Source organism: Musca autumnalis, unplaced genomic scaffold (genome assembly GCF_047663935.1).
Source record: "Musca autumnalis isolate F117 unplaced genomic scaffold, ASM4766393v1 scaffold_1, whole genome shotgun sequence".
NCBI classification, from domain to species: Eukaryota; Metazoa; Arthropoda; class Insecta; order Diptera; family Muscidae; genus Musca; species Musca autumnalis.
In genome coordinates, this window is record NW_027411644.1 from 254,020,474 (window position 1) to 254,085,169 (window position 64,696).

Consider the following 64,696-nt stretch of genomic DNA (forward strand, 5'->3'; position numbering starts at 1 on the left):
GTGTGCCGTGGAAGCAAAATGGAGTGCATCCTAGCTGCGCGCTCTCTTGTAAAATTCATAGGTGAATTCATAGGAAAAGATGTACTCCAGCGGCAATTGTTCTAGTGATTTAATTGCATCCGCGGATGCAAACTTTTTGCTGGGAAATTCATACTTATGGGTACGGAAAGTGCAAAATGATACTAAATTTAGTACAATTTGGATTTGGGTGAACGGATAAAGCTGGAAACTTGAATTTTGGAATTAAGACACTGTTGAAGAGTAGGATTGAGGAAGTTTTGGAATTTCGTACTTATGCAGAGTACGTAAAAATACTTTAAATAAAATTTCCAATCGTTTCGTTTCGTATTTTCCATAGGAACAATACAAAACGAAACATAACTCTCGTTGGCCGAGCTCGCTGTTTAGTTTCGTTTTGTTTACATTCGTGAGTACGAACAAAACGAAAAGCGAAAAGTACTCAACTCCACAACAACAGATAGAAAACTAAATAGTACTTAACACATGTGAATAAATCGAAAACGTTTGGTGGTGGATAAAATTCACTGTGGTATGCTGATGCTAACTTATAGGGTTGTTAAGCAATCACATGTGTGTGTGTGTCTGAGTGTGTCATTGACCATAACGCACGGCAAACGTTTCCCAAAAATACTTGTCGTTTCGGTGGTGAATGAAACAACTTGGCAAAGCATAGCCGAAGTTACATTTCACCAATCGTACGGTTTCCATCTTTTTACGTTGAAAAGTTTGTGTTTTTGTTTTGGTTGTGAGAATGAAACGATTCAGAGAAGCTGAAAAGTTTGTGGCTTTGTGTGATTGGTACGGGAATCGTTTTGTTTCTTTCCGTTCATTGCGGTACGAAAAGTGCTAAATGATACTAAATTTAGTACAATTTGGATTTGGGTGAACGGATAAAGCTGGAAACTTGAATTTGGGAATTAATATGCTGTTTATATTAGAGCTTTTTGCAGGGTTAACCTTCCTTGAGAGGATTTGTTTGAAATATAAGCAATGGAATTGACATTTAAAACCCAGTCGGTTTGTTAAATCCGGTTATATATAAACGGGGTATAAGACTACTGTTGAAGAGTAGGATTGAGATATGTGGGTTATTTTTGGAAATTCGTACTTATGTGTACGAAAAGTACTAAATTTGGTACAATTTGGATTTGGGTGAATGGATAAAGGTGGAATCCTGAATTTTTGAATTATTATTACTGTTAGAGTATAGGATTTAAGTAGTATTGGAAATTTGTATTTATTCGTACGAAAAGTACTAAACGGTCGTGAATTTGGTACAATTTAGATTTGGGTGAATGAGTATAGGTGGAATCCTGAAATTTGGAATTAAGATTACTACCGGAGTATAGGATTGAGATATGGGGGTAATTTTGGGAATTCGTACTTATGTGTACGAAAAGTACTAAATTTGGATTTGGGTGAACGGATAAAGTTCGACACCTGAAATTTGGAAATAAGTCCCAATTTACATTGGGCGAGTTTACTTGCGGCAATTGTCATTTTGTAGGAGAGAGAGGTGAGGCATATGGTAACCCTTTGCCTCTCAGCAACCTCTCTCACCTACAAACTGACAATTGCCGCAAGTAAACTCGCCTAATGTAAATTGGGACTAAGATTACTGTTGGAGTGTAGAATTGAGATAGGTTTGGAAATTCGTAAATTATGTGAACGAAAAGTACTAAATGGTACCATATTTAGTACAACTTGGATTTGGGTTAACGGAAATAGCTGGAAACCTGAAATTTGGAATTAAGATTAAAGACGGAGTATAGGATTGAGATATGGGGGTAGTTTTGGAAATTCGTACTTATGTGTACGAAAAGTACTAAATGGCACTAAATTTAGTACGGTTTGGATTTGGGTGAATGGAAAGAGTAAGAGAGATGTACTAAAGCGTTTTTGGAAACTATGAGTGTACGAAAAGTACTAATGGTACTCAATTTGGTACAATGGGGATTTTGGTGAACGGATAAAGCTGGAATCCTGAAATGTGGAATTGAAATTTCTGTTGGAGTGTAGGATTGAAGTAGTTTTGGAAAATCGTACATATGGGAAGGAAAAGTTTTGAATGGTACTAAATTTGATACAATGGGGATTTGGTGAACGGATAGAGCTGGAATCCCGAAATTTGAAATTGAGATTGCTGTGGGAGTGTAGGATTAAGGTAGTTTTGGAAATTCGGACTTATGTATATGAAAAGTAATAATGGTACTAAATTTGGTACAACTTGAATTTGGGTGAATTAATTGAGCTGGAATCCTAAAATTTTGAATTTCGATTACAGTCGAAGAGTAGGATTCGGGTAGTTTAGAAAAATCGTACATATGGGTACAAAAAGTACTAAATTTGGTACAATTTGGATTTAGGTGAAGGGATAGCGGTGCAATCCTGCAATTTGAAATTATAATTATTGCATCCCTGTTGCATGGAGGAAGTTTTTAAAATTCATGCTTATGGGTACGAAAGTTCTAAATTGTTCTAAATTTGGATTTGGTTTAACGGATAGAGCTGGAATCCTGAAATTTGGAATTAAGATTACTGTTAAAGTGAAGGACTGAGGTAGTTTTGGAAAATCTTACTTGTGGATACGAAGAGTGAGAAATAATATGTTTGTTATATTTAGAATTTCGACTACTTTAATTATTTTGTATTAATGTCGTCGAAATACGTACCATAACTATACGAAAAGTACTTAATGGTACTCAGTTTGTTTTTGGGTGAAGGAACAGTGCTGGAATCTGTATTTTTTGGAGTTAAGGTGAATATTGGTGTGCAACGTTGAGCTTGCTGTTAATGTGTAAAGGCCTGCGTACATAAGCTGCCTTGCCTGATTGCCTTGCTTTCCTGTTTCATTTCTGACATAATAACAATAAAAGAATAAAGAGGGCCGAGCAAATTTCGAACTGGGTTGCCCTTTTCTTTTTTATTCTTTTATCAGAAGCAAGCAAGGTAAGCAGGCAAGGCAGCTTATGTACGCAGGCCTTAAGGGTGAGATACGGTTGATCTTTTTGAGAATCGAACTAAAGGGGTACGTACAGTACTAAAATAAAAATAAATATTGATTAAAATTGGTATTAGTGCAACAACATTTTCAGTGTTTGCAATTTCCATATTATATATTTTTTATATCCTTTCCGCATACGATGTTGCGGGCACTTTGCTAGTTAAACATAAAACAAATTTCCATGTTTTAGGAGCAATTCTGGTTGTTTTATGATTATATTTTTATTTTAGTTTAAAGAAATATTCCTTGATATCTTTTGATACTGATGACCATTATGTCCTAAGTTCCAAAGGCATACAAAAGCGGGATGGAATGAAATGTGTCATCAAATATAACGGCGGATCATATAAGGCAGTAATTGTTTAATCTAGTCGTAAGTAAATTTATCAAACACTTCAAAACTAATCATGAAATGCAGATATTCTCAAATTAGTCCAATTGTAATGAGAACTCTGCATTTTTTAGATGAAAGGGAAGAACTCCTCGAAACTAAAAGCAGAATAGAAAGTCAGCAAATTCATCTACACAATTCTGATAAACAATTATATGTAAAAACAAAATCGGGCCCACAAAACCAACTTATTTTAAGTGTTTCTGAAGATTGTGCCATGCGCACACGTAAATGCAAAATTGTTTCTGATTCTGCAGCTGATCCATCTGGTCCCGTCGCTCGTACATCAAAACTATCCCCAAGAAAAATTTTAGATACAACATATGTCACAACAACGACAGCCAATAAAAAGCAACATGCTTCAGATTGTGCTACAAGTTCCCGAAATTTGTCCACACATTACGTACATAATTTAGAAACAGCATCCCCAGAGCTACACGAGATAGACGCTCCTTCTGATGATCCAATGAATTGTCATCAAAACATAAAACCACATTCAAGCACTTATTTAGCTGCTTATTATCGAAGACATAAATAAATATGTCTTTGTTATTATCAAGAAAGCACAACAAAAAAATCGACCAGAAAATACGTCAAAAATCCAGAAGAAAATACGTCAAATTGTCCTAGCAGCCCTTATGCAAATTTCTTAGATTCATCGTGGGAGAAATCATCTGAATCATCAGATTATTCCAGCGATGAATTTGAGTGTATTAAAACTTCAGACAGACTGAACACATTTAAGAATTCAACAGCAATAGATTCTCTCAACAAAGACAAATCATCTTTTCTAACCAAGACTTTTATAAATTCTACTGCAACAGAATCCGCTAGCGAAAACCGTTCACAACCAATAATGGATGAAAGCTCGATAAAATACTATACTCTTCTTAACACGACTGCTACTAAAGAAGAAACCACTGTTTCAGAATATATACCCGATTCAACAATAAATAATAGTAGCAAAAATGTGAGTTCTTCCTTCACAGAAATAGTACCTGTTGCGATAAGAATTGACAAAGTAATAGTTCCGCTGTCAAAGGAAAAATCTAAAAAAAAAATTTTGTACGTATTGTAAAAACCTGCAGTGTGCAATTTCTAGACATATTTTTGCAAAACATAAATCGGAAAAACTTGTTAAACAGGCAATGGCAATTCCTAAGAGAAGCAAAGAACGTCTAAACATAATTGGAGAAATCAGAAAGCAGGGTGATTTCATTCATAACACTTGTCAGGACCAGAATCCGGGAACGATAATTGTACCAAGACGACAACGGCAATGCGGAAAACACAAACCAGGCAATTATGTGTGTTGTCATTCTTGTAAGGGATTCTATACCAAATATGCAGCACGATCGCGTTTCCGCAAATGCTTAAAAACTAAAAATAGTAGAAAAAACTTAATTGATGGACGAAAATGTACACAGTTTGTACATCCCGTGGCAAGTTCGCAACTAAATACAACTATTCTTTCAGAACTAAGAAACGACAGTATTACACAGGCAATACGGTATGATGAATTAATTAGCCATCAGATTTGCCAATAGACTGTCTGAAAAACTTCCACATCCTCATCACCACGATCAAATCAGGGCCAGTTTAAGACTTTTGGGTCGTTTTAAAATACAACTAATGAAATTGGCTCCGGAAGTAGTTGAGTTAAAAGATATTTTTAAGCCTTTTTTGTTTGACAATTGTATAGATGCAACGCTTGCGACATGAAAAAACTGTGTGATGATTTTCTTTCCCTGTGGGTCGAAGAAACACCAACCCTAATTCACAAAAAGGCTGTTGAAGATCGTGTCAATAAACAACGAACAAAAAAACGGTGCTACCGAGTAAAGAAGACATTAAACGAACGAACGGAACGGAACGGAACGAATAACTGATACAATAGAAGATGGTCATTATGAAACATTGTCCAAAGATGCTATTGAAGTTTCCAAGCAGTACCAACGTGTTACTCTTAGAGGTAAACTAGGAAGAACCGTCAGTATTCTTCTTGATCCATTGTCTATCGAAGCTGTCAATATTATTTTGGAAAACAGAAAAAATGCTGGTGTAAAAAACGGTAAACCATACATATTCAGTGCCGTTGGCAGACAAAACCATTTTATCGGGCCTGTCCACTTTTGAGAAAATTTGCCATAGAATGTAAAGCAAAGCTTCCACACTCTTTAAGGGGGACAAACTTGCTTAAGCACATTGCGACCCATGCATCTTTGCTTAACGTAGAGGAAGCCACCGTTGATCGACTGGCAAATTTTATGGGACACCACAAAGACATACATAAGTCAATATATAGAATACCTGTGCAGGTTGCTGAAATAGCAAGCATTTCAAAATTTTTTTTGTCCGCTACTGGTTGTCCCCAAGATGACAACCTTGAGTTTAGCACAGATGAGGATGTTTTACTGCAAAATGACTCAGGTGGTGAAAATCGGAATAAGGTTCTTGATGACTTATCCGACAATTCATCGTCCACACAAGATTCGATGTTGGTAAAGGAACAAACAAAAGGCGTAAGTGCAAAAATAACTTATAGATGCACATATAACACTATGCGACACTAAAAATGCAAACAACATCTAACAATAATTTGTTGTTTTGTCTAAACCTTGTTAAATTTAGCTTTTATACTGAACTAAATAGGAGCATATCTCAGAAACCAACAGGAATATTGTCTATGGTGTAGAACTAAGCACATGTGTATTCAGCTGATATGTATGTGTATATCAAAAATTAATAAGTGTATATCACTATTTCTATTAATTAAAACTTTCATAAATAATGACTTCATCCTAATGGGACAACAATAAATAAAAATCCTAATTGGTTTCCGAGATACAGCCCCGTTTTTTTAAAAAAATTAATTTAAACCCAATCTAACAATGAAAAGAACAAGGGGTTAGTCGTGAGGTGTATTTTAAAAAAAGGTACAATAGAATTTGTTTGCACTCAAAATATTTAAAAATTTTGCACAATGTAATTCAGTCTGTATGGCTGACTTCCCAAACGTCAGTTGCCTTGCAAATGTCTTAATATTGTAATTCATAACGTAATACTTAACGAATGCGAAGCTATGTTCTTCATTACGTCACAGTTGTGAACGCATCATTTTTATTTCTGACGCATTTGCAGTTTGCAATGTAGGTACAAAGCATTAGTGTTCAACTCGAAAAAATCTAAAAATTGCAATGTGTTGGCATACCTTTCGGTAGTCTGCCTACGTCCTACGACTTTTGTCCCGAGAAATTTGTGTGTCTAAACACAGACTATAATCATGGTAGTCCAAACCAGGTAAAGTAAGTACTACTACAAATACAACTCAACAACAACCACATAGGAATTTGTTTTTGTTTGGAACGTTAGTGTCAAATATAAATGTAAACAAAATAAGGAAATGTCTATAAATTATTGGAATTTAAAAAACTAATATTTTTTCACATTTGATTGAATATTTTCGAAAACATGAATGAAAACTCGTTAGATTTTCAATTTGAATGTTTCCATATCATTATACTAAATGCATTATTTCTCGCAGTAAGTATAATTCTTGCAAATATGTTTGAGGTCGCTGGAAATTCATTGAAAAAGGAAAAGCTGCTTCTATGTCTTGTTTTTGTAATCAAAAAACACATGTTTATTAGGGCTTTATTTTTTCAAACTTATCAAAATACAACATCATATTAACAAATGTTGTACCGCCTCTATAAGCGGTGTTTTAGTGTGCGGCACGTCGTTCGGACTTGGAGGAGGTTAATTTAAAAAATTAAAAATGTCATTGTTTTTATAGTACTTTTTCAGTCAACTCATCGACAAATACTGAGTGATAAACGTTGAACGTCCTCATCAGCAACAGTACTTTTTCTGTCAATACATCATCAAATGCAGATCAATTTTGTTTTGTTGCATAAATTCGCTGTTTGTTTTTTTGCATAAATCAATAAGAGGGTCCGCTAGTATTATATATATATTAGTAAATTCATTTAAATAACTCCATCTGTTGAATCATATGATCTCTTACAAACACCAAAGCCATAAAATGCAGACAATTTGTCTTGAAATACAACTCTGATTTACTAACACATACATACATTTGTCAGCTGTCTCCCAGCTCTCCATCATTTTTTCACAGACAGTCGGGTTAACAAATTTTTGACATTTTTGTAAAAATAAGTGACATAATATTTGAAATGTGTTGAAAACAAAAGAAAATGAAGAAGAACAAAATATGTGAACGGAAAACAAAATGAAATTCACGATTTTCATTCATAATTTTACTTCCCACAGGCAAGTATTATGCTTGGTTTACATTTACGAAATCCACTCCATTTCAACTGTCAAATCCATAGATTAAACGTCAAATGAAATCCAGATGAGATTTCATTTGATGTTTGAGCTATGGAATTGACAGTTGAAATCGAGTGGATTTCGTAAATGTAAACTTAGCATTACGTGTACTCAACAGTGCAGTCATGTGTAAACGCAGGGTAATATAACAAGATGGGACTAGAGTCGTGCAAATAGAACTATATTGAACTACCTAGTTCACTATCTAGTTCTATGGACACCTGTCGTTTCTTTGAACAAAATGCGTATACTTATTATCTCACGTTAGTTTGGATTATGTTACTCATACGTTTTTGAATTACGAGAGTGAACTAGGTCGTTCAATTGACCAACTCTAGATGGGGCATTTCCATTGCCACTATACATCGGCAGATGGCTCAGGTGGTCTAACATAAGCTTCGTTCCCGTACTTTTTAATAGTAAAACTCGTAAAAGAGAGAACTGTAAAAAATGTTTTCTCACACAAACGTTTTTTTAAATAGTTCGGGAACGGAAAAATGGAAAATGTCGAAGTCGGCGTCTCAGCCAATCAGACGCCGGCAACCATGTTACTATTTTTTACACGCTCAAATTTGTCGAGTAAAAAGTTTTTAAAGAGAGCGCCATTCAGCGCCATTTTTGTTTACAATTTTGTGGACGGGAACGGGTTTTCGAGTAAAATGTGTAAAAGTCGTAAAAGTTGTAAAAACTTTTTAGTTCTGGAACAAAGCTTTATATGTAATATTGAAAATAGTAAAAAAGGCAAAAGTAGTAAAATTTGTAAATTTTTCATCAAAAGTCGAAAATGACAAAATGAACTGAAAAAATATTTGTCCGTCTTTCAGATATCTATTTAATTTAAATTATATTAGGTCTGTGCGATAACTCAAAAGTTTGTACAAACTTTTACAAAATGTTGTTCGATAACAAACTTGTTCAGTAAAAGAGTAATGAGAAGTAGTTGCAAGTACTTGCAAATACTTTTTACTTGCGAAGTTTTCAGTCATTTTTTTTTTAATTTTTCTATTTTCAAAATTAACGAGAGGGACCTGTCAAAATAATTTGTTGGTATACAGAATTTCTGGCAGGCATTTTGATTTTTGTTTCTAAATTTGTACGCGAATTTGAAACGATGGACAAGATATGCAACTGCAATTAAAGAGGAGACAAAATTTGCTATGTTTTGAATGTATACTAGTCGTTAAACCTTTTACTTTTCATTCATGTTTTGCAGTTTTTCTAAAAATGTTTGGGTTTTTCATATATTTTTAAATTTTGTATTTTGTCTGTCAAAATTAATTTATTTCGATAAATTTTCTCATTTGTTAGAGATGGGACATTTTTTATCGTCCTTTGGAGAGTAATTTAAATTGAACAATGTACAAAAATCGATGTTCGTTCTCAAATATTTTGTATGCGAAATGAAGTAATTATATCGTATGGCCTGTTCCCGTACTTTATAAAGTGGTAAAAGTCGTAAAAGTTGTAAAAGTCGTAAACGATTTTCATATAAATTCTGTGTACGGGAACGCAAAATGTGTAAAAGTGGTAAAAATTGTAAAAACTTTTTAGTTCTGGAACAGAGTTGTAATTTGGGTTCGAACAACGAATAGATATCGAATTAGCCTTATGCTTGGTTTACATTCGGCATCGTTTCGTGATTTCGCCCGAAATCAAGCTTAATTTACCATGATTTTGCATACAAAAAAGAAATCATCTCATTTCGTGATTTCAGCGAAATCAACATCGAAATCACAGTACTCATGATATACAACCCTGTTTTTGCCTAAAAAAAGTACCAAAAGTTGCAACACTTTTCACGTAGCACAATAAACAAGGTGGATGGCGAATTGCTGCAACCAAAAAATGTAATATCAAAATTTGTAAACAAAGTAAAAAAATTAAATTACTTTGTTACAATGTTAAATTTTCATTGCGTTCCCTACTTTTTTCATCGTAAAATTAGCAAATGAGCGAAATGTGAAAAAAGAATGTCCTAGACAAACTCGTTCAAACAGTGCGGGAACGAAAAAATGTCAGAAATCCCAAAAACTCTAGCAGAAATGTCAAAATCAACGTATCAGGCAATCAGATGACTGCAAACAAGCTGCTAGTTTCTACTAAGCCGAATTTGTATAGCAGAAATGTTTATTCTGCTCCATGGTTTAATAAGAAAGGTTAGCCAAAGCTTTTTGTCAATTTAAATTTTTTCATTCGAGTATGCCTAAAACTTCAAAACAATATATCCAAACTGTGTATGTGTGTGTGGTGTTTGAATAATATGCCAAACAATTTTAAAAACAATCGAATTCAATGATTTTTAAAATTGTTTTTAGACCATTTGTATAGAAGAAATTGGTGAGATTTGCATTGAAACAATCAGTTTATCATATTCACAACTCGATTATGTGGAGAAAACTTAACTATTCATTCATTTTTCGCGATTTTTATAAAATGCTCAAAAAATGGATTGTAAACAAACCCACTTGTTGCTTTTATTTTGAAGTTTTAGGAATTCAAGAAAAACAAGGGTTCTATAGATTTTTTTCATTTAAATCTACCTCTTTACTTATACCATGTTCTGCTCCATATTTGTTTAAAGAAAAGTGCGAGTTTAGTACGGGAACGCGTTTCTGGCTCAAAACGTGACAAAAATAATGCATGTAGTACCAGTTTGCAGATTCTGGAACACAACCTTATGCCTGTTCCAGAACCTGCAAGAATCTACAAAATTTGACTACGATAAAAATTTTTCCTCTATGTTATCAAAAGAAAAAAAATATAGTAAAAATTTGTAGATTCTTGCATTTCTGGAACAGACAATTTATCAATCAAAATTGTTGTACATTTGTTAGTATTATACACAGGAATTATGACATATGATGCCTGTTCCAGAACCTAAAAGAATCTACAATTTTTATTAAGATATCAATTTTTCTTTATCCAAAAAATAGTAAAATTTTGTAGATTCTTGCAGTTCTACGCGAAATAAAGCAGTAAATTTCTATACGACAAAATAAAATTGCAAAAACATGTTTTGAAAAATCATGTTCGATCAGCTGCACATATGCATCTACCTTGATTATTGTGATATGTTTGAAATCAACAAAAAATTAGTGTAAACAACGGGATGCATTTCAGGATTTCGTGAAATCAAGTTGATTTCGGAGCATAAGTATAAACCAGCTATTACTAGGCGTTTACACCAGACAATTTGTCTTCAAATACAACTCTGATTAACTAACACATACATACATTTGTCGGCTGTCTTCCAGCTGTCCATCATATTTTCAGAGACAGTAAGGTTAACAAATTTTTGACATTTTTTGTAAAAATATGTGAGATGATAATTGAAATGTGTTGAAAACAAAATAACATGAACAGAAACAAAATATGTGAACGGAAAACAAAAAGAAATCGATGATTTTCATTCATAATTTTACAACTGTTTTTGCAGTTGTCTGGACGCCTACGTCACACAGGCAAGTTTTGGATTTTTGACAATCAATACATGAACTCTACTGTCCTGTCATGTATAAACGTAGGGTTAGTATGAACAAGGCATAAGTTCGACAATAATTGCTCTGCTCCAGAACCTGCAAGAAGCTACTATTTTTTACTACGACAACATTTTTTCTTTTATGTTATCGAAAAAATAGTGAAAATTAGTAGATTCTTGCAGTACTGGAACAGACCAAATAATTTACTATTTTTTTCGATAACATAAAGGAAAAATGTTATCGTAGTAAAAAATAGTAGCTTCTTGCAGGTCATGGTACAATAAAGTAGAGGTAGGCCAGGTATGAAAATCACTGAGAAATGCTACCCTGCAGCCATGGCTTAAAACGTCAAATGGCATGGTACAATAATAATGGTATATGTACCTGCATAGCTATCCCGTATTACAAAAACATATGGAACTTAGAGCTTCACTTTTTATATGTTAAAAGTGCCATATAGTGTAAAAACATTTCTTTAGCTAGGCTCCAGAATATTCTTGTAGAAAAGGTGTTCCAAAAATATCAAAAGTTCTTCCCAAACTTATGACAATGAAAAAATGTCATTCACTTATTTTCTACTTGACAAGTTTGGCTAATCTGACATCGTGATTGCTGGCATCCGATTTGCAGATAAATGTCAGCAGAATTTTTACAAAAATTGTAATTTTTACATTCCCGTACTTATGGAACAAATTTAAATTAATATCAATATTTGATAAACTGTTCATTCGTAAGTTTTGCTAAAAAATCAACAATTTTATTGTGCCACGCGAATACACATTATTTGTCCTTGTTTTCAATTTTAAGATATAGTGTTACAGCACATGGTAGAACAAATACAAGGTAAAGTTAATACTACAACAAATACAACTCGAACAACAACCACAAAGGAATTTGTTTTTGTTTGTAAAGTTACTGCCAGTTGTATTTGTAAACAAAGCAAGGAAATGTCTATAAATTATTGGAATTTAAAAAACTAATAATTTTTCACATTTGGTTGAATATTTTGGAAAACATGAATGAAAATTCGTTACATTTTCAATTTTTATGTTTCCACATCATTCCACTAAATGCATAAATTCTCGCAGAAAGTAGAATTCTTGCAGAAAAGTTTGGGGTCGCTGGAAATTCATAGAAAAAGGAGAAGCTGTTTCAATGTTTTGTTTTAGAAATCAAAGAAGCACATGTTTATTAGGGCTTTATTTTTTTAAATTTTAACAAAATACCTCACATATTAACAAACGTTGTATCGCCTCTACAAGCGGTGATTTACTGCGCGGCTTATCGTTCGAACTTGGAGGAGGTTACATATCATTGAAGAAGTCTTTCTGGGAAATGGTTTTTTCCGAATGATATATTTTTTTCTCAAAAAATATATGTCCCTAATGTACATCGAAATAGAAATAAATGTATAAAATGTCATATGAAATTTGACACTAACGTTACAACCCAGTTCAGTCAGCTGTGTATTGCTGCTACCTTTTCTTATTCTACCATGGTTACAGCAGAAGTTTTTTGTTGGAACAATTCAGCGATACATCTACCTTTATGATTGCATAATGTCAAAAACAGCACAAAATGTCAACCCTGCTTTTGACAGATTAGGCCATAAAAAGAAAAAAAATTGTAATCAGCTGTTAGCTGTGGCCTACCTATACTTTATTCTACCATGTTGCAGGTTCTGGAACAGAGCAAATGTTATTTTAAAATATTTGGTCTGTTCCTTTAGTTTTGAAAATGGTTAAACCGGCAAAAGTAGTAAAAGTTGTAAATTTTTCATCAATAGTCGAAAATGGCAAAAAAACTCTTATGTTACACGCTAAAACTTTCATACGAAACTTTCCCATTATTTTGGCGTTCATAGATCGAGTTACATACAAAAGTAATTTTATGAAATTACTGTAATGGTGAACTCGACCTAAGAACGCCAAAATAATGGGAAAGTTTCCTATGAAAGTTTTAGCGTGTAACATAAGAGTAAGAGATAGTAGATTAAAATCATGAAATTGCTGTAGTGGGGAATTCAACCTAAGAACACCCAATTTCATGAAATTTGTTAATGAAATTGACTCTAGTGTGGACCGGGACTTTATAAGCCTGGAATGACAGATAGCAGACAATACTATAACAAAATGCAAAAAACCACAAAAATATCCGATTTTAACGTCAATTTTTGCAACCATTTTTTGTGGCGTTTAAACGACCAATTTTGTGGTGTAACCATGGTTTAATAAGAAAGGTTAGCTAAAGGTAAGGTCACATTAGGCAAATATTTGCTCCAGCGACGGGCATTGTGCGCTTACTGAGATCAAGTGAGTGTTAATAATACATTGAATTTATGCTCCCATGCTCTCAGTAAGCGCACAATACCGGTCGCTGGAGCAAATATTTGCCTAATGTAACTCTACCTTAAAGCTTTCTGTCAATTTAATTTTTTTCTTTCGACTGTTCCTAAAAAGTCAAAAAAAAAAATACAGAATTTCTGTATGTGTGTGTGCTGTTTGAATAATATGCCAAACAATTTTAAAAAGAATCGAATTCAATGATTTTTAAAATGGTTTTTAGGACATTTGTATTGAAGAAATTCGTCAGCTTTGCATTGAAACACACATTTTATCATATCCACAACTCGATTATGTGGAGAAACCTTGACAATTCATTCATTTTTCGCGTTTTTTATAAAATGCTCAAAAATAGTATTGTAAACAAACCAAATTGTAGCTTTTAGCTCTGTTCCTTTACGTGCTAGAATCTTCAAGTTTTACAACTTTTTACTCGAAAAGCGTTCCTTTACTTCAGACACCATACAATTCATATGAAAGTAGATTACAACTTTTGCTACTTTTGCCAGTTTTACCATTTTCAAAAGTAAAGGAACAGAACATTTGTGTTTACTAATTTTGATGTTTTAGGCATCCAGGAAAAACAAGGGTTCTATAGATTGTTTTCATTTAAATCTACCTCTTTACTCATACCATGGGTGTGACAATTAGCAATATGGGTGCCGGCTTCTGATTGCCAAATTTGATATTTGTTCCAGTTTTTTTTTCTTCTACACACATTTTCCACAGTTCGCTCTTTGACTACTTTTACAATTAAAAAAGCACGGGAACACACAAAAAATAATTGCAATTATCGATTATATGCTATTATTTTGCGCGTTCCTTTGTGAAAGTAGTTCTTTTGAACTAGTTCGTTCCGGATCTATACAACTCTATAAGATTTTTAGATCCCTACCCAAATTAGATTTGTCAATAAAAGATCAACCTACATCAATCTACTTCAAATTGACAGGCCGCTGAAAGATAAAGACCGACCGACAAAAATAATTCGGTGAAAATTAAAACTATTTTGGTCTATATATTTCAAGGACGTAGTTGTACATAGAGAACACACATACGTTCCTTACAAATATTTACAAATGGTAATAAAAACAAGCGTGGTAAACAACAAATAATTTACAACTTTAAAATCGGTTCAAAAGTCACACTGTATTGACTGGTGGTCGCAGACTTGTGGAAACAACTGGAAATTATTATAAACATGATCTGTTATTATTCCGTACTTTCTCTAATTAGATTATTTTCCTTCTCGAATTTCTCTCCTAGGTCAAGCTAAAGCAAAGTATTGGATTTATTTCCTTTTTGTAAGAAGAATTTCACCTGAAACTACATTTACCCTTGATTCCGCAAACGAAACAACGATTACCCAATCATGTTGCCCGTTACAGTTTTCCGCCAAGTAGCCCGTCGAGGCTGTGGGTTTAAAAATCTTACCGAACTAGCTTCACCTGGCAGCAATTCCCATATGCCCAATGCAATTATGAACTGTTTAAATCGTTATGCAGCAGCTACTGGATTTATACGCATTTCATTTTTGGATGTTAATCAATATCGCAATTGGGATGTGGCCACATTGCGTATGTACGCCGATCGTAAAAAACAGTTACTGCACATGAAGACTCTCAAGGGTCGTGATATGTTGCAGGATGTTTTGGATAAGCAACGGGCGGAATTTATTGAGCGCAAAAATGTTATTGCCGACGATATTCGCGATGCCATTGACAAGAAACGGGAATCATTTATTGAGCGTAAAAATGTCATTGCCGAAGATATTCGAGAGGCTAGGCATAAGGTCCAGCAAAGGGTACGTGAAAAAATGGAAGAGGTCGAGCGAGAGAACATCATGACCATTCCAAATATGTTGACAATGGGACGTATGTTTCTGTCGCCCTACATTGGTTATGTGGTAGTGGATGGTAATTATGAATTGGCCATTAGTTTATTGGTTGTGGCTGGTATTTCAGATTTGGTAGGTTTGTTAACAATTGAAATGCTATGTTTTGGTGTTAATGTTTTTTTTTATTATAGCTTGATGGGCAAATAGCCCGCAGATGGCCAAGCCAGGCAAGTAAGGCTGGGTCTTTTCTAGACCCTGCCGCGGATAAAGTTCTTATGGGCTCATTGGTTATTTCAATGGGCTATTGTGATTTACTGCCTCTATGGTTGGCCGGTACAATTCTGTTTCGTGATGTATTTCTGATTGCTGCCGGATTTGTTATACGTTATATTAGTTTGCCACCCCCAGTAAGTTGTTTATAAAAATATTTTCACCGTGGATATATAATGGTTAACATTTATTTTTATAGCGCACCTTCTCCCGTTATTTTGATGCCACCCATGTTACAGCTCAACTGGAACCGACCCTTATTAGTAAAATTAATACTGGTGTGCAATTATCAGCCGTAGGCATTAGTTTAGGAGCACCAATGTGGGGATATTTAGGTAAGTTCTTTTCGGCCATTTTGCTGTCTTAATTACGATATATTTAGAAAATTCCATAGGGAAGTCTGTAGGCTTAATCGAGTGTTACATCTGACTAAAGGTTGAAGTGTTAAATCGCAGTCTATCGACAAAATATCAAGTTCGATACAATTTGAGAACTTACAGGGGGAGTGACCTAACAAATTCTTGGATCTGTGTATCAATTTCTCAGTTGGTGTAGACATTTGAAGGGGTCTCGTGTAATTCTTAAACTGAAACTAGACAAATCGTACATTCTTTTTCCAGTAACAATGATTTTATAATTCCTATTAGTTCCATCCCTTAGACAATAGTGACCTATTTTTTTTTTTTTTTTTTTTTGCTAAAGAACTATTTCTACAGCAAATTTCGAAAAACGCTTCGTATTTTGATATAGCTCCAATATGTATATTTGGTCGCTTTTGGGTATTTTGGCCACTATATAGATATATCAAAATCCGATCCGGTTTTCAAATTTATTGTAGAAATCGTTTTTAGTCACATTAATGAACTGGGGCCTAATTACGACAATCGATTCGATCGAGTATTTGCTCGTGAATGAAAAAATCGATCTATGAAAACCTATGTGTTCTTCAAAGAACTTTAAGAAGGTAGATGGTAAAAATCTGTTTAATTCAAAGCAAAAACTAAAAAAAAATATTAATAAAATGTAAATATTTCCTGAATTCGTTGAACAATACTATGGTTAACAATCGGACCATAATTATTGTAACATTTAGAGAATTTTTCTGAAAATACACCTTTGGCCCATACAAATTACTATGGAAACAAATATCGCTATATTAGCAAGGGAAAAATTTGATGGGGGAGTTCTAAAAAAAAGGATTTTTTGGTAACTCTATTAGACAACTTTCCACTTTGCTCGATATAAAAAGGGTTTGAGGGAAGTTCAGTGCCACTACATCCCTGTTTTATTGTTTATTTTTATATATTGACAACCCGACGATTAGTCCTCCGTTCCCGAACTGTTGTGGCTAACCATTTTCCAGGTGATAGGCTGATCGTTTTGAATTTTGCCTACTGGATATTGGCTGCAAATGATCTTTTAACAGTAGGTTACTCCGTTCCCAAGCCAGCCAATTAAAATAAAATAATAAAAATATCTTGACAATCCGGGTGGTGCTCCTCTAAATTTATGTTTTTCCTATAAACTTCTCTTTTTTCTCTTTTTTTCTAGATCACACTGCCTTACATGGTCTGTGGTACCTGACTGGTGCCACTACGGTAGCTGCCGCCTTAAGTTATATCTTAGATAAGAATACATTTAAAATTTTAAGCAAACATGTTCCAAAGAAATAGAAGTTGATGCTGAAAGTGAGACAATTTGTGATGGGGATGGGAAGAAGGAAGAATCGTCATAAATAGTTGAACATATCGAATGCTTCCTTTTGCAATATAGACGCCTTGTTGAAAAGAAATAGCAACCATAATAATGAAAATAATAAACTCGACTATAATATTAGCAGCTGTTGAATATAATGTGCTCTATTTTAATATATATTTTTTCCATTTTGTGAAAAGTTATTTTTGTATTGATTTTAGTTTTTTTTTTCATAGATTAACAAATTTCTTCTCAAAAGAACTGATTACATTGTTTTTGTTATTTAAAAAGAAACAACACCAAACTATTTAATAAAGTTTCAAAATTTGTGAAATTACGTTTAGTACAATATAAATATTTGTGTATTGTGTTAATGTGTAATGGACTATATATTTGTATATAGATTTTTATTCCTCTTTAGCTGTTGACAAGGCTCGTTTCTCCATAATCCAAAAGTATAAAGGTGGACAAACAAAACGTAACCAAAAGCCTACTTTGGCCTGAAGATCGGAAATAATAACGTCTTTTTCGTTGGCCAGCAATGATTTTAAAATATTAGTGGCACATTCTTCAGCAGACATGCCCTTTGAAGTGGCTTTGTCCATTTCTGTAATGGTATATAAATTAGATTAAATATTTAAAAATGCAGACTCTCTTCATTACATAATCGGGTATGTTCTGAGACGCACTTCACCTCTCACTTCACGCCTCAATCATTTTATTCACCCATTTATGCTTGTTTTTCGAACAAAATGCTTGAGGCGTGAAGGGTGTCTCAGAACATACCCGAATACTTACTTCCGTGCTTCTCTCCAGATGCTGTCAAAGCATTCATGGACAACTGTGTTTTAATATAGCCAGGACTAAAGCATGTTACCTTTAATCCCTTTGATGCCACCTCTGCTCGCAGAGAATCAGAAAATGCTTGTAAAGCATGTTTAGATGCGGAATACGCAGATCTATAAGGCAATGCAATTTTTCCTTGTACCGAACTTATAAAACAAATATGACCAGTTTGTCTTTTAACCATTGAGGGCAATATAGCCTTGGTTAATGCAACGGTTCCAAAATAATTGACTGTCATTACTTTTAAATCAACATCCAATGCGGTTGTAATAGCCTCAGCTCTTACACTAATCCCTCCATTGTTAATCAAAATATCTATACCATTATGTATAGCAATGGCATCATTTGCAAATTTCGGGATTGCATTTAATTCAGCCAAATCTAAAGGCAAGACTGTGGGTGGATGAGCGGTGCCTACCTATAATAGAAAACATCACATAAATAGTTTTATCTTCTTATTTCAATTTACTCTTACCACTTCCAAGGCCAATAAATCCTTCTTAACCCTTTCCAATTCATCTGTTCTGCGAGCAGCCAATATCACCTTACAACCAGCTTTATAGAAAACGTGAGCCAATGCTTCTCCCAAACCTGAAGAAGCTCCTGTTATGAGTACTACCTTACCAGGTAAACATTTTCTTTGTTTAGCCACCAAAGAACGTCTCCATAAATTAAGCAAAACTAATGGTAATGCAACCGGCATACATATCGTTCCCAATATCCAATATAAAATATTCCAATCACCGTTTCCTGAGGGTGCTGTACATTTTCCCACTGTGTCATAGGCCATTTTATCTTTAGAATGTTTATATTACTAATTACTGATCTTTGAACCTTTTCGTAACAATACCACAAAGAGACAATCTCGAAATATAATCAATAAACTCGATTTGTTTACATTAAAAACGTCGTTGTTTTGACATATTTGGAGGGATTAAAAAGTATGTACACCAAAGAGCCGTGTTTACACAGCCGTGTCTGTCAAGTGCATATTAGGTATGTTCCACAGCCCAATAATTTCGATGTAAATGTTTGTTCAGTCAGTAATTTTACAAATTGAAAAACTGACAAGACCAACTCATTTCTGTCATCTCAAACAACACATATAAACGCTAACCAAATTTACTGAGTATTTCGACGATGAAAAACTTTCATTTATCATCTTATGTGACGAGGCCTTAAGAGTATCATACGAATATTACAATAAAGCAAAATTAACAATCATATAAAACCGTATACACTAGTTTCTTGAACTCCTATGTTTTCCCAAAAAACCCAAAAATTCATGTCAAAATTTCAGTTTCGGTCCACACCAGAGTAATAGTTTGGATCGGGACTAATTTCAAATATACTATGAATTTTCCTCATCTCGATCTAACTTTTTATTTATATCATGGAACATAACATTTATTTTAAAGTTGTGTTTACACTATAAATGTCAATTCCATAGCGTATACGTCAAATAAATCATGGAATTCCCATTAAATGCATCAACGCACAACAGTGTAACCACGACACAACGTCTTAATAAATTGTGTAGTATAAATCACCTTCAGGTCGTTTTTACATATTGTATTGCAAAAATAAAACAGCTGTTCGTAGAAACTGCCGGTGACGAATAACAATTGAAAGGTAGCTCACTTAAGTCGAAAAATTTTGTTTTAATTAATTATTACTTATTTATTATAAATTATGTATTAATTTACGATTAAAATAATCATAGTATCATAGATAAAACCTTCATTGATACATTTACTTAATGTTTTTGTCCCAACAGAAGTCTTCCTGTGTCCGGAGACCACTTTCATTTGCAAGTCTTCGTTACCTGTGTGGTTACGTTATTGTGTTGTTTGTAAATAAAAGCGTGATGTTGGAAATTTAATATTTTGCTGCTGGAATTTCACGGAAAATTCAAATAAAATGTTTTGTTTAAAACGTGTCAGTATTCCCCTACGATTACTGCCCAATTGCATTGGCGAAAAAGCTGCCTTTCTACATACGACACAAGTATGTCAGACGTTTTGGGAACGTGAGAAAAAATCTGGATATAAAACAGCCTTGCCGGAACCATCAAAAAAGCAAATGATAATGGAGGGACTTAAAGAACTTAAAAGTGAAATTAGTATGTGGAAAGAAGAAATGAAAGAAAAATTTGAATCAGATCCACTGTTGGTTTTTCGTCCCGGAGAAACTGATATTGTTTTTAATTTCAAAGATAAATCTTCGCTAGACAAATGGGTTGTAACCACAGATATGGATCATAATGAGGGTAAAAGTACAGCCAAGTTAGAATTAAGTAATTCAGGAGCTGGACTCTTTCATGGTGTAGTAAATTCCGAACACATTAAGGATGGTGTTATAAAAAGGACTGGTTATGCCAATATAAGAACAAAAAGAGTTAGGGTAAGTTAAAAAGAAACAAAATTTATTTTTCTAGGGAATAATTTTATATTTTTATTTCCACAGAAATCTTTTAAGCGTGAAGCAACCTACGATTGGAGTCAGTATAATATGCTGGTCTTAAAAGTACGTGGTGATGGCCGCAGCTATTTAATTAATCTTCATTGTGAAGGTTATTTCGATTTGATGTGGAATGATGTTTACCACTATGCTTTATACACCCGTGGAGGACCTCATTGGCAAATTGCAAAGGTAAGACACTCAATATTTATAAACGCAAATAGAGTAAAATAAAATGTATATTTATTTCAGATACCTTTTTCGAAATTCTTCTACTCATCTAAGGGTCGTGTACAAGATCGTCAACAGGCCATACAATTAAATCGCATAACCCACTTTGGTTTTTCTGTTGCAGCTAAAAATGGCATGGATGGTCCATTTAATTTAGAAATTGATTATGTTGGTCTAGAATTTGATCCTAGCCACCATGAAGAATTTGCCTATGAAATGTATACAACTCCAAAGTATATTGTTGGTACATAGTTTGTGAAACAATACCGACATTATTTTGGTAAAAATAGTTTATTGTTTGTAAAGAAATGTTAAAAACAAATTTAAAAAAATGGGTTTATTTGTATATAACAGTGATTTATTTTTAATTCTTTATGAGTAATAACAAGGGGTAGAATTTTTAAGCTAATAACAGTAACTGTATTGGCAAAATATTAATATGTACTTACTGTGATGAACAGAGCATTTGTTCGGTAGCGGACCTAGCCACACATTTAACTTCGTAGATTTTTAATTTGTACGGTCATTATTCAGACAAATAAGTGCAACATTGTTGTCTTTTTTCTGAGGAAAGGCCTTGCTTCTGTGTATTTTCTGGTACCTCTCACCCGAACAATGCGCTTTTACAGTTTGCTGGCCATACCATGGGTTGTTTGTGAAAGTTTTAAGGTGGTCCTATATTGAACGTTTGTTGCATGTAGGGATTTACAGGGTGTTTTTGTAAAAATGCTTGCCTGTCACACGAACCGTTCGTACTAAAACGTATACGTTCAAAATTTGGTTCTTGTAAAATTTTACGAACCATTCGTTTTTATCTGAAAGCTTTCGTCTATTTCATAAAAGCTTTTATATTTCAGGGTTTCCATGATACTTATTTTGTGATTTTTGCATAGGCATCTGCACGTAAAATGTGTTACTTGATGGCAACTCCGATAAACAGATGAAAAACAAAAAAAAAAAAAATAAGAAAAACATAGCTCTGTTCCAGAACTAAAAAGTTTTTACAATTTTTACCACTTTTACACATTTTGCGTTCCCGTACACAAAATTTATATGAAAATCGTTTACGACCTTTACAACTTTTACGACTTTTACCACTTTATAAAGTACGGGAACAGGCCACATGTAATCAAATTTGTCAAAAATAATTGTGATAATATGAAGAAACGGATGTACATATACGCGTGTGCTTCTATGGAAATAAATAAAATTGCATTCCCTTCCAGTTTTCGTGTGTTTTGTGCCATTTATTACTCATAAATCTATATAATATGATTTAAATCAATTTTTTGGCCAGATGGCTTTGAATTAATGTAAAGTTGTTTCTAAAATAAAATAAATAAATAAATTATTTAATTTTCATTCAAAACGATGGGCCTTTTCCATTCGTTTATTTTAAACGTATTCGTTCTAGAGTTGTTAAAATCTAGTTCGTTTGAACGACCTAGTTCAAAATATAGTTCAGTGGACACCGGTTGTTTCCATGAACGAACTGCGAATGAGGTATATTATCTCTTTGTTTTAATAAAATAAATCATACGCAAACGAACTATGGTACTGAACTAGTTCACTAGATTTAACAACTCTAACAACTCTTTCGTTCGTCTGATTTTGTTACGAAAACCAAAAAAATTACGAAAATAAGAAGCTTTCATTTGTTTGCCACACGAATAAAAACGTCAACCGCTATGAAAACCAAATTGTGTCTTCGTTCATGAAATCGACGAACGAATGGGCAAAAACTTTTTACAAGAACACGCTGTTATTTCCAATTGCTCTGATTTTATCTCCAAATTTCAATAGTATATTTTCCACAGATGTCTTGACCATCTCCCACAGTATATAAAGCCAGGAGTATCGCGGTTCATGCGAAAAGTTATATTATCAAACATATCAAAATTTTCACATATAGATTAGGGTGGTTTTAAAAAATCGATGTCGGATTTAGATTTTAAGATTGCCAAAGTTTGAGTACAATCGCAATATGTTAACACGTCCCACTGGGGCCTCAACGTTCTTTAAGGGGCCTATATATAGATAATATTAAAATCTGACCCGATTCTAATTTTGTTTGTAAGATTACTTTTTTAGCACAGAAATGAAGTGGTAAAATTGTTTCATCGATTGGACAATAAATGTGGTCTGTAGAACGATTTCGTGAAAATTCGCCTTTGGCTTCATACAAATTACTATGGAAAATTTGAGGCCCCAATAGCACGTATTAACATATTCCGATTGTACTCAAACTTTGCCAATCTTAAAACCGAACAAAACTAAACACTTTTGAGGGGTGCCGCATAAAAAATCCGACATCGATTTTTTCCCTTTGAGTTAAAAAAAATTCTAATGTACATGACAGTGATTTTTATACCCTACACCACACTGTGGTAAGGGGTATTATGTCTTTGTGCATTTGTATGTAACATACAAAAGGAAACGAAATAGACCCATAGTTCCTTTCGGGGATATACATATAATACATTCTGAGTCGATTTATGCATGTCTGTCCGTCTGTCCATGTATATTTGTTCGCAACGTACAGGGGCCTAATTACGACATTCCATGGTATAAGTAAAGAGGTAGATTTAAATGAAAACATTCTATAGAACCCTTGTTTTTCCTGAATTCCTAAAACGTCAAAATTAGTAAACACAAAAGCAACAAGTGTTCTAAAATCAATTTTAAAAATCATTGAATTCAATTGTTTTTAAAATTGTTTGGCAGATTATTCAAACAGCACACACACACAGATTGTGTATATTGTTTTGACGTTTTAGGAACAGTTGAAAGAAAAAAATTGAATTGACAGAAAGCTTTAGCTAACCTTTCTTATTAAACCGATTCGATCGAGAATTTGCTCGTGAATGAAAAAATCGAGCTATGAACACCTTTGTGCTCTCCAAAGAACACTAAAGCTCTGTTCCTTTACGTGCAAGAATCTTCAAGTTTTACAACTTTTTACTCGAAAAGCGTTCCTTTACTTCAGACACCATACAATTCATATGGAAGCAGATTACAACTTTTGCTACTTTTGCCGGTTTTACCACTTTCAAAAGTAAAGGAACAGACCATAAGAAGGTAGATGGTAAACAATTTGTTTATTTTAAAGCAAAAACTAAAAAACTAAATTATTAACGAAAAATTTACAGGGTGTTTTTGTAAAAATGCTTGCCTGTCACACGAACCGTTCGTACTAAAACGTATACGTTCAAAATTTGGTTCTTGTAAAATTTTACGAACCATTCGTTTTTATCTGAAAGCTTTCGTCTATTTCATAAAAGCTTTTATATTTCAGAGTTGCCATGATACTTATTTTGTGAATTTTGCATAGGCATCTGCACGTAAAATGTGTTACTTGATGGCAACCCCGATAAACAGATGAAAAACAAAAAATAAGAAAAAAATGTAATCAAATTTGTCCAAAAATAATTGTGATAATATGAATAAACGGATCTACATACACGCTTGTGCTTCTATGGAAATAAATAAAATTGCATTCCTTTCCCGTTTTCGTGTGTTTTGTGCTATTTATTACTCAAATTATTTAATTTTCATCCAAAACGATGGGTCTTTTCCATTCGTTTATTTTTGACATATTCGTTCGTCTAATTTTGTTACGAAAACCAAAAAAATTACGAAAATAAAAAGCTTTCATTTGTTTGTCACACGAATACAAACGTCAACCGCTATGAAAACCAAATTGTGTCTTCGTTCATGAAATCGACGAACGAATGGGCAAAAACTTTTTACAAAAACACGCTGTTAAATATTTGTTGAAATCGTTGAAAAATACTTTCGGAATGAAGATGTGCTAGAAAACTGTAGGAAATTATTTATTTTTGTAAAACTTTTTGACTTTGTTATAACAAATTTCTAATGCATATACCTTAGTAAATGTACGGTTGGTGGTGCGAATAGGTTTTGTTTGGTTGATTTTTTCATTCTCGAGAAAATACTCGATCGAATCGAATGTCGTAATTTTTTGTCCGATTCAGCTGAAAATTTGGTAATATAATTTTTTTAGTCATAGGAAGAACGTTATTGCTTTTGGTGAAAATCGGTTCAGATTTGGATATAGCTCCCATATATATTTTCGGCCGATTTGACATATTTGCTGCACCAAACACGCTATATACGCCCGATATTGATGAAATTTGGAATGTGTGACTGAACTCGAAATTATATCGAAATCGGTTCAGATTTGGATATAGCCTCCTTATATATTTTCGACCGATTTTGCTGCACCAAACACCCTATATATGTTTGATTTCGATGAAATATGAAAATTGTGAATGAGTGCAGTCTAAAAATAAATGTGCCAAATTACATCGAAATCGGTTCAGATTTGGATATAGTTCCCATATTTATTTTCGCCCGATTTCACGTATTTGCTGCACCAATTTTGATGAAATTTAGAATGTGTGAGGGAATTTTGTCTAGTAATAATTTTACCATATTATATAGAAATCAGTTTAAATTGATATATATCTCCTATATTGTACATATTCACAGTAGTGTAGGGTATCATATAGTCGGCCCCGCCCGAATTTGATCCTTTCCTTACTGGTTTTTTGTTGTGTTGATATTGCTCCTCAGCAAAATATTACAGTATATAAATAGGACTTAAATTTCAAGAAAATCGAAAAGTGCAATCACTGATAAAAAATCCATTTTAAATATTATATCGCAAAAATCGCACCCAAGGCCAATGTGCATATTTTTTCTATTTTTATTAGATTGCTGATAAAAGTAATGATATATTGTAATGATATATTGTTGCATAGCTGATTCTATTAATGATTATTTTGTTATATATTTTCATTTTTTAATTTACATGCTTTTGCTTTTTTATGTTTAATTCTATTCATGATATGCTAAGAAATATTGTTAGATATAAGTATCTGCGAGTAGTTATTGTATAGCTGTTTTTGGAACCGCTCATGGCCCTATGGGCTAGGTTACTGTGTTTGTCAAATAAAAATTAAATTAAATTAAAAGAAAAAATATGAACCCTTGTGTACGTGTGTGATTGGATAGTGTGCGGCATTCCTTCAATCCATATTCCAAAAATGATGAATTTTCCTCCAAAACTCGATTTTGGTTGAAGTTTTCCAATTTTTTTAATTTTAAAAATTGTTTTTTGGTAATTTGGAAAATAAACAAAATTCATCGAATTGAAAGAGGTTCATTTACAAAATCAAAACTATTTTGCTTTCAATCCTGCTTAATGCCATGTTCATACCAGCATTTGAATAACGTCGTTCGTTCTCATAATTACGTACACGAATTAACCCGTTCATACGACATGGTACACAATTCATAGCAACATGATTCATATTTTCATAGTTTTTGTTTACTGATTTTAAAGAAAGTTTCAGCCAAAAGACGAGTAAAGTTAATTGATATGAACTGTAGTGGGATTCTGTAACTCATTTTTGCTGTTACCGACAAAAATCGGTAAAATTAAATCGCAAAATTATGACTAAAAACATAAAGAAAAGTTGGCATCACTGTTTGTGTCGGTAGAGGCTAGCGACTACTTTTTATTTATCGTTAACTTACCGAAAAATTTCGTTAATTATCGAAATTATAAGCATTTTAATTTTACCGACAATTATCGATAACAGCAAAAATGAGTTACACAATCCCACTACAGATATCTATTTAATATTAAATTACAGTATAGTCTCGATTATCTCGAGACACTGTTTGTGTCGGTAGAGGCTAGCGACTACTTTTTATTTATTTAATTATCGAAATTATAAGCATTTTAATTTTACCGACAATTATCGATAACAGCAAAAATGAGTTACACAATCCCACTACAGATATCTATTTAATATTAAATTACAGTATAGTCTCGATTATCTCGAACGAATTTGAATTCGAATCGTCTTAGAGAAACAGGCCATTAATTTGACCGGTCTTTTCAGTAAACAAAAAACGAGTTGGAGAATCGCACTTCTTGTATAAAAATTTCAATAAATTATTAAAAATCGTATGGACTCCTTTTATTTTCAATCGTTTATGCACAAAAAATCACAGACAATCACCGATCGTTGTATTGTATTCTTGTAATTATACCAATAGATTTAAATTCCATTGTCTTATTCGAAGGTAGTAACATACTCGTATATATTAAACAATGCCCTTTTTTGGTTTCGACGGCGAGATAAAGTCAGTTGCTGATGTTCAAAGAAATGGCAAGCATATGTACAGTGGCGGCCATATAATTAAGAACGACATCGTATTAAAAAGTATTTGACTTGCTACGTTCCAAATATTTGAATATTTATATGGAACAAAATTTGTAAATAAAGTACAGGGTAAGCACTTTCAAATAAAGCCAAAACATGTTTTAATTCTCCCTCGTTTATACGAAAGAAACCACGATTTATTAAAATAGTCATAAATCGACCTGGCCACATAATTAAGAACGATATAAGTAAAGGTTACTTTAAGGTAATTTTCATACACAATATGTGAATATATCGTTATGTATTTTAGAAATCGGTTACTTTGATTCATTTTTAGTATCAATTGTCCTTCAATGGTACATATTATTGAGTCTAAGTTTGATAATTAGGGCATACCTAACGTTTTCAAAAATTTGCCCATAATTTGACGAATTTATTTTATTTTTGGGATCTAAAGCCACAGTTTTGGCTTCCTCTCATTCCCTCGATGGCGCTCTAAACGATACCCTGTGATTGTCGTTCCATAGTCGGCGCTTATTTACCCTTAAATTGGTTTTTACCCCACTTTTTTGAATCCTTTACGTGGGAATTGTCTGGGAAGTAGTTTCGTATGAGCCATTTCCACCTTATAAATCGGCAGGATTGTTGTCTGCAGGTAGTAGACAGAAAATAAAAAAATAATTTCGTTTTGTACAAAAAATTGGCCTAACGGTACACCGAACAAAAATGAAAGGTTTAATATTTTGAAAGCCTTCATTGCACAATGTCTTTGTGGGTGGGGTAAGCATATTTATGTAAGACTTTTTAATCAATGAAGCTCTTATTAATATCAAAACCAGTCAAATCAATAATTTTTATGGATGAAAATACAATTTTTGTATAAACTAATGTTTGATGTATATACACAAAATTATTGTGGAATTCGAGCATTCAAAACATTATGTTAATAAATGTTATATTCGGTGTGGAATTCTTCCAATTTTTGTATAGACATTATATTATTGTTTCATTTCGTTTCTACTACCTGCAGGCAAAAATTCTACCGCTTTATAAGGTGGAAATGACTCTTACGAAACTATTTCCCAGACAATTCCCTCGTAAAGGACTCAAAGAAGTGAGATAAAAGCCAATTTAAGGGTAAATTAGCGCCGATTATTGAACGACAATCACAGAGTATCGTTCAGAGCGTCGTCGAGGAAATGAGAGAAAGCCAAAACTGTGGCTTTAGATCCCAAAAATAAAATAAATTCGTCAAATTATGGGCAAATTTTGGAAAACCTTAGGTATGCCCTAATTATCAAACTTAGACTCAATAATATATACCATTGAAGGACAATTGATACTAAAAATGAATCAAAGTAACCGATTTCTAAAATACATAACGATATATTCACATATTTGGTCTGTTCCCGTACTGCAATAATCTACTAATTTCTACTATTTTTCTCGATAACATAAAGGAAAAAATGTTATCGTACTAAAAAATATTAGCTTCTAGCAGGTTCTGGAACAGAGCAATTGTGTATGAAAATTACCTTAAAGTAACCTTTACCTATATCGTTCTTAATTATGTGGCCAGGTCGATTTATGACTATTTTAATAAATCGTGGTTTCTTTCGTATAAACGAGGAAGAATTAAAACATGTTTTGGCTTTATTTGAAAGTGCTTACCCTGTACTTTATTTACAAATTTTGTTCCATATAAATATTCAAATATTTGGAACGTAGCAAGTCAAATACTTTTTAATACGATGTCGTTCTTAATTATATGGCCGCCACTGTATATTCACCAAAATGAGATGAGTGCATTTGAATTTTGAAGTTATATCTCAAGTCGTAAGAGGCTTTTATCTCATGGACACTGAAAATCATTATGTTCACATAGGCTACAAAGTTTATATCCGTGAATGGTAAATGGTCGCAACCCGTAATATTTGCTTAGGGGTAGTTTACACTATCTATCAATGTCATATGACACGAAATAAAAACATTCCATATCTACCCACGCATACAATGTGGAGACGTAATTTTATTACATTTTTGCTGGTGTGGACGCACAAAGTAAATGGCGTAAGGAAAATCCCCAATATTGCACATATTAGCGACTATATAATGATGGAAAATTTCATGTCATATGACATTTACATATAGTGTAAACTACCCCTTAATATGAATTCGTTTACTTAAAATATCAGGTTATTATCTAGTAAACGTCCCATATTAATGATTTTAATTTACAAATTATGGGTTTTTGAGACTACTCGGTAATCCGGACAATTCGATAATGTGCACAAATCGTTGTTCATTCTCAAAATTTTGTATGGAAAATCAAGTAATTACATCGTGATTTGGGCGAAATAAGGTGATTTGAGCGAATTACCGTCCCTGCCAGAAATTGGAAGTGAGTTTCGCACTCCCTCGCCTAGAGGTCACTCCGGAGACACGCCAAGGAAGATCGTTGGTGAATTACACAAACAATTTCTATAGCCTTAAGCTGAAAACAGATACAACGTTTGATTAAAGTTTTGCGTTGGGCGTCGAGAAAAAAACAACAACAACAGGGCGACGACGATACCAAAGTCCAGCGTTTATCTGTTTGCCGGCATATATTTCAAATGAATTTGAATTTTTCGGCATCATGCCCAACAGTGTAAAAACGGCCAAAACGACACAAAACTTTACCCAAACGTTGTATGTGTTTTCAGCTTTATTGTGATTACGTTTTATCGCGTATACCGACACATCGGAGTTTCTTCCAATGCGGTTGTTTACATTTATTTAATGATTCAACACATTTGAACAAATATAGAACACTAGCAAATGCCCGCTACTTCGTATGCGGAAAGGGAACAAAATATATATAAACAATATTTAATACGGGAATGGTGAATACTGGAGATTCTGTTGTACTTATACCTATTTTTATTACCAATATTTTTTCGATTGTAGTAAGAATTAAAAAACAAATCTGCCGTATCGCATCCCTACACAACTACCATATTTTTTATTTCGAATTTTCGAAACTACGTATCATATTGCAAATTTTAGATTTGACTCCTGGTTTTAACCCTTCACTAACACAGCATTCCCTTTCAGTACGAATTTCCAAACACTAAACTGTATCTCACCCTTTCACAACAACAATCACGCACATTTACAAAGTTCTAGCTTTAGCGGTTTCGCCCAGAACCCGAATAGGTCCGTTAAATTTTCGGAATTCAAAATGAAAGGTTAGAAAAACTTTTTTACAAAAAAATTGTACTTAATATGCACGGGTATGTCAACCGTATATAACGGAAAATTTTTTGGAGGCATTTCAATTTAGGCTTTTTTATTATCAGGGGGTAAATAACTTCTAGTTAACAAAATTGTCGCATTGCACCACGTTTTCAAATTAACATACCAAAGCAGTTAGAACAAAAAACATTTTTTGAAAAGATACTTCACGTTTGACTACTTAATTTCAGTACATTATTTAGAAACTCCTTGGCGTTAACATCAAATCAATGGAACAATATTCAGTACAATTTTTCAAACTCAGAACTTTGTCTCGAATTTTAAAGTGATCTTCATAACAAATATTTTTCTATTTCGTATTTTTCAAAATTATATAATCCCAGCTTTGTTCCTACACCCAACTCCAAATTTAAAACCTTAACTGTTTACACAATACCAAAATGGTTTTGGAACCAACATGTTACCCAACTTTTCGTACACATACATAGGTAAACGTTTCAAAAATTACTTCCTTATATTCAACATATATCCTAACAACAATTCACTTTTCCAGCTTTATCTGTTCCCCTGAAACCCATTATAGTACTATAAATAAGTACGAATTTTAAAAACCTCCTCCCTACCTCCACTCTAAACACCAATTGCTAATCTAATACGGAATTTCGAAATTCTAGTTCTACCCTTTACAAAATCACAAATTATACAAAATTCTATACCATATAGCAAATACCAAAAGGTACCAAATTTTGTACCATTTAGCACTTTTCGTACAAGATTTTCCGAAATGTACTTTCATATCTCAGCTCTTTCCGTTCACCTAAACCCAATTAATTGATAATGTAGTTCCATTTAGCACTTTTCCATAAGTACGAATTTCCAAAACCACCTCAATCCTACACTCCAACAGTAATCTGTTCACGCAAATACAAATTGTAGCGAATTCCGTACCATTTAGTACTGCTTCGTGCACATTAGTACGATTTTCCAAAGCTACCTCCATATCTCGATTCTATATTCCAACAGTAATCTTAATTCCAAATTTCAGGATTCCAGCTCTTCAAATCCAAATCATACTAAACTTACTACCATTTAGGACTTTTCGACCTTTGGTACACCTTTCTCACTCTTCATAAGTGACCCCCATTCCAAATTTCAGGATTCCGGCCTTATCCGGCCTTATTATTTAGTACTTTTCGTATACTTTTAATTCGAATTTCCAAAAACCTTTCCATTTTACTCTCCATCAGTGACCTTCATCCCAAATTTCAGGATTCCAGCTCTATTCGTTCACCCAAACCCAAATTGAACTTCATTTAGTACTATTTATTACTTTTCGCACACTTATAGTTCGAATTCCAAAAACCTTTCATTTTTACTCTTCGTCAATGATTCTCATTCCAAATTTCAGGATTCCAGCTCTATCCGTTCACCCAAATCCAAATTGTACTAAATTTAGTACTATTTAGTACTTTTCGTGCCCTTATTTCTAAAAACCTTTCTTTGTTACTCTCCATCAGTGACCGTCATTTCAAATTTCAGGATTCCAGCTCTATCCGTTCACCCAAGTCCAAATTGTACTAAATTTAGTACCATTTAGTACTTTTCGTAACCTTATAGTTCGAATTTCCAAAAACCTTTCATCGTTATTCTTCATCAGCGACTCTCATATCAAATTTCAGGATTCCATATCTATCCGTTTACCGAAATCCAAATTGTACTAAATTTAGTACCATTTAGTACTTTTCGTACCCGTATAGTTCGAATTTCCAAAAACCTTTCATCATTACTCTTCATCAGTGACCTTCATTCCAAATTTCAGGATTCCTGCTCTATCTGTTCACCCAAACCCAAATTGTACTAAATTTAGTACCATTTAGTACTTTTCGTACCCTTATAGTTCGAATTTAGTTAAACCTTTCATTGTTACTCTTCATCAGCGACCCTCATTCCAAATGTTTGTATTCCAGCTCTATTCGTTCACCCAAATCCAAATTGTACTATATTTAGTACCATTTAGTACTTTTCGTATACTTTTAATTCGAATTTCCAAAAACCTTTCCATTTTACTCTCCATCAGTGACCTTTATCCCAAATTTCAGGATTCCAGCTCTATTCGTTCACCCAAACCCAAATTGTACTAAATTTAGTACCATTTATTACTTTTCGTACACTTATAGTTCGAATTTAAAAAACCTTTCTTTTTTACGTTCCATCAGTGACCTTAATTCCAAGTTTCAGGATTCCAGCTCTATCCGTTCACCCAAATCCAATTTGTACTAAATTTAGTACCATTTAGTACTTTTCGTGCACTTATAGTTCGAATTTCCAAACCCATTTTTTGTTACTCTCCACAATTGACCCTAATTTCAAATTTCAGGATTCCAGCTCTATTCGTTCACACAAATCCAAATTGTACTAAATTTAGTACCATTTAGTACTTTTCGTACCCTTGTAGTTCGAATTTCCAAAAACCATTTGGTACATCTTTCTAAATCTTCATCAGTTACCCTCATTCCACATTTCAGAGTTCTAGCTCTACGCGTTCGCGTAATACAAAGGGTACCATATTTAGTACCTTTTAGTACTTTTCGTACACTTCTAGGTCGAATTTCCAAAAACCCAGCCTTATCTCACCCCTACACACCAACAGCAACCTACACCCAAAATTTCTGAATCAGTCAGTCAGTCAGTCAGTCACTCACCTCACTACTCTTTTATATATATTTATATTTCTGATTATATGAGACGGTGGTGCAGTGGTAAGCACACTCGCTTTGCACTCTGAAGGGGCGGGTTCGCTTCCCAACTCAGACAAAAAACATCACATTTTTAAAATGACAAAATTAATGTAGGCGGAAATAGCAAAGAATAATTTCTCTAAAAGAGAAGAGATATAAAAAATAAAAAACATTAAAAAATAAATAAAACTAAAAAAAAAATAAAAATAAATAGAAAAAAAAATATTTTTTTCTTCTAGAAGTGTCGCTGGAGTGACTTCCAAGACGACACGCCGGCGTGGTTCATTTCTTGACAACGGAGGTCACTTCAGGGTGACTTCTGCGACTGTTTTCATCGCCCTGGGCGACACGCCTAAGGCCATGTTTATATTATAGCCTTTTGCAGAGTCATGATACAATGATACAAGGTAAGCTCACGCTCACAGCTCACAGAGTTGTATTCGCTTTGCCGTCCCTTCATTGACAAAATGATTTTGACAAACTTTGTATGTATATATTAAAACATACATATGTCAGTTATATTTACATTTCCAATTTCATAACCAATTTTATTATTTAAAATTTTCAGACAATTTGGAGTCGATATCCCTGTTCGTTCCTGCGGATAACTCTCGAACGGATCAGCCAATGTGGTCCAAATGTTGGTCTTCGTAATATTTTGTCCAAACTTTGTTCAGTTTTGAGGATGGGTATATGTCTTCTTCTTCCGGTACCACCCCCATAAACGTTCAAAATTATTGCTAATATGGTGCGTACAAAGAGAGTAGCCGATTTGGCTCATACGTTGCATATTGTAATATTTCTTCCTCCCATAGATCACGTTCGAATATGGACTAAACCGGTCCATTCTCCCACACAAAGTTTTTTCTTGGATCGTCATGAAATTTTTTGTAGCATACAGCACTTTGTCGTGGCCTAAAAGCTAAAAAAACCATTCTGGCACCAACTAAAATGACTGATGAGCGCTGTTACGAATTGAGTATCTGGTTATCCGAAATTTGAACATCTTAAAACTTCGTCCAAACTTACAATAAGTACGAAGAGGGTATATATCGAACAGTACAGTCGGGTACGCCCCTCAAAAAATGATCAAGGAACGTTTTGAAAATTTTAACAAAGGCAATATTTGTGGTCCATTTTACAGCGCTATGTGTTTCTTGGCCCATGCGTTGTTGCGGGCGCCCCAAACCCGCAAATACGGCCCTGACGCAAAAAAAAATTTGCGTGGAGCTTCGCTAGGGCGTAGCTTTTTTTCCACGGTGGAAGCTACAAAAACCACCTTCCAAAACAAGTCTTTTTTTTTAATAAATCTTAGGGGACCGGGTGTGTTGCTTTGGAGGGTCTAATCTTCTCCCACCGGGGGTCCCCTAGTCCCACGTTGCGATGCCGCCAGCACGTAATTTTTGCCAAAGATAATAAGCTGGAAGGGCACCGTCAGTTTATGGTTTCCATCGCTGGAAACCATTCCCCAAGGCAGGATACCTGAAAAAGAAAAGAAAAATAGATTAGTATTGTGAAAATTGTAGCAGAAATATATAAAAATATTAAAAACACTAAACAATGCAGCCGGCTGCATGTGGTTGTCGATAAAATTGTCAACATGTTGCGAAACAGCTGATCAGTATAGGGGTTCTTAGTGGGAAAAATGACTTGGTGATGCGACCTACAGAAATGTAGGGCGTATAGCGTAAAGGCGTACGTCACGGCATACGTTGAGAAAAAATTTAAGAATTTGAATTTTCAACGGATATGACAGGGGTTGTTGTCCGGAAAAACTAGGAAAAGAAAGTACTTTTACTAATATTTTCCAACCAAGAAAATAAATAAAGACAAATACTTATTAATACAAGCAGTAAAACTATGAGAAAGACGACCATCTTTACATGAGTGAAAGGAATAGTGATTTTTGATGCTGACTAAGCATTTGGCGCTTGGCTTTGAGCATTTCTAAAGTTGTCATTGGAACATAAAGACATATTGGCTAAAGGCAAAACACCTTTGCTCATATTTTACCGCGGTTAAATCTGTAAACAGTGGTTGGAGTTTATATTATTTTTATTGTGAAGATTAAGAATAATAACAGAGGTGAGACGGGTGTTTTTTTTTATAAAAAAAAAGATGGATTTGTGGTCTCAAGTGATAAGGCAAGTGATTTAACAAATTATTCGTATGTTCCATACAGGTTACCGTGGAGATAGAAAATCATAACCTTCAAAGTCTGTTGTATAAGAAAGCCACACACATACATTGTTCCAAAGGATATGGTGGAAGTGATATTGGATGAGAACAATAATATTGAAGGACTCCAGGTAACCTCTGTCATCTTTTGTCCAGAGTAAAGACGACCAGAGGATTTTTTTTACTTATGTATATCCTATATTAGAACGTCAATTGGACACAAAAAGAGAGAGACTTTTTTTTATTACACGAATGAACAAATCTATTGGCAACAAAATCATTACCAATACATTTTTTTTGATCAAACATATTTTAAGAGATAACCCATTATATACGCTTTTGTGACAAAAAAAAAATAATATTAGTTTAGTTAAGTTCACGTTAGAGTCTAATTCTGTTTAATTTGTTTGTGAACTGAGATCATATTAGAGTAAAATATAAGAATTAATGCGCAGTAGCTGTGGGTGTTGAACCTCTTTAGGATAGGAAAATTGCTAGCGTTTGAGACAATATTGTAGTGAGACTTCAGGGAGCTCCTTTAGGTCAAGACCAGGTCAACGTTTCCGCAGGCAAAATAGTATCTTAAGAGAGTAACCTGACAGTGTTTTAATGGTGCATATTTAAAAGTAAATTTGATAAAAAAAAGGCATAGTATGATTTCGGGGATATTTTAGAATTGTTTTATTATGTTTTTGTTTGTCTAAATTTTAACTTAAAGATATTTTTTTATTATTTGTAATACTAAACTTATAGTCCAAAAGTGATTATAGTCAAATTTGAATATTTCAAGAGCATTAACCTTACTCCGGAACACCGGGTTCGAATTGGCCAGTGAGCCTGAAAAAAAAATACAATAAAATTAGTTTAAAGACAAGTTTATAAAGCTAGGTTTAAGATTTAATAATAAAAAAATATGAAATTTAAATGAAAAATACAGAGTGAGAATAATGTTCTGGTAAAAGAAACAAGGGGGCATGAGGGCAAGGTGAAAGGGTAAGTGTAATAGTGTGGGCGGTCATAAGGGAGTCACTTCAACATTGATCCATAGGAATCAAGTGACCATGGTTGGGATGGGCGATTGGTGGTCCACCTACACCCTACTTCTGTGTGTTTCCGTGATAGTTGTGTTCATTTGGTTTAGGATAATTGTGACTGCCGTGGGTTGCCAGATGGGATGGACCTATACCCAGGAGAGGAAGCCGATTGAGCTAGCTGGTCCCAAATCTGGTCAACGCCTAAAGCGGCACGTAACAGCGTCCACACATATTGGTCCAAAAGCTTTAAAAAAATCTTACTTGTGGCCTTTGCACATCGTAATATTTCCAGCTATCCCCAATAAAAAAGGCATAAGAATATATTTTTTTGTAATTTGGCTGTTAGGCAAAAATACCATTTTTATTATTTATTTTTATTAATTTCTCCTTAGAGTTAAAATGGATTATAAAAGATATTTTGCAGATGAAAATAAATATATCAAAACGAATAAAAATATCTTTTGTTGACTTTTCTCATTTCGTACTCAGCGTGGAAAAACTAGTCCAAAGCTATGTTTATAGTTTAAGGAACTTTATACTAAGTTGCTATTTTCACTCCATATACATATGTATGTTCCAAACTCAGTTAATGCACAATACGTTTAGATGGTCGCACTTTCGTATATCTTGCACTAATATGGAATGGCGGGCAATCGTTGATTGTAAATTACTTAGGGGAGAAGGAATATAAACATAATTTTTTATCCTGATTGTTATCACATATTTACGACTTACTTTAAGCCTGCATTCCGCAGCCATTTACACGCGAGAAAGCCAAAGGGAGCTTCTCTTCCCACTCACTAATTGAAAACCATGCACTGACAACAATGTTAGCTCAAATTGTTGTTGTTTCCAACCTTTTGCAGCCATAATGGATTGTTCTGTTTTTGGGTGTTACTAAAAAGACGAAACGACTAACAAGTCAATGCCGGAGATTTTGCGGAAGACACGGAGCAAACTTTCATCCTTGTAGTATGCGATGAGGGGTCAGCGACAATGTCGCATGGAAGCGTTGGGATTTGTACAGTTACGAAAAATTTCCAAAACAGTATAATTACCTAAAAGTAGGGATATTTAATTCGTTGGCTTTAGTTACCCCGTTGCAAATTATTAAAAACTTGATAATGGAACACTTACCGAAGGACTAGAATGCTTATAACATAAAATTCAAAAAATAATTTTTCCAAACAGGCAAACTGCAGATTGATCTGTTTTCGAAAAAAAATATTGGCTATTCCAATCGCGATTCAACAGAGATTTAGTGACCTGTAAATATATACATATATAAATATAAACTCATTCATCTTTGCTTCAAACATATAACTTACTGGTTTGTTCGCTGATGATTGTTACGGCACATCAATTGGCTAATGTTAGCCGTAGAGAATCCGGTAAGAAAGAACCCACTGCAGTCGGATTGGTGGATATCGTTGATAGCTTTAGCATAACTAGGCGTTTACACACAGACAGTATTGGCAAGACAATAGCAAAGTTACAAACCATTTTCACCAATACATTCATAATTTTCTCTATACATATTTAAACATTTATAAATGTATTTGTGAAAAAGGTTTGTATTTTTGCTATTGTCTTGCCTTTACTGGCATTTGTAAACGCAGGGTAAATGGGTGCCTTGAAACTGCTGGCAAGCAAAGGCCGTCTTCCTTCATTTGTTAATTCCTTTCTATATACATATATGGTGCCATTGGTCTCGCAGTGGCTAAACTCTGCAAAAACACGGATAACAATAAAGAACATTCAAACATTCATTCAATCACACTACTTACCATTTTCTTTTGCCAAAATTACGAAGATATTTAATACACACAAAATTTTAAGAAAATGTACACAAACAATTTTGTTATTGTTGTAATTGACATACAATAACAAAAACAACTTTCATATTGTTTCGAATGCATGGTTGTATTTGGCAGCTCAAGGACGGGTTTTTCTAATGAGATTACCTTCTTATTCTGCCATGATAGTAGAGTAAAATCATGAAATTGCTGTAGTGGGGAATTCAAGGAATTCACATTTGTATTTAAACACATATTTTATAATATCCACAACTCGATTATGTGGAGAAACCTTGCCACTTCATTCATTTTTCGCGTTTTTTATAAAATGCTCAAAAATAGTATTGTTACGGAATTAGATTTAACTAATCTCCGTGTAGACGTTGTTTTATTCCCCAGTACGATTTGTACCAAATAAAACAGGGTTAGTTTTAGATTACGTTTCTACAATGCTTTATTTACTTTATTACACTTATTCGGAACCGACTTTAATTACTAAGCACACAGCAAGTCTCTAGTTAGCACGCAGCTATTCTTTAACCGATCTGTTCAGTTCAACGCTTAAAGGGGAGTACACATTATAATTCAAAACTGACAGTCAACGTACTTTTAGGACAATTTTCCTGCAAATAACAACTTTTATTTAGCTAAAAACTTTTGAAATACAATACATACGGTATTATTTAGAGATTACAAAAGAAATTTTTTCAGTTAGGCTTTGATATTCACGAAATAGACCTCGATGACTGTCAGTTTTGCTTGTCAATGTGTACTATACTTTAAACACAACTAACTCGTCATTCCCAGTTCCCCTGTATTTATACCCCAAAGTCTCCCTGTTCGAGAAATATCTAGAACATATGGCAACACCTCGAATCTGTACAACGAACACACAGACGCACATTCGCACTAATGGGTACTTTACACGATATGTTTTTTACATATGAGTTGTCACTTTGCATATACATTTTGTATTGGAGAAGTGACAACTCATATGTAAAAAACATATCGTGTAAAGTACCCATAAGCGAACAACCAGACTCACATACATGGGGAAAGATCAATACAGTGGACAAACACAGTAATGACGTAATTGCAACAACAAACAAATGCAAGAAATAAAGAAGTAACAAACTAAACGATAATTACATGATTATGGCAAAACAAAACAAAAGCACAACAATGAAAGGTAAAGAACTAGAATGATGAAGAGATTTCTACATGGTAGTTGTTGTTGTTGCTTAAATAAAGTAACTGCGTAATAAAACTTTACGTTACAATTCAAATTTTTAAATTAACGGAAATTAAACTAAATTAACTTAAACCTATCAGTTACATTCGTAACAGTATTGTAAACAAACCAAATTGTAGCTTTTGTGTTTACTAAAGCTTCGTTCCCGTACTTTTTAATGGTAAAACTCGTAAAAGAGAGAACTGCAAAAAATTTGTTCTTACACACAAGTTTTCTGAAATAGTTCGGGAACGGAAAAATGGAAAATACGTCAAAAAAACTGGAACAAATGTCAAAGTCGGCGTATCAGCCAATCAGACGCCGGCAACCATGTTACTATTTTATTACTCGCCCAAATTTGTCGTGTAAAAAGTTTTTAAAGAGAGCGTCATTCAGCGCCATTTTTGTTTAAAGAAAAGTGAACATTTTACAACTTTTTTGTGTATGGGAACGCTTTTTCGAGTAAAATGTGTAAAAGTCGTAAAAACTTTTTAGTTCTGGAACACAGCTTAATTTTGATATTTTAGGCATCCAGGAAAAACAAGGGTTCTATAGATTGTTTTCATTTAAATCTGCCTCTTTAAGGGCTGTTTACACCATCTATCAATGTCATATGAGCTGCCATTTCTTTCACCCATTCGACATTCTCTATGTTTGTCAAAATTGACGTCATCCATACAACTTTCAATTTGTGCGTTCATACCTGCAAGTGTTATTTTCGTATGACATAACCTAAAAATATAAAAACAGCTGTTTTTGTCATTATTTACATTTATTGTTGAGTTGCAATTTTGCGCAAATTTTAATTTTGGTTGAAGGAAACTGAATTGGTAGAATTGGTGTTTGGAGTTATAGAGGCATTCATGTTTTTGCCACCAAACAATCATTTCAAAGACTGCTTCTTTCGACCAATCGATCTGAAAATAACATTATAAACGCCATTTATTTACTTTACTGAATATTTAAATATACATACCTTTCCATTTTCTTTTTTAAAAGATTTTGTTTTTCATTTTTTGTTTGAGAATGTCAGAAAACAGCTGATAAATTTATGTTTACATACGAGAATGCCGTATCAAATAGAGCGCTCCCTAAATGAAAAATTTACATATGAGTTTGCAAATCATTTTGATAGATGAAAATTTTCATAGTGGTTACACTATGTGTACAACATTCGCAGGTAGAAAATTTGGCATCTCATACGACATTGATAGATGGTGTAAACAACCCTTTACTTATACCATGGGTGTGACAATTAGCAATATGGGTGCCGGCTTCTGATTGCCAATTTTGATATTTGTTCCACTTTTTTTTTCTTCTACACACATTTTCCACAGTTCGCTCTTTTACTACTTTTACAATTAAAAAAGCACGGGAACACAAAATTATTGCAATTATCGTTTTTTTGCTATTATTTTGCGAGTTCCTTTGTGGAAGTAGTTCTTTTGAACTAGTTCGTTCCGGATCTATACAACTCTATAAGACAAAATACGATTTTTATATCCCTACCAAAATTTGATTTGCCAATAAAAAATCAACCTACATCACTCTACTTCAAATTGACAGACCGCTGAAAGTAGAGTTGGGCAATCTCGTTCCTTTTGCGGTTCGATCTTTTCCGTTCCGTTCCGCAAAAGGAACTAGGTCGTTCAGTTAGTTCCTTTTAGTACCAACCTTAATATGTGTAACCACACTCATACTCGTTCACTCAGTTCATATCGTTCGTGCTTCTTCTTCATCAAAACAAAAGAAAAATAAATTGTTTTCGGCTTTCTTCATGGAAGATTAAAAATATTTGAAACAAATTTACAATCGTTTTACTAATTAAAAATACTTCAATTGTTTTTTTTTTAATTCGGCAAAGATCATTTTAGTAAGAAATGAAAAACGAAATGACACTATGAGATTTCTTATTCACTAATAAAAGACAGGGAGAGAGAGACACCTGATGTTAAATGAACTGATGGAACTAACTGAAAGAGAAGAGCAAACAGAATGGGAGAAAAATTAACGAGGGAGCAAAAGGAACTAGCTAAACCGCATAGTCGGACCTAGGACCGATCGTTCCTTTTGTGGAGTAGTTCCTTTGAACTAGTTCGTTCCGGAACGACACAACTCTAGCTGAAAGATAAAGACCGACCCTTGTAATAATTATTGTTGACCTTTGGACTTTTTATATCTTTTGTTTTATTGATTTGGCTCGAGGTCAGGGAAAAATTAAAACAATGTTTTGTTTTGATTTTTATATTTTTATTTTTGCCAATATTTCGATCATATTCTACGATCATCATCATGGTAGAACAAATACAAGGTAAAGTTAATACTACAACAAATACAACTCGAACAACAACCACAAAGGAATTTGTTTTTGTTTGTAAACCTTAGTGTCAACGTAAATGTAAACAAAACAAGGAAATGTCTATAAATTATTGGAATTTAAAAACTAATAATTTTTCACATTTGATTGAATATTTTGGAAAACATGAATGAAAACTCGTTAGATTTTCAATTTGAATGTTTCCATATCATTCCACTAAATGCATAATTTCTCGCAGAAAGTAGAATACTTGCAAACATGTTTCGGGTCGCTGGTAATTCATTGAAAAAAGAGAAGCTGTTTCAATCATTTGCTTTTGAAAACAAAAAAGCACATGTTTATTAGGGCTTTATTCTTTTCAAGTTTAAGAAAATACCACACATATTAACAAATATTGTACCGCCTCTATAAGCGGTGTTTTAGTGTGCGGCATGTCGTTCGGACCTGGAGGAGGTTACATGTCAATGATATGAAGCCGTCTTTATGGGAAATAGTTTTTTTTTTCTGATGAATAAATTTGTTCTTCAAAAATATATATCCCTAATATACATCGAACATAGAAATAAATACATAAAATGTCGAATGGAATTTGACACTAACACTACAACCCAGTTCAGTCAGCTGGGTATTGCTGCTACCTTTTCTTGTTCTACCATGGATCATCATCAGGGCATTTTCACTTTTAAAAAGAAAACAACAGAAAATTTATATAAATATATAACAAAAAAACATTTTTCACATTTGAATAATTACATTGTTATTTCTTTCTTAGCACCACATACGTCTTGCTCTTGTTTGAGTTCAGAAATCAACTAACTTTTTGGTGTTTTTCAATTGTGCTCCTGTATATTTGCGCACAGTGTTCGGTATCTGTTTTATAGTTTATACGTTTTTCTGCAGGAATGTTAATGATATGTAACATTTCCAACATATATCTCCGTCTGTAGTTATTTTCCTGCGCTAAGATTTGTACTTGTTTGAGGTTTTGGAACAATGAGCTGCTAAAGCAGTCTTTTGTTCCAAGGGTTTATTGTTGTTTTTCTGGTCGGATTTGTGACCACTCATCCTAGTTTTGAGTTTGCTTTTTGTAGTGCCAACATATACCTTTTGGCATATGTTGGACTTGTCACCATTACAACTGATCTTATACACAACGTTTGATTTGTCGTCTAGGGGTATTTTTGATTTTGTCCTGCTGAAGAACGCATTGTTTGTATTACAGCTCTTTAAGGCTAATTGGTATTGGTCTGTATTATATAGATTTGATTTTGAAAAACGTTCGGAAAAACCAGGAACGTATGTAGATCTTTTATATGTTTTTTCTAATCTTGTTTCTGTATTTCTACTTTTGCTGACCTTTGTATGTTTGATCAGTTCATTTATAGTTTTTATGGGGAAATCATTCATCATCAATATTCTTCTGACCTCTTTTGTATTTTTGGAATGAAACTTCTTGTCACTGATTTGAAACACTCTTCTTATAAAATTCGTTGCGGTATTAATTTTGATACGTCGAGGATGTTTGGAGTAATAATTGATGATACGTCCGGACGAAATAGGTTTTTGATACCAGTCTAAAAATAGAGAATTTCCCTGTCTATGTATCACTGAATCAAGGTATGGTAAGTGATTGTCAGATTCACATTCCATTGTAAACTTTAACTGATTATTGTATGCGTTTAATGCTTTGAGCGTGTTTTCTATTTGGTCGTTTTTTACGATACAAAATATGTCGTCGACATATTTTGTCAATAATCGTGGTTTTATGAGTAAATTTTTCATTGTTTCGTCGAGTAAGTTTTCCATTACTATATCAGCAATCACTGGGGAAATTGGAGAGCCCATCGGCATTCCCTTTCTTTGCTCATATATCTTCTCTTTGTATAAAAAGTATCGTGAGTCCTTGATACATATAGTCAAAATGTCAATAAATAGATTCATAGGAATGTTGGTATAATCCTTGATAATGTGCCATTTTTCTTTTATGGTGCTGATAGCTAAGTTGACAGGGACATTTGGAAAAAGAGATATGACATCAAATGATATGAGCTTTTCATCTGTGTCTATGTGTTGGTTATTGATTTTTGATTTAAATTCCACTGCGTCATTTATGTTGTATATGGAGTCTTTTGTTAGAACTTTGAGTATCGTTGCAATGTATTTTGACAGATTGTAGGTGGGAGAGTTTATAAAGGAACATATTGGTCGTAATGGGATTCCTTCCTTGTGGATCTTCGGAAGTCCATAAACTTTGGGAGGTACTGACGTCTTGTTTAACATCCTGTTTTTTTCAATTTCGTTTATTATTTTTAATTCAAACAATTTCATTATAAAATTGTTGCATTTATCTTGTAGTTTTGTTGTTGGATCTTTTTTGATTCGTTTGTAGGTGCATAAATCTGAAAATATTGTGTTCATTTTGTCTTCATATTCACTCTTTTGCATCGCTACTGTTTTGCCACCCTTGTCTGAATTAAGTATCAGAATATGTTTATTTTCCTTTAGGAACTTTGTTGTATGTCCCACTGTGTCTAATGCATAGGTGTGCACGGGCATCCACTGGTGGCTGCTGTAAAATACTCTTACTTTTATTAATTCAACAAAACTCAGACGTTTATGTATTTTTTGTAATTATTATTTAATAAATAATTTCATCTACGATTTTAGATTAAAATTGTGATTTCACAATTAAAAAACAATTTAGAAAAACCATGAAAAACGACAAATGTTAAATACTCTTATATTCTCTTAAATTCTGTTTTGCTCACCATTGGTCTAATGTGAAACGATCTCTCTTCCCTAATTTTGTGTTTCTCATGTAATCATTTATAAGTGTGACCAAATTTACTCTGGCGTTCTCTTGCCGTTCTTTGCTCTCCAGTGTCTGTATACACCAATGGTGAGCAAAATAGGAAAAGAGAAAATTTAAGGGAGAATTAATATTTAATTTTCCTTGTTGTTTCATTACATATTTAAACATTTTTAAGCACTAATGTTATTTAAAATCATGCTACAAATGAATTATTAAAGAATTATTACAACAAATACTTAAACGCCCAAGTGTTGTTGAATTAATGAAATTAAGAGTATTTTACAGAAACCACCAGTGGATGGCCGTGCACACCATTGGTATACACTCTTCTCCCTCTGCGATAATATTGAATAATGGAAATGTTGTTTTTGTTGTAGGGAGACTAAATTTGGGACCAAGAGAGAGTAGCCATTCTACGTTTGTAGGAATGTCTGTGTCCGTTGTGTTGACAAACCACTCTCTATTGTGTTGTATATTAAGCTCAGATTGTTGTTTTTGTTTTAGTGTGTTCAATTTTTTGATGTGTGTCTCTTTTTGTTTCTTGTTCTCTGTGTTTAAGATTATGTTCTCACTCTCAATGAGTAATGTCAGATCTTCGGTATCTAAGAGATTTTTGAGTTGATCTCTCATGTTTTCAAGCCTCTCTTTTATCTTATTTGACTGTTTGTGTTTTTCTTGTATTAATAATTTTAATAGTTTGATACTGAAATTGTATATGAGTGTGTCTAATGAAGTCCATAAGTTTGTTGGTATAATATTGTTGTGTTTGAATATGTTGCGTGAATGTTTAGTGGTGTTAGAAATGAAGTTTGGTATAGTACCTGATTGCTTACATTTTATGAGGAATGTTGTCGTCGTTTTTAGGCGTGCTGATTGCCTGTTACATTTTGAATAGTCCTTAATGATGTTTCGTGTATCCTTATTGTATTTTTGCTTAATATGTTTATATAGATGCATGTTGTTGTTGGATTTTAAGCTCGGCGTGCCTTCCGTGTTATGATTCTTGTAATAATTATTGTTGACCTTTGGACTTTTTATATCTTTTGTTTTATTGATTTGGCTCGAGGTCAGGGAAAAATTAAAACAATGTTTTGTTTTGATTTTTATATTTTTATTTTTGCCAATATTTCGATCATATTCTATGATCATCATCAGGGCATTTTCACTTTTAAAAAGAAAACAACAGAAAATTTATATAAATATATAGCAAAAAAACATTTTTCACATTTGAATAATTACATTGTTATTTCTTTCTTAGCACCACATACGTCTTGCTCTTGTTTGAGTTCAGAAATCAACTAACTTTTTGGTGTTTTTCAATTGTGCTCCTGTATATTTGCGCACAGTGTTCGGTATCTGTTTTATAGTTTATACGTTTTTCTGCAGGAATGTTAATGATATGTAACATTTTCAACATATATCTCCGTCTGTAGTTATTTTCCTGCGCTAAGATTTGTACTTGTTTGAGGTTAGGCGTATGTCCGGTTTTGGAACAATGAGCTGTTAAAGCAGTCTTTTGTTCCAAGGGTTTATTGTTGTTTTTCTGGTTATTATTCCGTACTTTCTCTAATTAAATTATTTTCTTTCTCGAATTTCTCTCCTAGGTCTAGCTAAAGCAAAGCATTGGATTTATTTCCTTTCTGTAAGAAGAATTTCAACTGAAACTACATTTACCCTTGATTCCGCAAACGAAACAACGATTACCCAACATCATGTTGCCCGTTACAGTTTTCCGCCAAGTAGCCCGTCGAGGCTGTGGGTTTAAAAATCTTACCGAACTAGCTTCACCTGGCAGCAATTCCCATATGCCCAATGCAATTATGAACTGTTTAAATCGTTATGCAGCTGCTACTGGATTTATACGCATTTCTTTTTTGGATGTTAATCAATATCGCAATTGGGATGTGGCCACATTGCGTATGTATGCCGATCGTAAAAAGCAGTTACTGCACATGAAGACTCTCAAGGGTCGTGATATGTTGCAGGATGTTTTGGATAAGCAACGGGCCGAATTTATTGAGCGCAAAAATGTTATTGCCGACGATATTCGCGATGCCATTGACAAGAAACGGGAATCATTTATTGAGCGTAAAAATGTCATTGCCGAAGATATTCGAGAGGCTAGGCATAAGGTCCAGCAAAGGGTACGTGAAAAAATGGAAGAGGTCGAGCGAGAGAACATCATGACCATTCCAAATATGTTGACAATGGGACGTATGTTTCTGTCGCCCTACATTGGTTATGTGATAGTGGATGGTAATTATGAAGTGGCCATTAGTTTATTGGTTGTGGCTGGTATTTCAGATTTGGTAGGTTTGTTAATGATATACTATTTTGTTTGTTATTGAGATACTATTTTTTTTTTGTTAATGTTTTTTATTATAGCTTGATGGGCAAATAGCCCGCAGATGGCCAAGCCAGGCAAGTAAGGCTGGGTCTTTTCTAGACCCTGCCGCGGATAAAGTTCTTATGGGTTCATTGGTTATTTCAATGGGCTATTGTGATTTACTGCCTCTATGGTTGGCCGGTACAATTCTGTTTCGTGATGTATTTCTGATTGCTGCCGGATTTGTTATACGTTATATTAGTTTACCACCCCCAGTAAGTTGTTTATAAAAATATTTTCACCGTGGATCTATAATGGTTAACATTTATTTTTATAGCGCACCTTCTCCCGTTATTTTGATGCCACCCATGTTACAGCTCAACTGGAACCGACCCTTATTAGTAAAATTAATACTGGTGTGCAATTATCAGCCGTAGGCATTAGTTTAGGAGCACCAATGTGGGGATATTTAGGTAAGTTCTTTTCGGCCATTTTGCTGTCTTAATTACGATATATTTAGAAAATTCCATAGGGAAGTCTGTAGGCTTAATCGAGTGTTACATCTGACTAAAGGTTGAAGTGTTAAATCGCAGTCTATCGACAAAATACCAAGTTCGATACCATTTGAGAACTTACAGGGGGAGTGACCTAACAAAATCTTGGATCTATCAGGCATGTCACAGAAACGAATTCCGATCGAAAGTGGAATTGATTCTGTATTTAGCTTCTTCAGAAAACGAAAAACGAAGAATTTTTCGGAATGAAACCACTTTTGATTTTGCAAACGGAATTGTATTTTTATTTTGTTTAAATCTGCCACTTTAAAACACTTACCGCCTGTTCATGTATGTCGCACGGAAACCTGTACGAAAGGAAAGCAGTCACTCGCTTCCGTCTAAAAATGCGTTCATGTAGTATTTCGCAAACTATCGTGCGACTGCCGTTACGTATCCTATGCGAAATACTACTAATTTGAATATACATTTGTACAACTATGTTCAATAAATGAGAGCCAAATGAGAAATGAAAACAAAATTCACATATACATACAAGCATTGGAATATGTGTGATTTGTTTTGTTTGAAAAATAAAATGTGTCGGTATTTTGAATTATTTTATTTTATTGATTTCTTCCAAATAATGAATGAAACCTCCATTCAAATGTGTCTATAAAATTTTTAATTTGTTTCAAGAATGTGTTGCATACATTTTTTTTAAGATTTTCGGTGTTATTCGCGAGTTTACGTTCTACTCGGCAGCTACAAGGCAAGTGAGTGATTTTGACATTCGCTTTCTATAAGAGACAGTCCTTTCGAAATACAGAAACCCGAATTTATTGGAAAAGTGTACGTTTACGTGTTATTTCGTATGGCTTGTCGGTCGCATAGATTTTCGTTTCGAAGGCGTTTACATGAACAGAAAATGATTTTTTCCACTTCCGAAGCGCAAAAAACCTTTCGGTCGACATACATGAACAGGCTGTTAGAAATAATTAAAATGTTGTTTTATTAACAAATTTACATTTAATTTCGCATTTAAAATAAATAATTAGGTTTTTTGACTTCACAAAATCGATCGGAATCTAAAGAAGCTAAGACAAAAACGATCGAAATGAAATTTCGGAATTGCAACCATTCCGATCGGAATCTGTGACATGCCTGTATGTATCAATTTCTCAGTTGGTGTAGACATTTGAAGGGGTCTCGTGTAATTCTTAAACTGAAACTAGACAAATCGTACATTCTTTTTCCACTAGAAATGATTTTATAATTCCTTTTAGTTCCATCCCTTAGACAATAGTGACCTAATTTTTTTTTTTTTTTTGCTAAAAAACTATTTCTACAACAAATTTCGAAAATCGCTTCTGGGGCCTAATTACGACAATCGATTCGATCGAGTATTTGCTCGTGAATGAAACCTATGTGTTCTTCAAAGAACTTTAAGAAGATAGATGGTAAAAATCTGTTTAATTTAAAGCAAAAACTAAAAAAAATATTAATAAAATGTAAATATTTGTTGAATTCGTTGAACAATACTATGGTTAACAATCGGACCATAATCGATCGGACCATAATTATTGTGACATTTAGAGAATTTTTCTGAAAATTCACATTTGGCCCATACAAATTACTATGGAAACAAAGATCGCTAGATTAGCAAGGGAAAAATTCGGTGGGGGAGTTCCAAAAAAAGGATTTTTTTGGTAACTCTATTAGACAACTTTCCACTTTGCTCGATATAAAAAGTGTTTGAGGAAAGTTCAGTGCCACTACATCCCTGTTTTATTGTTTATTTTTGTATATATTTATTTTTATATATTGACAACCCGACGATTAGTCCTCCGTTCCCGAACTGTTGTGGCTAACCATTTTCCAGGTGATAGGCTGATCGTTTTGAATTTTGCCTACTGGATATTAGCTGCAAATGATCTTTTAACAGTAGGTTACATCCGTTCCCAAGCCAGCCAATTAAAATAAAATCATAAAAATATCTTGATAATCGGGGTGGTGCTCCTCTAAACATATGTTTTTCCTATATACTTTGTTTTCTCTTTTTTTTCTAGATCACACTGCCTTACATGGTCTGTGGTACCTGACTGGACTGACTACATTAGCTGCCGCCTTAAGTTATATCTTAGATAAGAATACATTTAAAATTTTAAGCAAACATGTTCCAAAGAAATAGAAGTTGATGCTGAAAGTGAGACAATTTGTGATGGGGATGGGAAGAAGGAAGAATCGTCATAAATAGTTGAACATATCGAATGCTTCCTTTTGCAATATAGACGCCTTGTTGAAAAGAAATAGCAACCATAATAATGAAAATAATAAACTCGACTATAATATTAGCAGCTGTTGAATATAATGTGCTCTATTTTAATATTTTTCCATTTTGTGAAAAGTTATTTTTGTATTGATTTTAGTTTTTTTTTTTTTTTCAAAAGAACTGATTACATTGTTTTTGTTATTTAAAAAGAAACAACACCAAACTATTTAATAAAGTTTCAAAATTTGTGAAATTACGTTTAGTACAATATAAATATTTGTGTATAGTGTTAATGTGTAATGGACTATATATTTGTATATAGATTTTTATTCCTCTTTAGCTGTTGACAAGGCTTCTTTCTCCATAATCCAAAAGTATAAAGGTGGACAAACAAAACGTAACCAAAAGCCTACTTTGGCCGGAAGATCGGAAATAATAACGTCTTTTTCGTTGGCCAGCAATGATTTTAAAATACTAGTGGCACATTCATCAGGAGACATGCCCTTTGAAGTGGCTTTGTCCATTTCTGTAATGGTATATAAATTAGATTAAATATTACACAATCGGATATGTTCTGAGACGCACTTCACCTCTCACTTCACGCCTCAAGCATTTTATTCACCCATTTATGCTTATTTTTCGAACAAAATGCTTTAGGCGTGAAGTGATACGGGAATACTTACTTCCGTGTTTCTCTCCAGATGCTGTCAAAGCATTCATGGACAACTGCGTTTTAATATAGCCAGGACTAAAGCATGTTACCTTCAAGCCCTTTGATACCACCTCCCATCGCAGAGAATCCGAAAATGCTTGTACAGCATGTTTAGATGCGGAATACGCAGATCTATAAGGCAATGCAATTTTTCCTTGTAACGAACTTATAAAACAAATATGACCAGTTTGTCGCTTAACCATTGAGGGCAATACAGCCTTGGTTAATGCAACGGTTCCAAAATAATTGACTATCATTACTTTTAAATCAAAATCCAATGCGGTTGTAATGGCCTCAGCTGTTACACTAATCTCTCCATTGTTAATCAAAATATCTATACCATTATGTATAGCAATGGCATCATTTGCAAATTTCGGGATTGCATTTAATTCAGCCAAATCTAAAGGCAAGACTGTGGGTGGATGAGCGGTGCCTACCTATAATAAAAAACATCACATAAATAGTTTTATCTTCTTATTTCATTTACTCTTACCACTTCCAAGGCCAATAAATCCTTCTTAACCCTTTCCAATTCATCTGTTCTGCGAGCAGCCAATATCACCTTACAACCAGCTTTATAGAAAACGTGTGCCAATGCTTCTCCCAAACCTGAAGAAGCTCCTGTTATGAGTACTACCTTACCAGGTAAACATTTTCTTTGTTTAGCCACCAAAGAACGTCTCCATAAATTAAGCAGAACTAATGGTAATGCAACCGGCATACATATCGTTCCCAATATCCAATATAAAATATTCCAATCACCGTTTCCTGAGGGTGCTGTACATTTTCCCACTGTGTCATATGCCATTTTATCTTTAGAATGTTTATATTAACAATAGATGGGCTTTCACGCACGCCAGCGTTGCTGTGGTTTGTTTCTCTTTTTCGTTGTTACAACATAAATAAACATTTACGGGTTGTTTTGTTATTTTATTTTTAATAAAATCGTTTTTTGTAATTGTTTAGATGTCGTCTGTGTGTTAAAAATATTAAAAAATGTAAAACAATTCTAACAAAAACGCTGTTTTATTTTTCCCTTAAAAAATATTTAAGAGTAATTTTGACCATCTATGATATTAACTCATGGTACAATCATTACAAGGTAGGCCATAGCAAACAGCTGATTACAATTTTTTCTTGTGGTCCGCCTATTGTGTCAAAACAGTTTTGAAGTTGTTTGTTTGTATACATTGATTTTTAACAAGGTTGACAAAATAAAGTAATTCAAAATCAAATAAAAAAGAAAAAGTAAAACACACAAGAAATGTTATTGTTATTGGACACTTCTTGGAAGTATACCAGAAGCCTTACGACACTCCAATGATTCCTAGTTGATTGATAAGGCCAAATCATTCTTTTCTGTTTTATTTTTAACCGATTTATATATTTTGCAGATAGTTTGAACTGATGGATAGATGAATGGATCTTACGGATGGATTTCTCCAGGTACAGGTTAGGCCCTTAACGACATTATGGCGTTGGTGGCGGTGTAGTTGATGAAGACTATCGCGGCAATTTTGGTGTGGTGCTCTATAATCATGATGTAGGATTTGAAGTGAAACATTGTGATCGAATTGGGCTGTTAATATGTGGGTGAAGATTTTTCCCTGAACTGGAACAAATGGACAAATTGGAAGAGACTAAGAATTTGCGCTTATCAACAGGGCAGTACATGAAAAAATATAATAACAAAAATATAGAAACGGGATATGTCTATCTCCATCCTGAACAAAAATTGTAAATTGTTCTTAAAGTAAAATGGTGAACTTTTGTGGGGGAGGGCCGGAAGTAGTGGATCGTTAGAGCACCATCTTCAAACTAGAAATGTTATGATATGCAAAGTTTGAACCAACGCAGTTTTCGGTTCGAGAGTTGTCGTCCTCACCAGCCACTACACATGATGGCCGTAGGAGTTTTTTGCAGCTTTCGTGCAATTTTCTTAGGACGTATGGACTTGCTCCTGTACTGTCATAATATGGAATACAACGTGTTCCAAGAAATCGATTTGACGCAATTTGAGGATTGATCTATGTTTGGGCAAATTTTGGACCGAATCAGTCTATTCGTTCGAGAGTTATCGTGCGCTCCAGACAGACAGACAGACGTCCTGGCATGGTTAACTCGACTCCAAATTGTCTGATACGGATTTCGTCCACATATACTGAAGGTCTAAAAACATTATTTCGATGAGACACATTTTGGTTGTTTAATAAATGAAAAAGTAATATTTGAAATTAAATGAAAACAAAAGAAACATTGACAAATAAACAAAACTTGTTGCATTTGTTATTAGTCATTTTGAAGTTATAAGCAAACCGGAATCAGAGTTGTTTTTTTATAATTTCATGAACCTGCCCAACCTTCTAATAATTGAACCATGATATTAACTGATCTTTGAACCTTATCGTAACAATACCACAAAGAGACAAACTCGAAATACACGAAATATAATCAATAAACTTAATTTGTTTACATTAGAAACGTCGTTGTTTTGACATATTTGGAGGGATTAAACAGTATGTACACCAAAGAGCCGTGTTTACACAGTCGTTCCTGTCAAGTGCATATTAGGTATGTTCCACAGCCCAATAATTTCGATGTAAATGTTTGTTCAGTCAGTAATTTTACAAATTGAAAGAACAACTTATGGCTTGAGAAGGGTATTGTCGTCGTTAAAGAATAAAAACTCCGGTCATTGTGTTAAATTTAAAATGAGAAAATTTATTCGTAGATTGAAAATTTATTCTCTATAAAGTAAAATGAAATAAAACAATTACATAAATCAATTTGGATTTTAATACATTGATATTTTCAAAGACTCACTTGTTGTGGGACGACAAACTTTAAGACGACAAATTACAAGACAAAAAAATGGCTGATTTTCAGCCTTTTATATCGCTAAACAAATCAATAAATTTAAAATGTTGGCAGTAACAAAAGGAACAACTCAAAAACAAAACAATATTGACTGCAGTTACAACAACATAGACAATCGATAAACAATAAGTCTGACTTTAATAATCGATAGGGTTACCAGCTGCATAATTTTAAGGAACCGGGTTTCCGACATCCCCGCCCCCGTGAATGGATCCCTCCAGGAACACTTCACCACAACCTTGAACGTCTAAAGGAGCCAACTTAGATACTGGTCTTCGCAACGTACCCGAACATGTTCGTATTTCAGCACATCTCGCCACGCCATCTCGACCCACACACAGCTTCAGCACACGCCCTCTCTTCCATTTAGACCTGGGAAGTTCTGGTTCACATATCAAGACTAAAGAGCCAACTTCCATTGGCTTGCTTGGCAGACACCACTTTGTCCTTCTAGTCAATTCTGGAAGGTATTCAATCATCCATCGTTTCCACAAACCATTTTTCAAATTTTGTAAAATTCTCCACTGTTTCCTTGATGAACATAATTTTGGATCAAACGGTGCAGGAGTTTGCGTGGAGCTTGCACACCCCAAAAGGAAATGATTAGGTGTCAATGGTTCAGGTTCATCCGGAGTCACTGGCAGATGGGTTAGTGGCCTACTATTCACGATATTTTCACACTCGACCAACAGGCTATATAAAGTTTCAGGCCTTGGGACATGTTCCTTTAAAATTGCATAAAGCGTCTTTTCACAGATTGAACTAACCTTTCCCAGGCTCCACCAGCGCTGGGGTCCGAAGGAGCGTTAAACTTCCATTTTATTCCAAGTGGTCGCAATGAATCATCAATTTTGTCGAAGTCAATAAAATTTTCTTCATTACCAAGTTCTTTCGTGAGGCCAACGAAATTAGTTTCATTATCGCTTCTCATCTGGACAGGCACACCACGGCGATTTATAAAGTTTCTGATGCAAAGAAGACACGAATCACTTGACAGATTTGTGGCGAGCTCCAAATGAACTGCACGTGTGGTTAAACAAGTGAATAAAGCAATCCATCTTTTTTCGTGACTACGACGAACTGAGACAAGTACTGGGCCAAAATAATCTATGCCGGTATATGAAAATGGACGAACGAATGCCGTCAAGCGGTCTTCTGGTAGCGGTCCCATAATAGGCTGTGCTGGTTTACTCTTTCTCAGCTTACACATGTAGCAGGCAGCCTTCACTGTTCTCAGAACGACACGAATGGATGGGATCCAGTACTTTCGACGAACTTCACATATCACTGTATTGTCATTAATATGATGATTACGACTATGGTACCAATATAATATCAAATGCGTTAATCGATGATCTTTTGGCAATATATATGGCCGTTTGGTGGCGTACGGAATAAAAGGAGCATTGTCAATTCTGCCTCCACATCTGAGAATTCCGTCGTCATCAAGATAAGGGTTGAGCGATACTATCGAACTATTTGGTGGAACTGTTTGTTTCTTCACTAAACATTCGAATTCATATGAAAATGCCATTTTCTGCGCTGCTCGTATAATTGTATTCTCACCCAGCAATTCTTCTTCAATTGTCAAATCTCCTTTCAATAGCGGCTGTCCTTTAATTTTTAATTTCAAGTTGTTGTACCATCTAAAGATCCAACCAACAGTTCGCCTGAGTCTTGAGTAATTCGAGAAACGTTCAATCTCATAAATAGCAACAATTTTTTTCCGGGTCGATAAGACAAAATATCCCGCGCGCATTTCCTCATCACAATCAGTAATGGTTGGCGAAGGTCGTGTTGGCCACATTTCTTTTGGTCGACATAAAAATTCCGGCCCATTTTTCCAGCGCCCATTAGGATCATATTGTGCTCGAGCACGCGTGTCTTCATCAGCGGGATTCATCTCACCGGGGACCCAAAGCCACTGGCTTTCCTCCGTACTTTCTAAAATTTCAGCAACTCGATTTGCTACGAACTGTTTGTAACGACGATGATCAGAATAAATCCATTGTATTACAGTGCTCGAATCGGACCAAAATATCACCTGGTGTGGTTGTATTTCGTGATATTTTATTATAGAATTTTTTAGTCGAACTGCCAGTACAGCTGCCTGCAATTCCAATCTGGGTATTGTCATAAACTTGATTGGAGCGCAATTAGTTTTGCCGGCGACAAATGAGATTTTCGGACCACCTGATAATTCAATACGCCAGTATGCCACTACCGCCATCGCCATTTCGCTAGCATCACAAAAAATATGGAGTGTTCTTTTCGCAATATTAATTTCAGAATTATAACATCTCGGTATTTTAAAGTCTCTTACCTTCACTAATCCGCACAACCAAGACTTCCAGCTATCACATAATGCCTCTGGGATGAACTCATCCCACCCTAGACCAGATTTCCAAAGGGACTGCATAAATATTTTGCCAGAAATCGTAAAATCACCCAAAAGTCCGAAAGGATCAAATACCGACATAACAAGGCTAAGGACTTCTCTTTTTGTTGGTATACGTTTGTTTTCTAAAATATCATCTGGTACTCGTTGGAATCGACAATCAAAAACAAAATCATCTGTTGCCGGTGACCACTGCATGCCCAATATCTTTTCAGGGTTTCCAGACGTAATATTCATGGTTTGACGAGCAGGGTTGCCAAAATGTTTGTTAATGCTTTCACAATTCGATACTATTTTGTGCATTTCAAAACCACCTTGCTTGTGAATAGTTATAACTTCTTCAACCACTTTAATTGCTTCTTCGACAGAAGAAAAACAGTCGACGTAATCGTCTACGTAGTGTTTACGGATAATCGCTTCAACAGCTCTAGGGTACTTGTCCACAAACATTTCTGCATTGGTGTTCTTGACGTATTGAGCAATAGTCGGCGAGCATGTCGCACCAAAAATTGCTCTTGTCATTACGTATTGACTAACTGGTTGACTTTCACTCTCTCTGTATAAGAATCTCTGTGCCTCTTGATCTTCCTTTATGATTCCGACCTGCAAAAACATTTCTTTTATGTCACCACACACTGCAATCGGCTTTTCTCGAAATTTGAACATGACACTCAGAAGTGACTGATTGAGATCTGGTCCTGGCAATAAGTGATCGTTTAACGAAACGCCCTGCACTTTTGCCGCAGCATCAAAAACTAAACGCAAACTATCTTTTCGTGGATTTACGACAGCAAAATGTGGTAGGAAGAATGTTTTATCAGAAATTATTTTCTCTTCCTCGGCAGTGAGACGTCTTGCATATCCTTTATTCAATAAATGCCGCATTTTTGATCTGTATCCCATTTCCAATTTTTTATTCGTTTTGAATTTCCTCTCTACAAGTTGTAGTCTCTTTAGTGCCATTGAATATGAATCCGGAAATTTATACTCATCACTTTTCCATAAAAGACCACATTGGAAACGACCTCCACGTAAAGTAGTGGTATTCTTTAAAATTGCAAGTGCTCTCTGATCATCCTTTGATAGAACCGGTTTCGCGTCCAGCTTCACCATACACGATTCCGTATCAAAATATTGTCTCATAATACTTTCTAATGTTACATCCTCTGCACTTGACTTCCTTGTAAGTAGCACTCTTTTTGTTAAATGCTCACTTTCAGTACCACACGGGCCATACACTACCCATCCCAATCTCGTTTTCACTGCTATAGGGCCATTGTCATCTGGACACATTGGCACATCAATAGGCACAGTTAAAAAGGCATGTGTCAAACTTAGTATCATCTGTGGCTTAATATTGAAATAGTTCTCAATTGGCAATTTCGACAGATCACTACTACACTTTAATCCATTCAACGCGAACGATTGGGTTGGCAACTCCAAATTTTTTATCAAAAATATGTTTGAAATTTTATACTTCACGCAATCATCTTGAGTTCCACTAATAGACACTTCAACAGTTTCTGACTGCTGACTCGAACAGTGCCCATTTAGCCATTGCAATTTCAAGTTTCCTTTTCTTCCCTGCAATCCAATTTGTTTTCCCAATTCCCACTCTAGCATAGTGGCATCTGCGCCGTCGTCAATAAATGCATAGGTTGAGATACACTTTTTTGGGCCATACAACTTTATTGGAATCATTTGAAACAAGATCTCACTACTTTTACTTCCAGCATGAAAGTTTCTTCTTGGACTCTCAGTTTCTGAACATGCTGTGACGTTTGTCTGTTTATGTTTACCAGCATCAGCTGTTTTGTGTAAAATGTAATTATGTGATTTATCACACCCGTCGATACCACAACGTTGCTTGTTAAAACCTTTTACAACTTGGTGCTGTCCTCTAAGGCACGAAAAACATAAACGTAAATCACGGGCTTTTTCCAACGATCATCAATGGGAAGATTCTTAAACTGGTGACAATTTGTAATACTTTGGCAGCTTCCAGAACATATTACACATTTGTGTCCAACACTCGCAGTAAAGGCAAATTTGTTTTTATTTTGCGGCCTTTTGTTTTGATGCGCTGGTGCTGATGGCAAACCGTCTGATACCATATTTGCAATACGTTTCACATTATCAAGCCATTCGCAGAAGTCTACCAAGTCTACAGGTCGATCCAGGGAAATGCACTTTTCAGCCCATTGCATTTGTTTTGACTGTGGAAGCTTAGAAACAAGCTCGCTTAATAATGTTGGATTACTTAAGTGGTGCTTTCCATCCGCCGTTTGCAGAAACCGAACCATGTTGGTCACCTTTGTTGAAAATTTTACCAGCAAATCGAGCTTACCCTCTGGAACATATGAAATCGCACTTACTTTGTCAATTTGGCTTCGTATCAATTGCTCCGGACGTTTGTTTGTGAAAGAGTGGATATAATCATTTCAACATTTTTTGAACTTGACAAAAGTGATTCCACTGTTTCTCTTGCATCCCCATATAGAGCTTCGCGAATCCTTATAATGTTCTGCAGTGGTGTGTACGCGAATTCTGCTGTTGTTTGTCGGAAGTCTTCTACGAATGTGGACCATTCCTCTGGCAGTCCCCCAAATTTTGGCATTGGGTATATTTTGGCTTTATGTGATGCTGAACCCTGGCTGTGGAAAGAGTTATTAAAAAGAGACTCACCATTATTTGACGTGGCTGCACTAGCCGCAGCATCACTCTGTACACCCTCCACTTCACCGGACACTGCTGCTGTTGATTGCCCTTTACCATCAACCTTTTCTGCCACAGCTTTGATTTCCTTTTGTAGTGACTTTATACTTGCGGCTGTCTGCTCTTTCTGTGTGTTTATTACCTTCTGGACTGCATTTATTTGCTTCGTCATTTCTTTCTGCATGTTTGCCAGTGCCTTCAGGATGTCTGCTTGTTGGCAGTCTGTATCCTGTGTGGGAGTTGTTGCTGCCATTTCAGCCGACAATTCTTGGCGGGACGTTGTTGCGGGAGAGTTTGTTGTGGCGTCATCCTCCATTTCATAACGTTTTGGAGCTTTACCTTTATTGGACCTTTCACTTTGCCTTGGTGTCTGGGACATAGTTTACTTTACCAATTGTCATATAACCTCAAATGTTCCACATTGATTCGTGAAATCGGAAACAGCAGTCAATAATTCCGAAAATAGACGTCACGAACAATTAACATAAATATTCAATTGGTTTCTCAATATTGTACACCATTTGTACAAAAATCTGGAAAATAGCCAAATCTCGCAAGGACGTCACTAACAATTAACACAAATCCAATTGATCTCCACAAAACTCCCTTTGTTCCAGCGAAGATTCTAGTTCTCCAACAAAGAATAAAGATGTCGTCGTTAAAGAATAAAAACTCCGGTCATTGTGTTAAATTTAAAATGAGAAAATTTATTCGTAGATTGAAAATTTATTCTCTATAAAGTAAAATGAAATAAAACAATTACATAAATCAATTTGGATTTTAATACATTGATATTTTCAAAGACTCACTTGTTGTGGGACGACAAACTTTAAGACGACAAATTACAAGACAAAAAAATGGCTGATTTTCAGCCTTTTATATCGCCAAACAAATCAATAAATTTAAAATGTTGGCAGTAACAAAAGGAACAACTCAAAAACAAAACAATATTGACTGCAGTTACAACAACATAGACAATCGATAAACAATAAGTCTGACTTTAATAATCGATAGGGTTACCAGCTGCATAATTTTAAGGAACCGGGTTTCCGACAGGTATACACGCGCTCTCCCGATTTTCTTGAAATTTTTACCAAAGATAGCCTGTTTATATTTATTTTTATTTATTTATTAGCTTCGTTCCCGTACTTTTTAATGGTAAAACCCGTAAAAGAGAGAACTGCAAAAAATTTGTTGTCACACACAAGTTTTTTGAAATAGTTCGGGAACGGAAAAATGGAAAATACGTCAAAAAAACTGGAACAAATGTCAAAGTCGGCGTATCAGCCAATCAGACGCCGGCAACCATGTTACTATTTTTTTACTCGCCCAAATTTGTCGTGTAAAAAGTTTATAAAGAGAGCGTCATTCAGAGCCATTTTTGTTTAAAGAGAAGTGAACATTTTACAACTTTTTTGTGTACGGGAACGATTTTTCGAGTAAAATGTGTAAAAGTCGTAAAAATTGTAAAAACTTTTTAGTTCTGGAACACAGCTATTATTCATACATTGTCATGGTAGAACAAATATAAGGTAAAGTTAATACTACAACAAATACAACTCGAACAACAACCACAAAGGAATTTGTTTTTGTTTGTAACGTTACTGCCAGTTGTATTTGTAAACAAAACAAGGAAATGTCTATTAATTATTGGAATTTAAAAAACTAATAATTTTTCACATTTGGTTGAATATTTTGGAAAACATGAATGAAAATTCGTTACATTTTCAATTTTTATGTTTCCACTAAATGCATAAATTATCGCAGAAAGTAGAATTCTTGCAGAAACGTTTGGGGTCGCTGGAAATTCATAGAAAAAGGAGAAGCTGTTTCAATGTTTTGTTTTAGAAATCAAAGAAGCACATGTTTATTAGGGCTTTATTTTTTTAAATTTTAACAAAATACCTCATATATTAACAAACGTTGTATCGCCTCTACAAGCGTGGATTTACTGCTCGGCTTATCGTTCGAACTTGGAGGAGGTTACATATCATTGATATGAAGAAGTCTTTCTGGGAAATGGTTTTTCCGAATGATATATTTTTTTCTCAAAAAATATATGTCCCTAATGTACATCGAAATAGAAATAAATGTATAAAATGTCATATGAAATTTGACACTAACGTTACAACCCAGTTCAGTCAGCTGTGTATTGCTGCTACCTTTTCTTATTCTACCATGATACATTGTAATGCCAATAAGTCAAATAGACCCAAGGTAGCATCACCATTAATACAATAATTAAGCTTATATACATGACCAGATAATAAAATTTATAGCTTTTTGCCTGGTCAACCTTCTTCATGAGAAAATGGAAATGACATTTGAAACCGAGTGGGTTTATTAAATGCGGTTATATGTAAGCGTACAATAAGTCTCGTTGTCCTGAATACAAAAATATATATAGTCTATGGGAAGTCCTACTTCCCGAAATATAGGCCTTTGAAGTTCTAACAATATATATGATCATAACATGGTTATTTCTTAATCTATATTAAAAAGCTGGTATTGTTTTAGAGCTTATGGAGGTCTCGTTGTTCTGAACATAAATAAAGTTTACATCTTCTATGTGAAGTCATACTTCCCAGACCATTTATCTTAAAGTTGTGTTTAGACTATAACTTAATAAAACTACTGGGTTTCAAATGTCAATTCCACAACGTATACGTCAAGTAAATTATAAGCTTTGTTCCTTTACGTTAAAGTTTCTTCAAGTTTTACTAGTTTTACCATTTTTAACTCGAAAAATGTTCCTTAATCCCAAAAAGTAGTAAAACTTGAAGCAAAATTTAAGAGAGGGCACGCCAAAATGGCTTTCTCTTTTACTTCTTTTTGCTCGACAAATTTCGTGGTGTAAAAAGTGGAAAATCTGTCAAACTGCAGATTTGGCATTCATTTGACAATTAAGGCAAAAGGAAAACAACGCTGAAAGCAAAATAAAAAGAAATAAAATAAATATAAATAATAAAAACTTTAAGCCTGTGAAAAAAACAGTGAAATTTATCTTGTTTGTTGTTATTTTTAAGCAGCCATGTTTGTTTTTTTTTTACATTGCTAACAGTTCTATCTGTTCTACCGAAAGACAGATAGTAATAACGGTGGAATAAAGCTGTCATAGTATTTGTAATAAAAAGCATTGAAAAATAGGGTAGCCATAAGTCGGACTATAGGAAAAGTTTGGAATTAAATAACTGGCATTAAAATAAAAGCTCTGTTCCTTTACGTGCAAGAATCTTAAAGTTTTACCACTTTTTACTCGAAAAGCGTTCCTTTACTTTAGACACCGTACAATTCATATGGGAGCAGTTTACTACTTTTGCCGGTTTTACTATTTGCAAAAGTAAAGGGACATACCAAAAATAAATAATTCGAATATACAATTTTCGAATAATTTGTGGTATAAACACTAGTTACCAGGCTTAGCCTTCGTCCACCCTTTAAAAATAACAGTCTAATATTCCTGATGATAGGATTTAACCACCCGTGAAACGTAGCATAATGGTGAATATGTGGAACTTCGGTGGATTACTAATTTTTCAATGTACCTCTTAGGTCAAAACAGCTCAATTCGAAAGATAATTTATTAAAAATATTACTAATGTTGCAGATTTTGACAGTTGTATAAAGGAAAAGTTGCTGAAAAAATGTTTAGTAAGTAAAAAGATACACTATTTTTTCGTTCCTTTACTTTTGTGCAAAACTTGTTACCTGAGAGCAATTTTGACAGTTTTCTCTTTTGCTACATTCACTATTAAAAAGTAAAGGAACAAAGTTATTGAATTACCAAAAACCAAGATCTATTTAACAGGTCACGTAAGTAGCACAACAACTCTATTTTGGTCGAAAATTCTTCACTATGTCAAAGTGCTTGTTTACGTTTTCATACAATTTATTCACAATAACAAAATATTTGACAGATTGAAACCAATCAGCTGGCCGTTTTACGCCACCTTATAATTTCATCATGCCAAAAACGCATCAACCTACAGCAGTGTAACCACGACCCAAAGTCTAAGTAGATCGTGTAATATAAATCACCTTCAGGTCGTTTTAACATATTGTATTGCAAAAATAAAACAGCTGTTCGTGACGAATAACATTTGAAAGGTAGCTCACTTAAATCGAAAATTTTTATTTTAAATAATTCTAATTAACTAATACTTATTAATTATAAATTATGTATTAGTTTACGATTGAAATAAGTATAATATCACAGGTAGAACCTTCATTGATACGTTTACTTAATGTTTTTGGCCCAACAGAAGTCTTCCTGTGTCCGGAGACCACTTTCATTTGCAAGTCTTCGTAACCTGTGTGGTTACGTTATTGTGTTGTTTGTAAATAAAAGTGTGATGTTGGAAATTTAATATTTTGCTGCTGGAATTTCACGGAAAATTCAAATAAAATGTTTTGTTTAAAACGTGTCAGTATTCCCCTACGATTACTGCCCAATTGCATTGGCGAAAAAGCTGCCTTTCTACATACGACACAAGTATGTCAGACGTTTTGGGAACGTGAGAAAAAATCTGGATATAAAACAGCCTTGCCGGAACCATCAAAAAAGCAAATGATAATGGAGGGACTTAAAGAACTTAAAAGTGAAATTAGTATGTGGAAAGAAGAAATGAAAGAAAAATTTGAATCAGATCCACTGTTGGTTTTTCGTCCCGGATAAACTGATATTGTTTTTTAATTTCAAAGATAAATCTTCGCTAGACAAATGGGTTGTAACCACCGATATGGATCATAATGAGGGTAAAAGTACAGCCAAGTTAGAATTAAGTAATTCAGGAGCTGGACTCTTTCATGGTGTAGTAAATTCCGAACACATTAAGGATGGTGTTATAAAAAGGACTGGTTATGCCAATATAAGAACAAAAAGAGTTAGGGTAAGTTAAAAAGAAACAAAATTTATTTTTCTATGGAATAATTTTATATTTTTATTTCCACAGAAATCTTTTAAGCGTGAAGCAACCTACGATTGGAGTCAGTATAATATGCTGGTCTTAAAAGTACGTGGTGATGGCCGCAGCTATTTAATTAATCTTCATTGTGAAGGTTATTCCGATTTGATGTGGAATGATGTTTACCACTATGCTTTATACACCCGTGGAGGACCTCATTGGCAAATTGCAAAGGTAATACACTTAATATTTATAAAGGCAAATAGAGTAAAATAAAATGTATATTTATTTCAGATACCTTTTTCGAAATTCTTCTACTCATCTAAGGGGCGTGTACAAGATCGTCAACAGGCCATACAATTAAATCGCATAACCCACTTTGGTTTTTCTGTTGCAGCTAAAAATGGCATGGATGGTCCATTTAATTTAGAAATTGATTATGTTGGTCTAGAATTTGATCCTAGCCACCATGAAGAATTTGCCTATGAAATGTATACAACTCCAAAGTATATTGTTGGTACATAGTTTGTGAAACAATACCGACATTATTTTGGTAAAAATAGTTTATTGTTTGTAAAGAAATGTTAAAAACAAATTTAAAAAAAAGGTTTTATTTGTATATAAGAGTGATTAATTTTTAATTGTTTATGGGCCATTATTATATGTGTTCTTTTACTATCTGATGGATATGAAAATGCAAAACAAACCAATTTGGAGGCATTAAAAATATAATTATTACATTGAAAGTTAATGCCAAGATGCTCCTCCTTGAAATTGAATCATCACTTTTAACTTTAAGTTAACCGGAACGCTATAAATATGTTCGTTAAATCGAAACTTTAACAAAAGAAGACTTATAATAATGGGGGTATGAGTAATAACAAGGGGTAGAATTTTTAAGCTAATAACAGTAACTGTATTGACAAAATATTAATATGTACTTACTGTGATGAACAGAGCATTTGTTCGGTAACCGGACCTAGCCACACGTTATCTTCGTAGCCACACTTAATTTGTACGGTCATTATTCAGACGAATAATTGCAACATTGTTGTCTTTTTCTGAGGAAAAAGCCTTGCTTCTGTGCTTCACCCGAACAATGTGCTTTTACAGATTGCTGGCCATGGTATCGCTTGTTTGTGGAAGCTTTTGAACGTTTGTTGCAATAAGTCTATGTAGGGATTTATTTCCAATTGCTCTGATTTTTCTCAAAATTTCAATAGTATATTTTCCGCTGATGTCTTGACCATCTCCCACAGTCGATACGTTAAACTTTTTCGCAGTTGGTATCGCGGTTCATGCGAAAAGTTAATCAAACATATCCAAATTTTCACATGTAGATGTATCAATGTCATGTACACTGATTTTTTTACTTCACGAAATACCAGCGATTAGCAAGTAAAAAAGTATCAGTCAGCTGTGCCGACAGAAATACCCTCAGCCTCGGATCTAAAGAAAATAAGTAAACACAATACTTCTGAGTATGTTAAAATATCAATCGACTTTTCCGAAACCTTGTTGGTATTGTA

The 64,696-nt window shown here is 34.1% G+C and overlaps 7 protein-coding genes and 2 long non-coding RNA genes across 22 annotated transcripts; 4 read left to right on the top strand and 5 right to left on the bottom strand.

Moving 5' to 3' along the window:
* The first annotated feature begins 14,483 nt into the window (after positions 1–14,483).
* Positions 14,484–17,747, top strand: LOC141389385 (probable cardiolipin synthase (CMP-forming)). Its single transcript, XM_073960820.1, has 5 exons — positions 14,484–14,672; positions 14,857–15,559; positions 15,619–15,834; positions 15,897–16,032; positions 17,249–17,747. The coding sequence occupies exons 2-5, from the start codon at positions 14,963–14,965 to the stop codon at positions 17,368–17,370; spliced, it is 1,071 nt and encodes a 356-aa protein (XP_073816921.1). The 5' UTR covers positions 14,484–14,672; positions 14,857–14,962; the 3' UTR covers positions 17,371–17,747.
* On the bottom strand, positions 17,526–19,216 carry LOC141389388 (dehydrogenase/reductase SDR family protein 7-like). The gene is made up of 3 exons (XM_073960836.1): positions 18,714–19,216; positions 18,191–18,656; positions 17,526–17,999 (listed from the first exon to the last, which is right to left on the bottom strand). The coding sequence occupies exons 1-3, from the start codon at positions 19,026–19,028 to the stop codon at positions 17,800–17,802; spliced, it is 981 nt and encodes a 326-aa protein (XP_073816937.1). The 5' UTR covers positions 19,029–19,216; the 3' UTR covers positions 17,526–17,799.
* Positions 19,217–19,812: 596 nt separating this feature from the next.
* Positions 19,813–22,298, top strand: CIA30 (complex I intermediate-associated protein 30). 2 transcript variants are annotated; one of them, XR_012409030.1, is made up of 5 exons: positions 19,813–19,870; positions 20,016–20,641; positions 20,705–20,890; positions 20,951–21,967; positions 22,048–22,298. XR_012409030.1 is itself a non-coding variant. In XM_073960837.1 (4 exons), the coding sequence occupies exons 2-4, from the start codon at positions 20,159–20,161 to the stop codon at positions 21,179–21,181; spliced, it is 900 nt and encodes a 299-aa protein (XP_073816938.1). In that variant the 5' UTR covers positions 19,813–19,870; positions 20,016–20,158; the 3' UTR covers positions 21,182–22,298. The 2 variants fall into 2 exon arrangements, 1 of the variants encoding a protein (XP_073816938.1); XM_073960837.1 differs by having other exon boundaries at positions 20,951–22,298.
* Positions 22,299–35,048: 12,750 nt separating this feature from the next.
* On the top strand, positions 35,049–49,835 carry LOC141389386 (probable cardiolipin synthase (CMP-forming)). Of its 7 annotated transcripts, XM_073960822.1 has the most exons (6): positions 35,049–35,186; positions 35,284–35,410; positions 46,074–46,778; positions 46,855–47,070; positions 47,133–47,268; positions 49,359–49,835. In XM_073960822.1, the coding sequence occupies exons 3-6, from the start codon at positions 46,182–46,184 to the stop codon at positions 49,478–49,480; spliced, it is 1,071 nt and encodes a 356-aa protein (XP_073816923.1). In that variant the 5' UTR covers positions 35,049–35,186; positions 35,284–35,410; positions 46,074–46,181; the 3' UTR covers positions 49,481–49,835. The 7 variants fall into 7 exon arrangements, with proteins under 7 accessions (XP_073816923.1, XP_073816925.1, XP_073816924.1 ...); XM_073960824.1 differs by lacking the exons at positions 35,049–35,186; positions 35,284–35,410 and adding an exon at positions 41,006–41,484; XM_073960823.1 differs by lacking the exons at positions 35,049–35,186; positions 35,284–35,410 and adding an exon at positions 41,231–41,651.
* LOC141389395 (uncharacterized) lies at positions 36,110–38,281 on the bottom strand. Its single transcript, XR_012409032.1, has 5 exons — positions 38,101–38,281; positions 37,642–38,040; positions 37,451–37,579; positions 37,049–37,371; positions 36,110–36,983 (listed from the first exon to the last, which is right to left on the bottom strand). It is a non-coding gene; the product is annotated as an uncharacterized lncRNA (long non-coding RNA).
* On the bottom strand, positions 41,958–42,515 carry LOC141389396 (uncharacterized). The gene is made up of 2 exons (XR_012409033.1): positions 42,411–42,515; positions 41,958–42,336 (listed from the first exon to the last, which is right to left on the bottom strand). It is a non-coding gene; the product is annotated as an uncharacterized lncRNA (long non-coding RNA).
* On the bottom strand, positions 49,639–52,818 carry LOC141389387 (dehydrogenase/reductase SDR family protein 7-like). Of its 6 annotated transcripts, none has more exons than XM_073960829.1 (4): positions 52,674–52,818; positions 50,767–51,246; positions 50,245–50,710; positions 49,639–50,087 (listed from the first exon to the last, which is right to left on the bottom strand). In XM_073960829.1, the coding sequence occupies exons 2-4, from the start codon at positions 51,079–51,081 to the stop codon at positions 49,888–49,890; spliced, it is 981 nt and encodes a 326-aa protein (XP_073816930.1). In that variant the 5' UTR covers positions 51,082–51,246; positions 52,674–52,818; the 3' UTR covers positions 49,639–49,887. The 6 variants fall into 6 exon arrangements, with proteins under 6 accessions (XP_073816930.1, XP_073816934.1, XP_073816932.1 ...); XM_073960833.1 differs by having other exon boundaries at positions 52,690–52,812; XM_073960831.1 differs by having other exon boundaries at positions 50,767–51,341; positions 52,650–52,761.
* A 150-nt stretch (positions 52,819–52,968) lies between these two features.
* Positions 52,969–57,249, bottom strand: LOC141389369 (uncharacterized). 2 transcript variants are annotated; one of them, XR_012409029.1, is made up of 2 exons: positions 53,097–57,249; positions 52,969–53,020 (listed from the first exon to the last, which is right to left on the bottom strand). XR_012409029.1 is itself a non-coding variant. In XM_073960787.1 (2 exons), the coding sequence occupies exons 1-2, from the start codon at positions 57,247–57,249 to the stop codon at positions 55,397–55,399; spliced, it is 1,797 nt and encodes a 598-aa protein (XP_073816888.1). In that variant the 3' UTR covers positions 52,969–55,396. The 2 variants fall into 2 exon arrangements, 1 of the variants encoding a protein (XP_073816888.1); XM_073960787.1 differs by having other exon boundaries at positions 52,969–55,417; positions 55,474–57,249.
* A 5,276-nt stretch (positions 57,250–62,525) lies between these two features.
* On the top strand, positions 62,526–63,918 carry LOC141389390 (complex I intermediate-associated protein 30, mitochondrial-like). The gene is given in 4 exon segments (XM_073960838.1): positions 62,526–62,950; positions 62,952–63,152; positions 63,216–63,401; positions 63,462–63,918. Coding segments are annotated over 4 exon segments (900 nt in total). The 5' UTR covers positions 62,526–62,668; the 3' UTR covers positions 63,693–63,918.
* The last annotated feature ends 778 nt before the right edge of the window (positions 63,919–64,696 follow it).

What these genes read in the sequence shown, in the direction of transcription:
- LOC141389369 (XM_073960787.1), bottom strand. Translation starts at nt 57,249, where the DNA reads ATGATTCCAATAAAGTTGTATGGCCCAAAAAAGTGTATCTCAACCTAT. An exon ending in GGTTGTGCGGATTAGTGAAG is followed by an intron (nt 55,418 to 55,473) that starts GTAAGAGACTTT and finishes TATTGCGAAAAG; the next exon opens with AACACTCCATATTTTTTGTG.
- CIA30 (XM_073960837.1), top strand. Translation starts at nt 20,159, where the DNA reads ATGTTTTGTTTAAAACGTGTCAGTATTCCCCTACGATTACTGCCCAAT. An exon ending in TAAGAACAAAAAGAGTTAGG is followed by an intron (nt 20,642 to 20,704) that starts GTAAGTTAAAAA and finishes TTATTTCCACAG; the next exon opens with AAATCTTTTAAGCGTGAAGC. An exon ending in CTCATTGGCAAATTGCAAAG is followed by an intron (nt 20,891 to 20,950) that starts GTAAGACACTCA and finishes TATTTATTTCAG; the next exon opens with ATACCTTTTTCGAAATTCTT.
- LOC141389386 (XM_073960822.1), top strand. Translation starts at nt 46,182, where the DNA reads ATGTTGCCCGTTACAGTTTTCCGCCAAGTAGCCCGTCGAGGCTGTGGG. An exon ending in TGGCTGGTATTTCAGATTTG is followed by an intron (nt 46,779 to 46,854) that starts GTAGGTTTGTTA and finishes TTTTTATTATAG; the next exon opens with CTTGATGGGCAAATAGCCCG. An exon ending in ATATTAGTTTACCACCCCCA is followed by an intron (nt 47,071 to 47,132) that starts GTAAGTTGTTTA and finishes TTATTTTTATAG; the next exon opens with CGCACCTTCTCCCGTTATTT.
- LOC141389387 (XM_073960829.1), bottom strand. Translation starts at nt 51,081, where the DNA reads ATGGCATATGACACAGTGGGAAAATGTACAGCACCCTCAGGAAACGGT. An exon ending in ATTTATTGGCCTTGGAAGTG is followed by an intron (nt 50,711 to 50,766) that starts GTAAGAGTAAAT and finishes TTTTTATTATAG; the next exon opens with GTAGGCACCGCTCATCCACC. An exon ending in ATCTGGAGAGAAACACGGAA is followed by an intron (nt 50,088 to 50,244) that starts GTAAGTATTCCC and finishes ATACCATTACAG; the next exon opens with AAATGGACAAAGCCACTTCA.
- LOC141389388 (XM_073960836.1), bottom strand. Translation starts at nt 19,028, where the DNA reads ATGGCCTATGACACAGTGGGAAAATGTACAGCACCCTCAGGAAACGGT. An exon ending in ATTTATTGGCCTTGGAAGTG is followed by an intron (nt 18,657 to 18,713) that starts GTAAGAGTAAAT and finishes TTTCTATTATAG; the next exon opens with GTAGGCACCGCTCATCCACC. An exon ending in ATCTGGAGAGAAGCACGGAA is followed by an intron (nt 18,000 to 18,190) that starts GTAAGTATTCGG and finishes ATACCATTACAG; the next exon opens with AAATGGACAAAGCCACTTCA.
- LOC141389385 (XM_073960820.1), top strand. Translation starts at nt 14,963, where the DNA reads ATGTTGCCCGTTACAGTTTTCCGCCAAGTAGCCCGTCGAGGCTGTGGG. An exon ending in TGGCTGGTATTTCAGATTTG is followed by an intron (nt 15,560 to 15,618) that starts GTAGGTTTGTTA and finishes TTTTTATTATAG; the next exon opens with CTTGATGGGCAAATAGCCCG. An exon ending in ATATTAGTTTGCCACCCCCA is followed by an intron (nt 15,835 to 15,896) that starts GTAAGTTGTTTA and finishes TTATTTTTATAG; the next exon opens with CGCACCTTCTCCCGTTATTT.